At 42.9% G+C, this 72,089-nt stretch overlaps 1 protein-coding gene across 1 annotated transcript; it reads right to left on the bottom strand.

Moving 5' to 3' along the window:
* Positions 1 to 3,642: 3,642 nt before the first annotated feature.
* On the bottom strand, positions 3,643 to 55,256 carry STX1B (syntaxin 1B). The gene is made up of 10 exons (XM_075178878.1): positions 54,974 to 55,256; positions 22,423 to 22,497; positions 21,626 to 21,725; positions 19,438 to 19,512; positions 17,524 to 17,597; positions 17,169 to 17,277; positions 16,919 to 16,992; positions 15,930 to 16,067; positions 15,729 to 15,839; positions 3,643 to 11,107 (listed from the first exon to the last, which is right to left on the bottom strand). Exons 1-10 carry the CDS (start codon positions 55,001 to 55,003, stop codon positions 11,027 to 11,029), a joined length of 867 nt encoding a protein of 288 aa, XP_075034979.1. The 5' UTR covers positions 55,004 to 55,256; the 3' UTR covers positions 3,643 to 11,026.
* Between the last annotated feature and the right edge of the window lie 16,833 nt (positions 55,257 to 72,089).

The raw sequence follows: 72,089 nt of genomic DNA on the forward strand, positions 1-72,089 counted from the left end.
TGGTTCAATCAGTGTTTAGGAGTTTTTGTGGCACACAATTGGACCCCTGCCATGAGGAACATGTCAAGAACACTGTGGCTGATCCAGCTTATCCATTCTTGGCCGTAATTTATCTGTCTGTGAATAGGATTTATGGAAAAATGGTCGATGTCTGGAATAGTTCCAGGAATATAACCGTGAATTCAGTTTATTATAAGCGGCCTCTACAGGCACCAATCAGATTCTAGCTGTCATTTTGTAGAAAGTACTAAATAAAAGAAAGCTAGAATCTGATTGGTTGCTATAAGCAACATCCCCACTTTTTCAAACCCGCAGCTTAGTAAATCTAGCCCCAAGTGTCTAAACTAATTGTAATAGATGTTTTATGTGGCTTACCCGGTGTGCCTTCAACCTGTCCGATTTATAAAATGTAATATGTGTACAATACATATATATTACGAACTAGTAGATTTTTAAGGTGCATTTGATAAGGGTCAGGGATCAGTATTGTATCCAGTCTTCATTCCTTGTTCGCTCCTGGACTTCCTCAGTGTTTAAGCCAATCAGATTACAGAAATGTTCTCACCATAGCCAATCAAATCATCGGAACATTCATAATAGCACAGAATATTTTCCTGAGTGTTCTGATCTTGTTGGGGGCAGGAGCTGATGACCTCATGTATGTTAGTAAGGACAGAGCTGCATGTGACAGGGGCAGTGCTGATTTGAGGTAGGGGCAGAGACTGACAGATAATGGAAGGAGCAGGGCATTCAGTAGACGTGTTATGTCAGGTCCTTGTCATACTGACGCAGGGAGATTGTCAAACGCACCACTACATGGCTTAAGTTCATGGTCACATCTTGCTGTGAGACTACATCTAGACTAATGTGTGGTTACTCATCTGCTGTGTAACGAGGTATACAATGTATCCCAACAGCTCTCATCAGCCCCCACTCTCTCCTTGTTGTGTAACAAATTATAAAATGTATCTTAAGAGCTCTAAACTGTTTTCTGAGTCACAGATTTGTGATCCCCTTCAGGATAAAACCTCGATGGTTTATTATTATATATTTTACCAGCATTTATTGCAGTAAAGCTACCGCACCTCTGGATGTCATTGTACCTCACAAAATCCAACAATTACTGACAGTAATGCAAAGAAGCCGAGAGATAACATCCTTTGTGTAGAATACATATTTGTTTAATTAACAATGTAAGGGAGAATAAACCTGCTGCTGTATCTTCTCATTAAGTGTCAGACTAGCGGGTCCTGTGACCAGATACACCGGTCATCCCCGCTGCCCCCTCCAACTCTTTAGTCACCTCTTACACCTCATTCTCTTGGAATCTGATGCCTAACACTTGTTCCCTATTCCTAGACAGCAGAATGTAGCTCGTTGCTGCCCTCTAGCTTCCATTTCAGCAATAAGTCTTGCAGATGTGTAACAAAAGATGATGTAATGCGTGGGAGGGGAAGGGGGGCGGAGGGACTGATTCACCACTGTTATTATGACTTTCCCTGTCTAATTTTGTTAAGGTGCTTTTGACTGGGGTCAGAGAATCTCCTTCAGCAGCTCATTCAGGAGCTCCTCAGCCAATCACATCATTGAAATGTTGACAGCAGCATCAACTATATCAGTAAATAAGTGAACTGATCTGATGGGAGCCAGTGACCTGTCCACTTGTGTGATTGTTAGTGAGGACAGGACTGAGAGTTATATAGTGGAAGGAGCAGGGTCCTCCAGCAGCACAGAGTATATCTGGAGATGAGTGATGTGTTAGTGAGGACAGGGCTGCATGTGACAGGGGCAGTGACATGATGTGAGGAGAGGAATGGAGGCAGCAGGAAGTCACAGACTGAGAGTTATATAGTGGAAGGAGCAGGGTCCCCCAGCAGCACAGAGTATATCAGGAGATGAGTGATGTTAGTGAGGACAGGGCCGCATGTGACAGGGGCAGTGACATGATGTGAGGAGGGGAATGGAGGCAGCAGGAATCCACGGACTGAGAGTTATATAGTGGAAGGAGCAGGGTGCTCCAGCAGCACAGAGTATATCAGGAGATGAGTGATATGTTAGTGAGGACAGGGCTGCATTTGACAGGGGCAGTGACATGATGTGAGGGGAATGGAGACAGCAGGAAGCCACAGACTGAGAGTTATATAGTGGAAGGAGCAGGGTCCTCCAGCAGCACAGAGTATATCAGGAGATGAGGGATGTGTTAGTGAGGACAGGGCTGCATGTGACAGGGGCAGTGACATGATGTGAGGAGGGGAATGGAGACAGCAGGAAGCCACAGACTGAGAGTTGTATAGTGGAAGGAGCGAGATTAATGGTGTGAGGGGAATTGAGGTGTGAAACATCAATAGGAAATCTCATACATATAACTTGTTATATTTCTGTCTCTATCGATCCCCAAAGATATTCCGTCTAGTTTTGTATAAACACTAGTTATTAAATGTATATTATTCAGCTCACTACTACACAGTGGCTCTACATAGTAAGCTGTGCTATTATACTTTTATTATCTAAGTGCTACAAATACAAGAAGAAAATATTTTTTTATGAGAAACCTTAATTCCCCTTTGGTCATTTATATGCTGGTCAGTTTGCAGTGCATGGGGGTCTGATGAGGTCATAATCTATGACAAAATGCGTTGGGGCCTATCACAGCCAAATACTGTTACCTAGCAAAGCCCTTTGACATCACGGAATTCCCCCGACCTCACATCTGAGCCGTGGCCAGTGAGCTGTGAACCAACAACGCTTCACGTGGGGTTGGAAGTTTTTGTTCCCGAGAGGACATTGAAAGATACCTTTTGAGGAACCATTGTCTATACGCAAATGTGTGATTATGTATTTTTAATTAATAAATTTTACTTAGCTATACTTTACTATAACCTATCACTATTACGTAATTTCATTATTAACCTGAGTTTACCTATCCCTAACCCTATTTGCGCCTAATCCTATTTTTCATCCACAATCACATGATGTAGTGAGCAGAGGGGCTTTGGAACATCCCTCTCAGCTCTGCGATATCCTCCTTCTTCCCCCTCTGCATCACATGACATGCTGAGAGACTGCAAGCTTGTGTCTGTGTAAAAGATTGACTGTGCCTGGCAGCCGTTTTTGTTTTCTGTTCATAGAGATTTTGAAAAGGACATAACGATTTGTAGAAATACAGTTAAGAACAATGATGCCTACTTAAAAGTCACTTAACTTTCTATTTAAAGAAACAAAATTTTATATGTGGGATTGCTGCTTTAAATAGAGCTCTTTATAAGCACAATGGACAACTTGCAGTATACTGATTTTTCCTGAAACGAATATTAAAAAGGACCAAGCAGGTCCTAAAACAGGTAATGGGAGGTAGTTCCCGGGGGATACACCCCATTTGAAATTTGTCAGGGGCATTATTGAGAATGTGTGGTCCAAAAGTAGCAAACCCCTGTAACTAACAGCCCATGGAACAATCGTTGTGATACTTTTAATGATTTACGTAGTATACCATAATAGCACATAAGGATTTTCATTTAAAAGACAGGACAAATCCTGCATATCTGAATGAGCTCACCTTTTCCGAGTACTCACTATTGATAAATAGTATTTCTGCTTGAAGGTGTAACTTAATGTATTGAATGGTAATTACAAAGTATAGTATTTAAAAGGAAACCATCAACAAAATGTATTTATTATGAAAGGACATAAAACAGGGCTGACTCACACTAGACAGATGAAAGGTAATTGCTGATTGGAAAACTTTACAGGATGATTTATCAAAAGTGAAAACGCATTTTCATCAGAGATGGGATCTTTAATAAATATTGCCCGATATAAGAAGCCCTGCTATAGCTGGCTGTAATCCCTGCCACCAGTAAGGCTTCCATGAGGAAGCCTATCTTAAATAAGTGTCTCTGGGTGAATAAAGCATTTTTTTCCCAATGTTTAAAGGTTTTACAAAAAAATATTTTTTTAAATAGTTTTAGATTATTATTTATTTATTTTTTTGGGGAGTTTTGGCTTTCAATCCAACTACAGAAGTGTAAGTTAACCATTGCTGCTATATTCTTGAATTGCGGCAATAAGTGAAGTTTCTTTTGTAAAAATTGAAATATAAAATAAAGTAAAAATAAAAATCAGCCTCATCACCACTAAAGATGCATTTGATAAAGTCTGCAGAAATATCTGTATTTTATAGTCTTATTACACTAAGTGAATTAAAGTGATTTTACTTTTGAGCTACATTTTTTTTTCTTAATTTTTGTTCGATTAACTCATATTTACAAAAAAAGTAATTTTATTAGTTTATACAGTAACCTTAACATGCTAACAAATGTTTCTTAAAGTTTGTTTTTTATATTTATATATATCTATTTTTTTTTTTTTAAAAAATGTACTTTCTTTTCCATTCATTTTTTAAAAACAAAATCATTTAGTATAATATGTGTTGTTTTTTTTAGCTAAAAAAAATACTTTGTTAACAACTGTACTCTCCACTTTCATTATGGATTATGCTTTTTGGCACATTAATTATTAGCCTGCTTACCTCTCTGTCTATACAACACAGGTGCGTTTGTTTAAGGCGCTATGAAGTATTCAGGTGCTATGTAAATAAATGTTAATAATAATATTAATATTAAGAATAAGAATAATTCGAAAAAATACTTTTCATGTGTTAATTGAAGCTAAGATGGTTTTGCTTCAACAACATATATTTTCTCTGGGATTGCCTTAAAAGTGACTTTAAAAGTGTTTAATGCGTTTTTCTAACAGCCAATTAAACGCGCTAGGTGCAGATAGACCAAAACTAAGGTGAGCAAACGGACTTGTACACAAAGTTTTTGAATAGCATTCGCTTTAGGTCAATTTCCACATTGCTTTCAGCGTTCACTACATTCTTAGTCATTTCTAAAGAAAAACTCCCATTGGCTTAAAGTCTTGTTTGCTAAACCAATTTTCAGTCGTGGTTCATCAATTCACTAAGAACTAGCGACATTACTGCTCCTCACCGATGGGGTCTGGTTCTAGTGAATTTCTTCTGTTTAATAAAAGTCTGCACTTCAATCTTTCTGTAAAATTGTCTAACGGAAATACATTCACAAACTTCCATGTGGAGATACCGTTAACCACAGAGTAATAATCAGATTTGTTTTAACCAGATTTGAGAATTTATCTGTAGTATATAAAGTGTACCAAAATAACAACAGAGGCTTGTCGTATAATTATATAACATGCTGCAAACTAGATCAAAATAAACCAACGACCACTATGTCAAGTGTTGTAACACAGTAAATTTCATGGATGAACTGAATTTCATCTTTCACAGAATATTCAAAAGATATATATTGAAGATAGCTTCCCTTTAAAAGAACCTCGGAAGGTTTGACAAAGGCGAGAATTTCTCAGTGACAGGACTAATACACATTTCTCCAAAATTTAGGGAAGTCCTCTGTGGTGGCGGTGGTCCGCATCCTGAAGATCCTAATGTATTTTTAATATCATGTTGCAAATATCAGAATTGTACCACCGTCCAGAACAGACGATCAGCCATTAGCTTGGATAACTCTTGAGCATGTCAAGTTGGCCACAGGCGTGCAAATCTTGTCAGTAAATTTAGTAACTTTCAAATGATTTGGCCAAAAATGATAGTGTGTTTGTGATCTCCTAAGCTATCACTATGATTGATCAAAATCCAATGTAACATGATATAAATCATAATACGATCATTAAAGGACAGAAAATCCGATGGATTGATGATTCTCTTCAAGGCGTGTGTGACTAAAGCTGGGTACACACTAGTTTTTTCACCAGATTATTCAACCCGATATCGCATTAGTGTGTACACTCCGACGATGAACGTGCTTTGGAACGATAATTATCGTTCCAAAGCACATCGTATTGTTTCATTTGAAAAATGGATTAAAAAAAGGTGGAATGATGTTGTTCCAATTCTGCAGTGTAGGCAGATCTCCATATAGTTTACAGAGTCCCGATCTTTTCATGGTTATGACAGAAGAAGAGCACAGATCTGAGGGTGTACACATGAATCGGCATGCTGATCAGGACTTTCTGTCGTTGGCAAAATCATTAATGATATTGCATCGGAGAAAGTTTCTGTAGTGTGTACTCAGCCTAAGTTGTCTAACCACTGGGAAATAGTAATGCCTCGATTAAATTTTGCATCAATGGACATGGCCTAAACCAAGCAATCCCCTCACGTACGTGGACAAATGAAAGCGTATGTCTGATTTGTGTTACCTGCAACTTAAAGCCCTATTGGGCTGCAATCACCTCCCTCCCAGACAAAAGACATCAGGTTGAATACACACACAAAGAGACACGACTGTTTACTTCACAAAAACACATTAGGGTGAGGGTTTTTTTAACGTTATGTTTCTTATTATTTTTTTTTTCAGCAGCACAATAAAAAAACACAAAGAAACAACAAACAAAAACAAATAAAGACGACACACTCTTTTTGTAACCGAGAATTCAGATATTTTTTTTTCTTCTCTTTTTTTTTTTTTTCACGGTTTCTGCTGTAATTTTTTTCACATTTTTGTAACATGCAAGCAGTTTTTTTCCAGAATTTTTTTCATTTTTTGATATTTTTCAACCTTAAAACAACTTTTTTTTTTTTTTTTTGCAATTCACATTTTTTTTTTCAACTGAGACTTTTTTTTTTAAACATCAAAAAATTGTTTCAGACGGGAGGGAGGGAGGGAGTAAGAGAGAAGAGGGAGCGGGAGAAATCGACCCCTTCTCTGCTAGCGGAGGATGTGTAGCAGGCCCCTCTGGTTGGTAAAGGGTTAATGGAGGAGAGGAACAGGAGGTTGTCACACGTCACAGGTCGTCTTCACCAGGGAATAATTGCCATTTTAAATCCCCAAGACTAAGGAAGGGTGAGTTAAAATGGCTCAATCGTGTCTTAGTTGATGATGTCACTCTTTACAAAGTCAGCCATTTTCTCGAAGCCTTATGTTGACAGGAAATCAGTGGCGCCAGCACTTCCTAGGCATGGCCTTACAGTCAACAGGTTTTGGCCCCAATTTCAAAACATTTCCCAACATTCAATGCAACCTTTGGTATCTCGTATTTTTTTCAGGTCGACCTGGCCTGCCATTTTGTGGCAGAGCGATCTCCTCACGCAATTATCAAACTTCACTCCATAAAGTCTGTGTGACGTCAGACAAACGTAGGCAAGTCCGTCTTTAGTTCTTGGCTTGACTGGTTTGATGTTATTCCGTTTTTGACTGAGTAACTATCTCACATGACGGTCACACTTTTACTGCTTAATGTTTGTGTGACATCACACACACAAACCACACCCCTTTGCCTTTGCGCTACCATCGTCTCTCATGGTGACTCGCCAACTCCCTGCCTCTCGAACCCGCCCCCGGCTCTGCCGCTCCCTCTCTGCGTGAACCCTCCCTTAGACCTAGTTCTCCTTTCAGTTTATCCTCACGACCGGAGACGCTCATTAAAATTAAACAAACATGCAAATTTCAAGGCCGCTAACGGAGAAAACATTTACAGCAAATCCAAAGACGAAAAAAGCCAATTAGACACCCAGAAATCCAAGGGCACAACACACACAAAGGGACCAGAGACGCTCATACAATATGGCTGCTGCGGGCGGCCATTTTGAAACTTGCTTCCTACTGGACACTCTTGCGAACATGCTTCTGTGTTCTCATGACTCATATTAAATAAACATCACTTTATTCACTCTGTGCTCTCATATGATTAATGTAGACTAAAAAATGAACACTGTTGGGTGCAGAGCACCTGGTTAAAGACACTTTACTTGTTTAAAAAATAAAATAAAATAAAATAAGGCTTGTTAAGGAAAGGAGCAAGTTGGGTTGTTGTCTGCATATAGTCAAAACAGAAACTGAAATCCATATAACATACATGAGGGGACTTAAACTACTCATACTATTAGAAATCCCCTTTAAACATTCAAAAAAGTTCAGACAAATTATTGGACATATTCTTTACTCAGTAAATTTTTCATATCTTTACTGACTTAATAATGATTTCTGTGAGAATCAATATATATATATTTTTTAAAATTGTACTACATATATAGATATATTAAATATTAAAGCTGAAGGCAGGACAAACCACTTTTCACTGTGGTGTGTTTAAAAAAATCCAATGAAAACTGCATAGATACAGTGAAAGAACCCTCCTTCTGTCTACTGAGGAAGCCATTTTATTTTGTGATGTAAACAAACCACGGATGGCTACCCCCTGGCTGGTAAAGGAAAACAAAAAAGATATAACCTGATTATATCGGACACATCAATTTCTGAACACAACGATCTGATGTCTTCTGTTTATCGACAAATGCGCTTTGACAAAATTAGTTCAAAATGGCCGCCCCTTGGTTGAGTTCTTGGCCGGAGTTGTTCGTTCTTGCATGCACGCGAGGAACTGTTTGTCCTTTTCTCCTCTCCCCCGAGTAAAAGTGTTTTGTTATTTTTTTCAGGATAAAAGAGGCTTAAAATATCCACAGAGACAGCTCATATTCATGCAAAGGGCGACGGAGGAGACAAACAGACACAGCGGGGGAAGAGTATTGAGGGGCTGTGTGTGCTGCTGACATTTTTATTCTTGGTTTTTTTCTGCATAAAATTTCGTACCACTTTTGGCAGGGAATGAGAATGATATGTGACTAAGCCGTATGCTTTTCTCGTACTCTCCCTATACTGCACTGCACTCCTGTAGTACCCTCAGCTCCCCATTAGATGGCTCTGTAGTCATTCTAGTATAATCTATGTACACCTAACGCGGTATAGATACCAGCAGCTCTAGTCACACACCTATGCTGTATTTGTGCACACACAAGGTTCTGTGCGTCACACTTCAACGCAATTTGCATGGTAGCCCACAAAAAAAGAAAAATCAAAAAAAGGAAATTCTATACAACACTCAATGCCCTGGCCGGCGGCCCATAATCCTTTGCAACATCCTGATGATGTCACAAACAGAACAGTTGTGAGGTCAGACTACTTTATTGCTGTATGACAAGATGAACAAACATACTCACACTAACTGTTCTGCATTTGCTGTCTATAAGGGCCGGGTAGTAAAATGCGTTAGCGCAGGGCCAGCTGGAGTGGGACCCCACAGGGTCATGAGTTGGGCCGAGTGAGGCAGGAATTGGGACAAACTTTGGTTTATTAATATTTCTATTTGGCTGAAAATAAAAGAGAAATGTGGATAAATATAAGGTATGACCACTATTTCAAAAATAAGTTTTGATGGCGGAGTGTGCAAAATGGACGACAACTACTTGCATATACACGGTCAGAGAATTCTGAAATTCAGTATGAAGTTTCATACAATTTAAAGGAAAACATACCCCAAATACAAGTTTTTATAGAAAATAGCCTTTTGTATCATTTTTAAATATTGCGTTTTTCCCTTGCCTTCAGATTTAAATATATTTTACATAGTCTTGAATAATTTATTCCACAGCAGTTAATCAGTGTGCCCTTTCTGTTGTGCTCTCTGTAAGTTTCCAGGAAGTTAGAAGTGCAATGGAAAATTACTTTCCCCCCCCCAGCACACATCATTGCATCCATCATTAAGTATTGAAACTAAGCTACGTGTATTTGTTGATCTAAAATACTCTTTTATGTACGAGGGACCTCAATTATAGGTTTAGTAAGATCAGGCCAGATAACTGGACAGTAAGGGTTTACAGGAAGTGAGTACACAAGGGGACAGAGTATATGAAACTTTACGAGGAGATGCAGGGAGAATATATTAGTTTATAAGGGGGTTATAGGGTAATATGGTATGATAGTAGGACTATAGGGTGGAGACCTCATAAGGAGATTCCTATGAAGCATTAGGGATTATATTATACAACCCTGGATTGCTGTACATGAGGCAACGAGAAGGGCAATATCATGGAATTGTAATAGGATATAGTTTATGGTTATACAAAGCAATAGAATGAGCGTTTCATAAGGCAATAGAGGAAGTTATTGGGATTCACAGTCGGTGATAAAAGAAAGGAACGGGGGGAGATTTGATATGAGAAGGCAAAGCGACATGAGATTGTTAAACTAAACTTTGGCAAAAAGAAACACTCATAAAAAAACAGTATCCGAAGAGGTGGAAATGAACGGATGAAGGGCGAGCAGCAGACTCCTTCCTCAGAGGGAGGAGGAACGAAATGACGTGATGCTTCCCCTGCCTATTGCTACGTCTGCAGAATACACAACACACAGTATCACAGAGTGGAGCCACGCTGTGTAACGTCAGCATGCTTTTCACGTAGCATCCGGTCTATCTCCGCCAGCGACTGAGAACTAGAGGGCCGCTGGCTTCCCAAGACGGATACCCAACTGGCTCACATGCCGCCACCCCCCCCCTTCCCCCACAAACACACTCTCATCACCACCTGACCGATAAAACGGAAGAGGTTCGAGCGGAGGCGCACACACAAGACTTTGGGCAGAAACAAACACACTCAGCCACCAGTCAAAAAAAAGGACAATGTAAAGCGTCAGCCCGAACCCTTTGCCAACGCCACATGTCCGGGGGTCCCCATGGAACACGTCCAGCAACGTCAAATACAATTTGGGGTTTTTTTCAAACCTTGACAGACGAAATAATAAATAATAATAATAGTGATTAAAAAAACAAAACAAAACAGGAAACAGACACAGAGGAAAAAAAAAGAAATAAAACAAACAAATATTTGGGAATTTTTGGGCCCTTTTCGCCCCCAGCTCCTGTGGGTGACAAGTGAAGATTTGGCTTTAGGTTGACGTCAGTTAACACTGTTGAGGGGAAAATTATCTACCTAATATGCTCCCCACAAACTCAAATTAGCTGATGGTAACCTAACTCCTGAGTGAAACCCACAGAGGCGAAAATGGGCGGACGCACTCACAGCTTCCTGATCTGTGCGTAAATCCCAATACTTGTCATGTACATAATATTGTATCTCTTTTTTTTTCTTTTTGTAATTCACTATTTTCTTTATCTTTCCTTTTAATCTGCATTGTGCATTTGTTTTATTTCAGAATCCCAGTGTTCCCCCAATAGAGGAGGCCAGCACAACACCCAGCACCACACAACAGATTATAATCATAATCTTCTTCTACATACCCAACCGCCATCAGAAGTAGAGGAAGAAGACCGACGCCAAGGGGAGTGGGGGGAGGAAGGCGGATGAGGAAGAACCATACCAAAGAGGGAAGAAAGAAGCAGAGGGGGGCGGAAGAGAGGCAGAGAAGGAAGAGCAGCACAGAGGCGATAAGAGACAAAAAGAATAGTGAGGTAAAAGAAAGAAAAGTGATAGAGGAAAGAAGAGGCAGAGTAGAGTGGTAGAGAAAGGCAGTAGAAAGAGTGGAAAGAGGGGAAAAGAGGTGAAAGAGTGACATAGAGCAAGGACAAGAAAGAAAGCAGGGGGAGGGGAAAAGAAGATGGAGGGAGAAGAGTGTGATAGAGGATTGGCAATGGACAGATAGAGGTGGAGCAAGGAAAGTGACGGTTGAGGGGAAAGGAGAGAAGAAAGACACAGTGAAGGAGGAAGGAAAGACAGAAGAAGGTAGACATTGGTGAAGGGAAGAGAGAGACAATGGAGAAAAGAAGAATGAGATGGTAGAGGGGAAACATTGGTGGAGGAAAGAGACAATGGAGAAGAGAAGAATAACACGGTAGAGGGAAGACATTGGTGAAGTGAAAAAGAGACAGTGTAAAAGAGAAGAATGGGACAGTGTAGGGGTGTCATTGGTGGAGGAAAGAAGACAGTGGAGAAGAGAAGAACAAGGTGGTAGAAGAGGAAGACATTGGTGGATGAAAAAGATGGTGGAGAAGAGAAGAACGAGGTGGTAGTAGAGGGAGACATCGGTGGATAAAAAAGTCGGTGGAGAAGAGAAGAAGGAGGTGGTAGAAGAGGAAGACATTGGTTGAGGAAAAAGGCAGTGCAGAAGAGAAGAACGAGAAGGTAGAAAGGGGGGACATTGGTGGAGGAAAGAGACAGTGGAGAAGAGAAGACAGTAGAGGGGAGGCATTGGTGGAGTGAATAGGAGACAGTGGAAAAGAAAAGAATGAGACAGTAGAGGGGAGACATTGGTGGAGTGAAGAAGAGACAGTGGAAAAGAGAAGAATGGGACAGTAGAGGGGAGGCATTGGTGGAGTGAAGAATAGACAGTGGAAAAGAAAATAATGGGACAGTAGAGGGGAGACATTGGTGGAGTGGAGAAGAGACAATGGAAAAGAGAAGAATGGGACAGTAGAGGGGAGACATTGGTGGAGGAAAGAAATAGTGGAGGCAGAGTAGATGAGGGATTAGAGATGAAGAGTTACGAAGAAAGAGAGGAGAGAGAAAAAGAACTTGTCAGAGAGGTTACACAGGACAGTGAAGTAAAATTACATTTATATAACTAGACGTATTTATATATAGAGAGAGAGAGGGAAAGAGATAATCATATATGCAACTTAATGACTGGAAGGACAGAATGACATTGTGTAGATCTGTAACATATACATTATATCTATCAGTCCTCTAGTCTCTCTGTCTATGCTCTATCCCCAGGTGTACAAGTGTATGTGTGTCTGTCTCATGACCCTCTGGTTATGGGTGTAGCTAAACATTTGCTGACCTCTTACTTGTATAACACTCAGTCATTCTGTCTGTCCTGGATGTATATTGACATTTGTTGACCACTGTCCAGATTATATAATAGGATTTTTGTACTTACATTAAACCCTTTTCTCAAAATCTATTGGGGGACACTGGAGCCATGGGATTAGAGGTGCGTGTAGGAGCACTTTAAGACAAAACTTGAAGAAGTGTCAGCCTTTCCCTCTACATCCCTAGCAGGAACGAGATCAGAAGTTTTCTAAAAAAAAAGCCCCAGGAGCCTAGTAACAAGGAGATGACACAACAAAAAAGGATATTGTCCTCCAAGAGATGAAGAACGGCAAAAAAAGTATAACCCAATGGACTTAAGAGAAAATTATTCAACATGAGTACAAAAATCCTATTTCCTCGTACATACAGTGTGGGACAATGGAATCATGGGGGGTACTGAGTGCAAAACCTAGCGTCCAAAACTGGCATCCACAGACCAATAAACCTTAAATTTGTAGAACTTAGTGAATGTATGAGCAAAAGACAAGTTTACTGCCTGGCACAATTGTTCCACCGTGGTCCTATGCTGCCCCATCCAGGAGGCACTCACCGAACCTGATGGAATATGCCCTAACGTCTTCAGGAACAGGCATATATGTCTGACATATTCTACATGTAATTCATCTAGCAATGGACTGTTTTGTCGTAGGTCAGTCTCTTTTCTGAGCATCGTGAAAGGACGGGAAGGTTCTGTTTCTCTGAGAGTAGCAGTCTTATCCAAATAATCGTTGAAAGCTCTGGCTACATCCAGTATGAAAGAATCCTTTGAATTAGAAGATTGTTAAATCTCCTGATTTAGGTGAAACTTGGGACACCACTTTTGGTTGAAAGAAGCGCTTAGTACGCAACAGAGCCCTCTCGTGAGGAAAGGAGATTTACAAGAAAGAGTCTCAGATACTCTTCTAGCAGTAGAAAGAGCTATCAAAAACACAGTTATCCAAGTAAGAAATGTAATATCTACAGAAACCAAAGGTTTAAATGGTGCTTGTTGTAAGGCCCTAATAACAATATTAAGATCCCATGGCGTAAAGGAGTTAATGTATGGTGGTTGGAGGTAAGCCTTAATCCATTTTCCAGATGCTCCTGTGAAAACAAAAGCAATCTTGCTAACTTAAAGGAACTAATAGTCCATTCTCACTTCTCACATCAAGAGATGTAAATTTTCCAGACTCTATGGTAGTTCTTTGCGGAGGACAGTTTTCGAGCTCTTCTCATAGTCTCTACTACTCTGTCAAGGCTTCAACAGCCAACAGATGTAAGTTCTGATGACCTAGATCTCAGTAGGTATTTATTAAGCGGAAGGAAGGTCCTTTTGTCATCTAAAATCTCTGCATACCAAGATCTCCTGGGACAATCCGGAGCAGCCAGTATCGCATGGACTTTATCTCTTCTCAGTTTTTTAGAACCCTTGGTGGTATTGCTACCGAAGGGAAGTATAAATCAGACAGAAGTTCCACTGAAGCGACATTGTGTCTATTAGGGACGCTTTTGGGTTCCTTGTACTTGTACAATAACAATAATTTTGTGGTTCCACTGAGATGCCATCATGTCTACTTCCGTTTGACCCCACTTTTCGACTAGACGATGGAATACTTCTGGATGAAGGGACCATTCACGGGATGTAGAGCATTTCTGCTCTAAAAGTCTGCTTTCCAGTTCTCTACCCGGAATGTAGACTGCTGAGATTACCAGAATACTGATTTCTTTGACTTTCTTCATCGCCAGAGAGCTTTTGGTGCTTCCCTGGTAATTGATATATGCTACTGCTGATGCACTGTCAGATTTAATTTTCAAAGACTTTCTTTCGAGAGAAGGCTGAGCCCTGACCTGAGTGTTTAGGATTGCTCTTAGCTCCAGAACATTGATTGGGAGACATGATTACTTTTGTGACCACCTTCCTAGATGATGGTACTGCAAGTTCACTGCCCAATTCAGCCCTGAAAGATGAGCTGTCATAAGCAGTTACAAAAGCACCCAGCTCCTGTGGGGACTTTGAAAAAAACTGATCTCCTACTTACTAGGGGATATAGAGTGGTGGAAGCTGATACATGTTCTAGTTTTTCCTTAAGTGCACACACCTCTAATACCCATGGTTCCGGTGTCCCCCAATGGATGTATGACAACTAGACATTCGCTGAAATCTCTCCGGTACAACACTCAATCTGTCTGTCCAGGGTATATATAGACATTCTCCTCTGTATCACTCAGTCTGTCTATCCAGGGTATATATAGACATTCCCAGAGCTCCCTCCTGTGTATCACTCATTCTGTGTGTCCAGGGTATATACAGATATTCCCAGAGCTCCCTCCTATGTATCACTCATTCTGTCTGTCCAGGGTACATATAGACATTCCCAGAGCTCCCTCCTGTGTATCACTCAGTATGTCTGTCCAGGGTATATATAGACATTCCCAGAGCTTCTGCCTATATATCACTCATTCTGTCTGTCCAGGTTATATATAGACATTCACAGAGCTCCCTCCTATGTATCACTCATTCTGTCTGTCCAGGGTATATACAGACATTCCCAGAGCTCCCTCTTATGTATCACTCATTCTGTGTGTCCAGGGTATATATAGACATTCCCAGAGCTTCTGCCTATATATCACTCATTCTGTCTGTCCAGGGTATATACAGATATTCCCAGAGCTCCCTCCTATGTATCACTCATTCTGTCTGTCCAGGGTATATATAGACATTCACATAGCTCCCTCCTATGTATCACTCATTCTGTCTGTCAGGGTATACACAGATATTCCCAGAGCTCTCTCCTATGTATCACTCATTCTGTCTGTCCAGGGTATATATAGACATTCCCAGAGCTCCCTCTTGTGTATCACTCATTTTTTCTGTCTAGGGTATATATAGACATTTTCAAAGCTCCCTCCTATCTATCACGCAGTCTGTCAGTCCAGGGTGTATATAGACATTCTCCTATCTAGCACTCAGTCTGTCTGTCCGGTGTATATATAGACATTCCCAGAGCTCCCTCCTGTGTATCACTCATTCTGTGTGTCCAGGGTATATAGAGACATTCCCAGAGCTCCCTCCTGTGTATCACTCAGTTTGTCTGTCACTCACCCTCCTTGCTTTGCTCTGATATTTCACAGCTTTCTTGGTATCAGAGACTGCTCTCTCCACATAGTCCACAGAGTGCTCCACGTTGTACTCAATACGATCTATCATCTCACCCTGGAAGTGAAAAACAGGGAGAAGTCACATGGAGTCCACCATTTTGCCATAGGTCCAGCACTTAAGTCCCCGTGGGTCCTGCCCCCTCACCTGACTCTCCACGAGCATTGCCATGTCTACAAACATATCATGGAGCTCCCGGATACTTGTCTCCAGCTTGATGATCTCATTGTGTCGCGTTTCGATCTCGTTCAGAGCTTGTTTGGTCATCTGGGAGTCCATCTTGATCTGTAGGAGGCAGCAGAGATGTCAGCATTCGGCGTGGACCATATGTTGAGCTCTACGTGACTCTACATGTTGTTGTGTATGAGGGTAATCGTCCTTTTTGTGTTTCTCTGTACTGCTCATCTGACACTTTTTTTTATAACGCTCTTTGTTGTGTGGTCTGTCAGCCTCTACAAACTTACATCTTCTGCCCTCAAGGACACATCTCTGTGCTATCGCACCCCCTCCCCCACTACTATATCTCTCCGTGGTCTCAACTCTATCCCTGCAATCCATTAGCCTCAAACAATGAATGCAAATTATTCAGTTCGAGTTGAGCCCATAGTTAAATATGAAGCAAATATGTAAATGATACATGAATAAGATACAATATATAAATTATAAAAACAGTAAGGTAAAAAACTGAGCAGAATGCCATCCCTGCACCGTAAGTGGTCGGGACCATGTGGCTATCCAGGGACTAACGTGCCTATAAGAGAGCAAACGTTTTGTACAGGTTAATTGCCGATTCAGATTTTTTGGGCGATTTAAAATTCTGCATAAAGTCAACTTCATGTTATGGGTTCAAACTTAGGCCCCTCACATGAATGTTGTATCTGGCTCTTGCATTTAACAGAGTGGACAAACTTTGTTCTCCAGCTGCATTCTCAATGGATATTGAGTCAGCTCACAAAATGCCCATCCTGTGTGTATGTGTAAGGGACATATTCAGTCCCCTTGTGCCTCTGTGATTCATGTCGCTTTATTGGACAAAGAAGAGCGTCTGTCAGCGTCAGGCAATGAATGTGACTTTTTACGTGGGCAACTAAAAACAAAATCGCCCCATTTCCCCCCTCACCAGCCCCATTACACACGTCATCCGTGAAAATGGCCAGCTTCCCGCTCTCCAGCATGTCTTCCAGCTCTTCATTAGTCGTAGTTCTGCCAGCTGTCGGGAGGAATAAGATAAGTGTTTCCTATTACTGACCACCTGAGTGACCATAGACAAACTTACAGTTCTTCCAACCCCAAATGTATCTCAATCAATGACAGTCATCGTTCCCATCATGATGTTCTCCACACAAATTCAGTGTCCTCCCCATAAACTATCTCCAAGATACGTACTGATCTCCAGTTGTCTCTGGATACGATCCTTGCAGCGGTCTCTGTATTTAGACTGCGTAGCGTTGTATTCTGTCATCACCTCCACAAACTTACGGGACAGAGTGGAGTGCTGAAGAAGAAAGAGAAGAGCGTGAGAAACATCAGAGAGAAGAGGAGAGAGGACAGGGAGAATGATGAGAAGAGTTTGGAGAGAGAAGAAGAGCGGGAAGGAACTCTCGAAGATAAGATGAGCAGGGACCTGGCGTGGAAGAGACGGTGGATACAGTCAAAGAAGGGATGAAATGAGAGAAACCAAAACCGAAGGTTTTAGAAAAATTGGGAATAAAGAGGGTAACATTACAATACCATCTCTCACCTGTGTTTTCCGGATACGCAGGTCAGCCGAGGAGCGATTGAGTCCCTCCTCCTGCTCAATGCTCTGCTCAATAGCTGTGAAGGGAGTAGAGTAGTGAAGTCAATGACAGACACATCTTACTTTGATGTAGTATGACCTAAGATTCAAAATCTGATGATGTTTATGGTCAGATGCGCTTCCTTTATAAAATGCACCTAGATGGCTTAAAACCCGTAGTGTCCAGGATCCGATTATAGCCACCTCATTGTTTGCTTAAAAATGTAGCTATTTTGTTCAGCAAAAAATTCTCAGGGTACTTCTGGTAAACCTGGCCCATTCCCATATATGAGCACGCTGAGCCCCCTGAAGTTCATTAGAACATTTGCAACCCCAAAGTACGGAATCCGGCACATAGTACCAGATATCTCACATACTGCTTAGATCTCACTAATCCGCCAATGCCTGGCTGACTCTGCCCATCATAAGGAGCAACAAATGTGTTATTCTGGCAATGGACGCCATATTGCTATGTTATTCCGCGCACATGTCTGGTAGAACAGAGAGAACAACGCATGACACCATAAAGTAGAAGGAATCATAGTTTACGCTGCCCCTCCACATTTTACTGATGGTGTAAATGGCCCCCAGTGTGTCTAAGGGGAGTACTCAATTTGGTGGCCTATGTGGTACTTTTCATGGATGCGAAAGTATCAAACCCTTCCACATCCAAAGTTCCACTTATCACGCCGAAAGTATCCCTTAACTCAAAGGAAGTGCCTGCAATGGAAGGGTCTTGAGGAACTCCCACAGTTTGTTTTCTACAGATCCAGCGATTGTGGAACTACATGTTCCAGCAGGCAAATGACAGCTATTGAATGGAAGGACACTCTGGTGCTTGCTGTACAACAATATACAATTCCACAAAAGCTGTAGTTCCAGTATAATGGGTACATTACACAACACAGTAAAAACAAAACACAAAAACATATCTTATAATAAATATTTATAAACCCCCTCGTTCTAATATAAAATAAAGTCTTTTTTTTTTCTCTCCGCCATAGTCCAATTGGAAACTCTTCATTCTTTATAATCCAATTGGAAATAGAAATAAACAAAAACATAACACATGATGCTAAACTATTCGCTAAGAGAGCTGGGGCTCAATGACGGAGCTCTGAACTGACTGGGAGCGTCAGTAGATGATCACGGTATCACAATTGTTTTCTCACGTTAGCTGTGATGAGATTTGCTGGCGCTTGGGCAAAGGTTGGTGTTTGGATGAGCAGCTAATTACAATCCCGGTCAGTTCATGATACAGTCAATAAGCTCTTAGCGACCAATGTAGCATCGTCTGTTATGGGGCTTTTTTACGTTTTCCTTTGGATTGGACTACAAAGGAAAGAAGAATGTTTATATAATAATGTGGTGGATGAAGGGTTTTTATTTGAAGTAAAATGCATTTACTTATTTATACTACCATTGGGATAATGGGCAGGGGTCTTAGGAACCCCTTACTATTATACTGGGACCATTGAGGAGGCAATATTCTTCATTATTCCAGTCCAAACAACTCAGCTGGCCAAGACAAGTCTCAGCATTTTTCTGCACGAGTCTGGTAGACTGGGAAAAGGGACTGTTTTATTTGCAGCCTCCCCTTCCGTTCCATAGAGACTCCAATCCTGAGTTGACCAGGCTGGGGCTGATCCCGCTACGACAAGGGGACTCCGGGCTCGTCAATGGCTCCAAAATTCGACCCATTCTTTGTGATAGGCTGCATTGGAACGCTATAATAACACAGCAATGGTTTAAGCTACCAAAGAGGGGATTGTAAGAATAAGACGACAGACTTTGAGAGGCTCTACTGAATTCAATAAGAGGGACGGAAGCTGTGGATGTCAATCTATAAAGAAGGAATCATAAAAATGTAGGACTAACCTTTCAACTTGGAGCGAACTTTGTTTGCCGTTTTCTTGATATCGGCTGTGAGATCCTCAAGCTCCTGCTTAGTCTCTGCATTAAGAAGGTAAAGAAGAAGAATATATCTCTCTCCATGAAGCGTCTCAGTGAAACAGAACTAAATGAAGCATCTATGTAACCTCCAAAGAACATACCAACATGCGCTCCCTCACCTTCATAAACAAGTTCACAAGTTTTTCACTCATTAAAAATAAGTCTACCTAAATTCGGTTTAGAGTTAAATAAGTTAAATACTGCGGTACTGTGATGCTCTCCTGAACGACCTCCCCTGGTGGCAGCAGGTGAACCGCCAGATTGGGTGGATCGCAGGACCACTGTTAAGTGATATCACTTATTTACTTCCCAAACTACATTTATCAGTCTTGGGTGGAAATTCTTTTTCATTCTTCATCCTGTACATGGTGGCATTTCCGACTTAAACATGGCTAAATTAATCTAAAAACTATATATAGCTTGTCAAGAACACATAAAAATCCCTCCAAAACTCCTGTCTGCCTTATAATTTTGAGCCAAAGACACTCTCCTCCATCTGCAGTACTCCACTGACCTTCTAATGTCTTCCTGTCTCATTATCTCATTCAATGCTGGGCTACAAGACTTTTCCTTGGCAGCTTCCCATAAATGGAACTGTCTACACGCCTCTACCCAACCTTGAAGATCTATATATGGAACTATTTACGCGCCCTATCAGACTCTCCTCAATCTTCAAGACCGCTGTCTGAAACTGTCCAGACGCCCTATCAGACTCTCCTCAACTTTCAAGATCTCTATGTGGAACTGTCAACAAGCTCGATCAGACTCTCCTCAACCTTCAAGATCTCTGTATGGAACTGTCTACACATCCTATTATACTCTCCTCAACCTTCAAGATCTCTGTATGGAACTATCTACACATCCTATTATACTCTCCTCAACCTTCAAGATCTCTGTATGGAACTATCTACACATCCTATCACACTCTCCTCAACCTTAAAGATCTCTGTATGGAACTGTCTGCATATCCTATCATACTCTCCTCAACCTTCAAGATCTCTGTATGGAACTGTCTACACATCCTATTATACTCTCCTCAACCTTAAAGATCTCTGTATGGAACTATCTACACATCCTATCACACTCTCCTCAACCTTAAAGATCTCTGTATGGAACTGTCTGCATATCCTATCATACTCTCCTCAACCTTCAAGATCTCTGTATGGAACTATCTACACATCCTATCACACTCTCCTCAACCTTCAAGATATCTGTATGGAACTGTCTACACATCCTATCACACTCTCCTCAACCTTCAAGATCTCTGTATGGAACTGTCTACACATCCTATCACACTCTCCTCAACCTTAAAGATCTCTATATAGAACTGTCTACACATCCTATTATACTCTCCTCAACCTTCAAGATCTCTGTATGGAACTGTCTGCATATCCTATCATACTCTTCTTAATCTTAAAGATCTCTATGTGGAACTGTCTACACATCCTATTATACTCTCCTCAACCTTAAAGATCTCTATGTGGAATTGTCTACATGATCTATCAGACTCCCCTCACCATCCACGATCTCTAAACGTTTTTGAAAGACCCTACTCTTCAAAGAAGCCTACACTTGTCCTCCTTAATTATTATTTTGCTTCCACTCCATCCTAAGGCTAGTAAACCTCCATGTTGCCCACCTACAGCCATTAGTTATTCCCCCTCTACCTTATGCGACAATTGCTCCCTTCATTCCTTAGATTGTAGGTTATGTCATGCCACTGTATGTGATGAGTTTGTAACTTTATCCTGTTAGTAAAAGTTGGAGTCATATAGATAGTGGAAAAAAATAAAATGTATTTCTATCTAAGTCTAAACCCAGGGAGCGTGTGCCCTTGTTCCTTTGCTCGGAGCAGGCAGAAGTCCTAGTAAACAGTGTCCGTTAACCGATTACAAGCAGCCAAAAAAATGTTCAAGAATGGCCATTAGTCAAATAAGAAAAGAACTATCTTGAAAACTATGTTTTTCTGTGAAAAAACTCAAACTGGGAAAGACGTGGGATAATCCCACCTTGCCTCTAACAAACAGATTAACTACATTCTAACTGCCTCCCCCCCCCTTGACCATCCCCCTCTGCCCGCACACTTTCACTGCCTACCCTTGTTGCTACTTACTCTCATCAGGGTTGGGGGCTGCTAAGATGGCGCTGTGCTGCTTCTTAACCTGTTCCACATCCTCTGAGAGTTTCTCAATACATCCTCGAATCTCCTCAACCTGTAGAGACAGAAGCAGATTCTTAACGTATCCTTGGAAAGAAGAGATGAAGGTTACGGATCACTGACGGGGGAACGTGGATATTAATGGAGAGGTGTTCGGGGAATTAAACCTCTTTATTGACTCGCCTTAACTGTAATTACTTTAATTTGTCATGTGTGTGACAATGACAGGTGACTTCCTCAACACCCCGCGCACAGACTTCTGCAGAGACGCTGGCAGAGCTGGCTTATACGAACAAGCTGTTTAACACACAGAGATGAGGAGAACATTGCTGGGTGGGAGGCAGTAAAGTGGAATCGATCGTGGCTAAAGTCCTGATTGGTGGGTCATAATCTAGAGGACTAATTTGTCAGGTAGAGGGGAAAATTAAGAAAGCATAACCTGTAGGTATAAAGGGGGGGGGGGGGGGTGACAACATTGTCAGGAAGAAAATAAGGTAAGAGAGAACTTTATTGGCAAGGCGAAAAAGAGAATATTATTTTGATGTAAAGCACAGTGTTCTCAGGGGGAACGTGAGATGGAGACAGTAGGACTACTTGGTGGTTAATGAGAAGGTCAACCAGGATCATTCAAAGTACAGTTTCTTTCTTATTAACTGATATGCAATGTTCAGAGACTACAAATATATAAATATAATATATTACATTACAGAGGGTCATCCCATGGAAATACACACGGGCTATTTCCGGCTCACCTGCTCAAAGAATTCATCCATAAAATGATCTCGATCCACGTGTACGATCTCCTCATCGTCATCGCTATCTTTAGCCTGTAGGAAAGAGAATCAGAAGGTCTCATTCACCCACAATGCATCTAGATGCAATCGGACACTTGTGTTCATTGTCTAACTTAACTTAAATAAGTCCTACAGCAAGTGCACCCAACAAGAAAGGTGAGAGGGATAAAGAAAGAGAGGGAGAGAGGAAGAGAGGGAGAGAGGAAGAGAGGGATAAAGAAAGAGAGGGAGAGAGGAAGAGAGGGAGAGAGAAAGAGAGGGAGAGAGAAAGAAAGAGAGGGAGAGAGAAAGAAAGAGAGGGAGAGAGGAAGAGAGGGAGAGAGAAAGAAAGAGAGGGAGAGAGGAAGAGAGAAAGAGAGGGAGAGAGGAAGAGAGGGAGAGAGAAAGAAAGAGAGGGTGTCACAGTAAAAATGGCTGGATGTGAAAATCGGAAAGATAAGTAATATTAACTGCCTTCATTAAATGTTTTTTAATTGCATAAACCAAGCTATTCTTACAACAGTACATTCCGTTCTATAAGTTGTTTACTTAAGATTACTTTTTTCAAACCAAAACAATGCTCCAGGAAGAGGCGCAGAGGCAGAGATGCCTTAAACAGTGATGTGACGAATTTTGGACCAATTGTTATCATTTTGTAATCATTTTGCTGATGCATTGCAAGATAAAAATGGTATAAAACCTTTTTTATTTGTCATAGTGGCGTGGCTGCCCAGTGTGAGCCAGGCATACTAATATGGCTGATAGTAAATGAAATTAAGCTTGCTTTCATTTAATCCTTGTTCAGTTTTTGAAGTTTACAGTGGCAAGGTATAGAGGGAGGAAGTGAGCGAGCGATGGAAGAAGAGAGCGACGGAGGGATGGAGAAAGAAAGAGTAGGAGGGAGGGACAAAGGGAAGAAGAAGGTGTGAGAAGGAGGAAGACAGTGACAATGGGAGGAAGAAAGGAAGATAGGTAGGGAGAGAGGGACAGAGGGAAGAAGAAAGGAAGAGAGGGAGGGAGTGAAGGACAGAAGGAGAAAGAAAGGAAGAGAAGGAGGAAGGGAGGGACAGAGGGAGGAAGAGGGTGATAGAGGGAGGAAGAGGGTGAAGGAGGGAGTAAGAGAGTGACAATGGGAGGAAGAAAGGAAGAGAGGGAGGTAGAGAGGGACAATGGGAGGAAGAAAGGAAGAGAGGGAGGGAGAGAGGGACAATGGGAGGAAGAAAGGAAGAGAGGGAGGGAGAGAGGGACAGAGGGAAGAAGAAAGGAAGAGAGGGAGGGAGAGAGGGACAGAGGGAAGAAGAAAAGAAGAGAATGAAGGAGAGAGGGAAGAAGAGGTTGAGAGAGGGAGGAAGAGAGGGACAGAGGGAGGAAGAAAGGAAGAGATGGAGGGAGAGACAGAGGGGGCAGAGAGATAGAGAGAAAGTGATGAAGGGAGGAAAAGATAGAGGAAGAGAGGGTGACAGAGTGAGGGAGAGAGGGAAGAAGAGAAAGAGAAAGGGAGAGAGGAAGAGAGTGATGGTGGGAGAAAGAGAGGGAGGGGGAGAGGGATGGAAGTAGAAAGGGACAGAGTGAGGAAAATAGTGACGGTGGACAGATGAGGGAAATCGAGGGAGAAAAAGATGGCGAAAGAGAGGGAGGGAGAGGGGGACAGAAGGAGGAAGAGAGTTCACTGAGGTAGGAAGAGAGGAAGGGAAAGATGAAGGGAGAAGGAGACATAGGGAGGAAGAGGGTGAGAGAGGGAGGAAGAAAGGGAGGGACAGAGGGAGGAAGAGGGTGAGAGAGGGAGAAGGTGATGGAGGGAGAAAGAGATGGAGGAAGAGAGGGGAACAGAGTGCGGGAGAGAGGGAAGAAGAGAAAGATGAAGGAAGAGAGGGAGGAAGAGAGTGATGGCAGGAGGAAGAGAGGAATGGAAGTAGAGTGGGACAGAGCAAGGGAGAGAGTGACAGTGGACAGATAGAGGGGAAAAAAGCTGGAGGCAGAGAGGGAGGAAGAGTAGGACAGAGGGAGGAAGAGAGTCATGGAGGTAGGAAGAGAGGGACGGATAGAGGGATAGACGGTGGAAAAGATGGAGGAAGAGACAGAGTGAGCGGGGGGCAGAGGGTGGAAGACAGCAAGGGGGAGAGGGAGGAAGAGACAGGCAGAATGAGGAAGAGTGAGAGGAATTGAGGGACAATAGGTAAGAATACTGAGAGAGAAGGAGGAAGAGATGGACAGAGGGACCCAATGAGATATAGACAGAGAGAGGGCAGACAGTGTGGACTAGATATCAGATAAACAGTTGATACATGGAGTGTTCTTCCATTCTTCACCATAACCTTTAACTATTCCCTGAAACAACAACCCAGTAACCTTCCTTTACAAAATGACAAATAGTGACCAATACATATATCCATGGCAGAAAAGGGTGCGCACAAGAGCTTACGGTCTAATCTTACAATCTATAAGGAGAGAGGCAGTGAGATGAGCGTATTCATGGGTCAGATAAATACACCTACTCTTTAAAGAAATTCTGAAAGTAAGTTAACATTTTATTTGATTTATATCGTATTAAAATCTACTGTACTACACAAAGCATAGTGTGATTAATCATACAAATGACTATTCCTTCACATAAGAATGTCCTGTATATCTAAAGATGTATGCAAATCCTCCCCTTGCCCAGGTGAGTGTGGGCGCACTCCTTGGAACCCCTCCTATTTGAGATGTGAGCACCCCCACAGGCAAACTGAGGGGGGTTCCTAGTGTCTGGAAACCCCCCTCCAAGCCTGGGGCACTGTATAATTGAGGTGCCTGGACCCTGCTCCCGCTTCACACAGCTCTGCTTGAAAAGAGAGAGCTGCGTGCACCTAAAAGTAGTGCACGCAGCATTGCCCATGTATATTATAGGGATAGGAAGAGTTGGAGAGCAGCCAAGCACTGTCTAAAATTATAGCCACGCCCCCATGCATGCTGGTCACGCCCACTGGCGGCGTGGTGTGGAAACCCCCCTCTACAAATCCTGCATTTGCTTCTGACCCCCTGAACCAATAAATAAATAAATAAAAGCTACACAAACAGCAACACTGTTAGTTACGTCATTAAGAATATTTCATGCACTGACAATTTCCTCAGACGCGGACAGGTATACCTGGCAAATGACTCCTAACTTCTGCAGCGTTTTCCCTCATCCTACTGGCATCAATCATGTTGCAGGCTTTCCCCCTCAGGTGTAGTGGTAACCATACGCTAGATTAGCGCAGGATTACAGCCTACGACGGTCACCAGCTGCGCAACAACGCATTTCGCATCATCAAGCACCGGGGTTGTGGTCATGAGGATGCGGGAGAGTAGGCAAATATGGTTTAATAAAATATTTAGTGCTGCATGTAACCTTGCTATTTATAACAGAACAAGGAATTGTCCTCAGTTATCATTGTAGGTACCAAAATTTTCCTTCCTTTGGACTGATAATAAGGAAATCTGTTGTGCAGGGTCTGGGTACCCTGGGCACCCCACCCCACCCCATCAGACTCCGGCTCCTAAGCGATGCAAAAGCGCCCTCATTCTCATCAGTCATTTAAGACACAGATGAGTATAAACCATTAAAATTACAACAAAAACATGACACTTTAAATTAATAAGTGGATAATGACCCTAAAGTGGGTTGGACGTTGTTGTGACGCTTTTACAGTGTCCACCCTGAGCATTTTCAGGAGTGTCCGCCAAGCCACAAAACTAGGCACAGATTGATTTTATTCGGGCATCTGCAGAACCGTCACGTAGACGTGCACCTTGGAACGCGTTTCGCCGATAAACAGGCGCAATTCCAGGAGAATTACGAGTTTGCACTTTATTCAGTTTGTGAACTAAACTCGTTTCCTAGTGAATGTATAGGCTGCCTTCACCCTATGTACGTGACAGGTCTCATTTAATGTTTTCCGGAGAAATAAGTTAAACAAAACATCTCCCACGAATTGGAACACTCTTGAAAAATGGTCCTGTATTAGCGTATAACTTACAGAACACATTAGACCTATGGGGCTTATTTATCAAAATGTGTCGATTAGGATGATTTTATTTATGTCCATTTATCGCAAAAGATCACCTATCTATACAATTTATCAAAAGTGTTCCGGAGCAGTAAGAGTTAATGGCCCAGTCTCTAAAATGTACATGAGAAGCCAGCTAGTTGGTTGGCACCATACTTGTCCACTCTTCACCCGAATTTCAGGCAGTTCAGCCCTAGTGAATTGGGACAGGGCACTCGATGACGTCATTCAAATAGCAAATCGCTTCATTTTGCCTCAACGCCCATGACACGATTAAGCAATTGCAACATTGCACCGCGGGAGCCAAAATGGCGTGAAACACAGCGACATATATTCAACCCTTACTTGTCACTTCAGGAAAGTTATAGCGTAATAGGCAATGGAACCGAAAGCTCAGATTTGGGTTTTGAGATTCACTAATTTAAAAGAATAAAAAATGGCAGAAAATATATTTATAAATTAAATCAACATTGAAAAAAATGCTTTATTCAATGAATAATAGAGACAATGTGACCCATATATGGCTATAAATAATGAACATTTACCAAGAATTAAATACAGAGGGATGAGTAAACTCGGTAAATGGAGATGAAGTTTAAGCACATAGGAAGATGCCGTGTGCACGGTCTCACAGGCCCAGGAAGGAGCAGGTGATAATGATCAGCTTATTACGTGCCTATATCCTGCATCTCTGCACACTACGACTGCGACGAATCAGCCGGTGCTAATACTCTGCACACTGGTCTCTTCTACCTCTGATATTCATATTACCTCAGCTATTTCATGGTCTACGGATGTTTAGTAATCGACAATTTGCACACAAAAGGTGGCGTAACATTTGGCCAATTTCACAAACATGACTGATAGTAAAATCCTGCGGAGAGAGGGGGAGCGTGTGGAGAGAGAGAGAAGGGTGGGTGAGCAGTGATTGGGGAGACACTGAAGATGAGGAAGAGAGGTTATCAGGAGCTGAGTCATACAGAGTGATATAACCCGATATTATCTGAAACAGATTAATGATGTCTTTAATTTGACTACAATAGTGCATACTTGCCAACCTTAAGAGTGAAAAGTGAATTCTGGGAGAACCTGGGCAGGGGGCGTGGTTGGTGGGCGGCAGTAGGCGGGGCGCGGTCAATCGCGTTATTTTAGCCCCACCCCTGCAACAAAAACGGCATTTTATGACGGGGGGCTGGGCCAAAAGGACACGATTAACCGCAAATTGTGTCATTTTGGCAAGCAAATTCCTGTATGCGGGATACTTGCCTGCTCTCCCAGGAGTCCGGGTTACCTACCCGGATGTGGGGAGTCTCCCGGGCATTCCGGGAGAGTTGGCAAGTATGCAATAGTATTTGCCTTTTATTACATATTAGCAGGGTCACCAGACGTTGCGCTGTTCTGATTTGCAATGTGCAGCAGTTTTTATATCAGTAAACTATTTGGTAAATAGACCAAAAATGCTATTTAGAAAAATAAGATTTGTTGCTTTGTCGCGTTGTCGTTATGTCGCGTTGTGCTGAGGTTTCCTTCCAGCAGTCAAACAATTCTTTACAACCCAAAAATGATGTTTTCAATATCTGTTGCTCTGTCGCTTTGATGCGTTGTCACAATGTGGTCTAACAGGTTACTTTTGAGAGCCGTGAAAGATATTCACTTACAAACAAATAAACTTCTACTTTTATATATATATATATATAGATTTAGATGAATATTTAGCATAGGGGCCTAAAACCATGACTAGAAAATATAGGATCATGTGACAGGCACTTGGACTGAGATGTTTTTTACAAGTGGTGTCTGTATAATTAACAAGTACAGATAAAACATGTAAGGGTCCCCCTCAAAGCTTCTCTGCCACCTCTCTCAGTCTGTACAGTCCCTCCGACCCACTGAGATCTGCTAAAGGCCAAAACAGCACCCAACGCCACAACACACTAATTATAATATTTATCCTAAGTATAGCCACCTCCAAAATATTCTGTGGTACCAAGAGGTAAGTTAGCTCTCAATTTAAACACACAAATGTATGGCTCAAATATATGTGACTCTCACTGATTAGAGTTAGGACCACCCTATTAGCAGAAGCGCCGTGGAGTTGTGGGTGGCCTAACATACATTTGCAAATGTGTGCAACTGAGACTTTTGCATTTTTATGTACAAGTAGAAATGGCAGCTTCATTGCTGGCTATAGCAGTGTGCTGGGGGATTTTTTTGTCTGTGTTTGTTCCTTTCAGGATAACCCCACCCTTTCAAGCACCCGTTATGAGCCTATAAACTGATTGAGCAACTTCCACTTCTGTATTTGTCTGAGAGGCATGTTGGTGTCAGTAGCTGTGAGGGAGTGCTGACATTGGTTTGCTATTTGGAAGCTTCTGGGGTACCTCTTGGTAAGTTAGCTCTCAATTTAAACACACATATGTATGGCCCAAATATATGGGACTCTCACGGTTTAGCGGAAACGCCGTGGAGTGGCGGGTGGCCTAACATACATTTGCAAATGTGTGCAACTAAGACTTTTGCATTTTTATCACTGAGAATGCAGCCTATCCAGTCACTAGGAACCAGTGACATCACTGAAAATGCAGCCTATCCATTCACTAGGAACCAGTGACATCACTGAGAGTGCAGCCTATCCAGTCACTAGGACCCAGTGACATCACTGAGAGTGCAGCCTATCCAGTCACTAGGAACCAGTGACATCACTGAAAATTCAGCCTATCTAGTCACTAGGAACCAGTGACATCACTGAAAATGCAGCCTATCCAGTCACTAGGAGCCAGTGACATCACTGAGAGTGCCGCCTATCCAGTCACTAGGAACCAATGACATCACTGAGATTGCAGCCTAACCATTCACTAGGAACCAGTGACATCACTGAGAGTGCAGCCTATCCAGTCACTAGGAACCAGTGACATCACTGAGAGTGCAGCCTATCCAGTCACTAGGAACCAGTGACATCACTGAAAATTCAGCCTATCCATTCACTAGGAACCAGTGACATCACTGAGAGTGCAGCCTATCCAGTGACTAGGAACCAGTGACATCACTGAGAATGCAGCCTATCCAGTCACTAGGAACCAGTGACATCACTGAGAATGCAGCCTATCCAGTCACTAGGAACCAGTGACATCACTGAGAGTGCAGCCTATCCAGTCACTAGGAACCAGTGATATCACTGAGAGTGCAGCCTATCCAGTCACTAGGAACCAGTGACATCACTGAGAGTGCAGCCTATCCAGTCACTAGGAACCAGTGACATCACTGAGAGTGCAGCCTATCCAGTCACTAGGAACCAGTGACATCACTGAGAGTGCAGCCTAGCCAGTCACTAGGAACCAGTGACATCACTGAGAGTGCAGCCTATCCAGTCACTAGGAACCAGTGACATCACTGAGAGTGCAGCCTATCCAGTCACTAGGAACCAGTGACATCACTGAGAATGCAGCCTATCCAGTCACTAGGAACCAGTGACATCACTGAGAGTGCAGCCTATCCATTCACTAGGAACCAGTGACATCACTGAGAGTGCAGCCTATCCAGTCACTAGGAACCAGTGACATCACTGAGAGTGCAGCCTATCCAGTCACTAGGAACCAGTGAGAACGGATAATGGTGAAGTTGTGACCACTGGTTCCTAGTGCTGCGTCCTCACATGATAAATCATTTGCATCAAATGTATGAAAAGCAGATTCTTTAATAAAGTGACAGAGCAGTAGAGGGATTACACCCAGAGGTGAGATGATTATGTTCTTGGGGGAGGCAGAAAGAGTTGAATTGTGATTTAAAGGGTTAATGCGATCCAAGGGAGGGGGTTATATTTAGTAACCCTGCTGAGACATCACAGGACAGTAACCACAGCCAGACCGACAAGGTCACACAGACAGCGTGTAACACAAGACAGGAGGGAGAGGCAGCAGGACCAGGCAGAGAAGAGACAACACATCACTGGCCGCAGCGAGTATGGCTGTCTGTTCATGACACAGAACCAGAGAGACATTAACACACAACAGCCAATCATTACAAACAGCCCAGCACACACTATACACAAGTCACTTCAAGGCTACACAAACATGGCTGCCTGCCTAGAGATCAACATTCATGGCAACAAAATCACCCCAGTGATCCAAAGTTATGTACAAACCTGGAAATGTTTTACATGATGGGATGTGCTACTTTCTTACAGAATTAATGTATCACAATGTTCATTCTGGTTTAACCTCAGGACTAGTGTCACTACTTAATGAACAGCAATAAAGTACAAGCAATTAAAGTCACGGGTTTGTCTCTAATTAAAACGCATTGCAAACTTAGAGTGCGCTTTACGCATTTCTGCCAACATAAACAAGAGACCTGTATTAAAAGAAACGCTCGTTCCTGTAAGATGGAAAAAGCAGAATACTTGAAGTCAGTTTATGGCTATACAGGAAGATAATAATACAAGCTCTTAATGACGGCGGCCCTTTAATAATTAACCAAACGTGAGCCGGATCCTGGGGCAGGACTGAAGATAGCAACGGATATAATTTGTGAGATTAATAAGCAAATTGACGTTTTGTTTAGTCATCTAATTCAAGAGTTTTTTGTTATAAAAACAAATTGACAAATCCTTCTTCTTAGCCCAGGCCAAGGCCTGACGTGCGGTGGGACTTTAGGGTGCGAGTGGAAAATATTGCAGTCAGAGGTAGAATTTAGTCTGAGTCAGGTTCTAATAAGCTGTAATCAAAGAGAGCGGCGGGGGGGGGCTCTAAGAACAAAAGGGGGGGATTGGTCGCTGTCTCTGCGGGGAGCCCCAACGATTGTAACCCTGCGTAGTCACTCACTTCGACTCATTCACAGCATCAATGGCCCTTCCTCTGACTCACCCACGACTGAGCAACCCCACAAAAAATGTCATGTTCTATCAACGAGTCCCGAATCTCTCACCGCCCACCCGTCATGTACAGCCATTTACATTTCAAAGCGAACAGACCTCCCGTTTTACTAGCCTCTCTGCCCTGTAATACAATTCATCAAGAAGCGGCGTGCTACACTTCCATCGCACATTAACTAATGCCGTATAATGCTCTGATGGGTTACCAGAAATGTATAATAGACAAGCAGTGCCAATATACGAATAAACTCCAGTAAATATTATCTGTATAACAGGTGAGCTTTGAGATCACCACTAACGTAAACGTGTATATTACAGCAATTAACCTAACCCTACTGTAAATTATAGCAGATATTAAGCATCCTCCGATTTCTATGCTCCGAATGAAAACTTTGTGGTCCCAGAGTTCGTCTTGTGCATCCTAATACCCATATAATCTACAGCAGGGGGTTGCAGCGTCAATTTTGCAGAGACTTATGCAATACAAGAAACGTGTGTAAAGATGATTTTGAAATTTGCATCAGGAAATAAGCTGTCCTGTCAATTATATCTGTATAAATGGTGAGTTGTGATGTCATAAGTTATATTTGGTGAATTCTGATGTCATCGCATCAGTCTTCATAAGCAAAACTTGGGTATTTTAGGGAATAACCCACCCCCCACTGTAAAATATTATGGATAGTAGAAGTTATCCAGGATTTCTGTAACCTATATATAAGACTTGCTGCCTTGTCATTATATGGTCTCAAAACTCCCAGATGACTAATATGCTTATAATCTACAGTAGAGAGTGCATTATCCTATATGTATAAAGCAGTAGCAATAATTTAAAGGCGCACGGTTGGAGAGAGTGCCATAAACAATAACATTGCTTCACATATAAATAATTAATGGCAGAAATGAGTATACAGCATTTAGAGTGAACCTTTCACCTATACACAGTGAAAAGCCCGAAAACAACGTAAGCTTATGGAGTCACTAGGCAGGGACGTCACTAGTTACCAGCGATCTGATTGGCTGCACGAGTATATTCATGGCAGCCATTTTGTGGGCCGAACCACTAACATCTATATAAAAACATAGATAAAAAATATTGAATTAAAATTAAAAAATCCTTTAATCAAAAACACCTTCCAATGATTTTACTCTGTGGGGATAAGAGAACAAGTATTTAGTACAACTAACTTTTCCCTGTAAATATACTATTTACACCCTCAGTTCATACTGAATAAGCAACCTAGCATTACAAGGCCTTATATCCGGTAATAAAATATGTACACTGAGATTAAATCGCATTCCAGTGGTTTGCAAAATGTAAATAAAATGACTTTGTTACACTAAGTGCGCAGCTTATGCAGAATCCGTGAGTAATCAGTTAATGGAACGGCTGCCCCTCCAATCAGAGCTGTACAAATATCTATCATAGTTTCTCAGCGCAGTAAAGTAACTGAAGCGCTAAAGAGTGGAGTTCTGGGATGGAACGTCTTGCCTCATAAATTGCTGAAGGAGACTGGGCTATTAAACACTCCAGAAGGACACACCTCGTTCTCACCACTGAGGCATAACCTCTGCTCTTACTAGTATGCATTATTAACCCCCAATAGCTCCATTGTACACATTAAATTACTTATATTTATAGATACATTTGCTGATGGTGGAGCTCCTCTATCTGACATCTCTCTGAACCTTAGAGGCACAGCGCACAGAAGCTCAAAGCCTCAAACATCTGGACACAGCTGTGCTTTACTGTTTAAGCTGTTTGCCCATTTTAGCAGCTTTCATCATTGGCTTATGTGTCAAAGTGATTAATAAATCTCCCATTTTATTTGGCTTTCTGACATATAATCTAATTCATTAAAGGCGTGTTACACGTCCATCAGCAGAAGAGCTTTGTTAAACAATATTCTGAGGGTTTTTTAAACAACATAGTTAATATCCACCTCCACTAAATTGGAGCAAAACAATTGTTTTTTTATTTTTGCTAAATGTTACCTGTGTAGCGGTATCATACCTCTGTAATCAGGGACATCTGTAACTAATACTTGGTTCCAAAATAACAGAAACAAACTGTCAACATCGTGGCACAGTCTCATCTGTGTATGATTAAACTATTCAGTCTGAAAATTGTAATTCAGATGTCAGAATTTAGCTGCAGATATGAGTCCTTGCCATGGAAACATATTAAAAAGTACTCATCCCTAGACACATTGGGCCTCTTATACCACGCATGAAATGGGCAAGAGCAAAATCGTCTTTGGTGACATCACGCACCTTGATCTGCACTGACGTCTAAATCTCCCCCCAAATCCTCACTGGTTGCAGTTGGCAAATTTTTCCACATAAAAACAGGGGTAGCAGTGTTCTTGTGACTGTCCAGTCTCCAGTGACATCGCTCAGTGTGATTGCTCACACAGAAACAGGGGTAGCAGTGTTCTTGTGACTGTCCAGTCTCCAGTGACATTGCTCAGTGCCATTCCTCACATAGAAACAGGGGTAGCAGTGTTCTTGTGACTGTCCAGTCTCCAGTGACATCGCTCAGTGCCATTCCTCAGACAGAAACAGGGGTAGCAGTGTTCTTGTGACTGTCCAGTCTCCAGTGACATTGCTCAATGCCATTCCTCACACAGAAACAGGGGTAGCAGTGTTCTTGTCACTCTCCAGTCTCCAGTGACATTGCTCAGTGCCATTCCTCACACAGAAACAGGGGTAGCAGTGTTCTTGTCACTCTCCAGTCTTCAGTGACATTGCTCAGTGTCATTCCTCAGACAGAAACATGGGTTGCAGTGTTCTTGTCACTGTCCAGTCTCCAGTGACATCGCTCAGTGCCATTCCTCACATAGAAACAGGGGTAGCAGTGTTCTTGTCACTCTCCAGTCTCCAGTGACATCGCTCAGTGCCATTCCTCAGACAGAAACAGGGGTAGCAGTGTTCTTGTCACTCTCCAGTCTCCAGTGACATTGCTCAGTGCCATTCCTCACACAGAAACAGGAGGGGTAGCAGTGTTCTTGTCACTCTCCAGTCTCCAGTGACATTGCTCAGTGCCATTCCTCACACAGAAACAGGGGTAGCAGTGTTCTTGTCACTCTCCAGTGACTTTGCTCACAGAGGAACGGGGGTATCAGTGTTCTTGTCACTCTCCAGTGACATTGCTCAGTGCCATTGCTTATACAGAAACAGGGGTAGCAGTGTTCTTGTCACTCTCCATTCTCCAGTGACATTGCTCAGTGCCATTGCTCACACAGAAACAGGGGTAGCAGTGTTCTTGTCACTCTCCATTCTCCAGTGACATTGCTCAGCGCCATTGCTCACACAGAAACAGGGGTAGCAGTGTTCTTGTCACTCTCCAGTCTTCAGTGACATTGCTCAGTGCCATTCCTCAGACAGAAACAGGGGTAGCAGTGTTCTTGTCACTCTCCATTCTCCAGTGACATTGCTCAGTGCCATTGCTCACACAGATACAGGGGTAACAGTGTTCTTGTCACTCTCCAGTCTCCAGTGACATTGCTCAGTGCCATTCCTCAGACAGAAACAGGGGTAGCAGTGTTCTTGTCACTCTCCAGTCTTCAGTGACATTGCTCAGTGCCATTCCTCAGACAGAAACAGGGGTAGCAGTGTTCTTGTCACTCTCCAGTCTTCAGTGACATTGCTCAGTGCCATTGCTCACACAGATACAGGAGTAGCAGTGTTCTTGTCCCTCTCCAGTCTCCAGTGACATTGCTCAGTGCAATTCCTCACACAGAAACAGGGGTAGCAGTGTTCTTGTCACTCTCCAGTCTCCAGTGACATTGCTCAGTGCCATTGCTCACACAGAAACAGGGGTAGCAGTGTTGTTGTAAAATTGTGATTTTAGCATTTTTTAACAATTTTTAAATTTAAAAATAAAACTAAAAACAAACAAACAGATCCACAACCAAAATCAAAGCACAAAGTTAATACAGGTCCAAAAACAAAACAAAAACATGGGGTCAGTGAACATCCCTACTTATTTTTAGCAAATTCTTTGGTGGTTTATATCACCCAATGTTTAACCTGGCAAAATCTGGGCAATATAAGCCCTGTTTCTGTTTCACACAAACACCCCCCTAATTCATACAAACTGCACCCTAATCACGGACACTTTCCAGTGACATCACACCCACCCATATGCCTCGCCCCTTTTCAGGTCCGCGGATTGGGGCTGGAATCGGGACACTTGTGGGGATCGGTGTTTGGTAGGATATACACCCATTTCCTCTGTGCAAAAGGACTTGAGTCGGGTCTCCAGGCGCGCTCCAAGGAAGACACAAACACTGTAAAAGTCCTGATGTGCTGTAATGATGTGACGGTTACACTTTATCACCGTGGGGATCCTCAGGTTTCTCCTCCGCACCTGAACGAGCGAATATATTTTACAGAGGCGTCACCCGGGAGCAGGCGTGCACCAGGAACACACCCTAGGTGCAAAAATAAATAGTTTAATCCAATATTCAAGAGAATACCGATCACTGTGAACCAGCAACATTGCTGAGGCATGAGGCACTCTGAGGCATGAATGAGGCACTTTGTACTGGTAGCCTACAACCATACTGGTTCAGCCCACATGGACGTCTCCAGTCTCTGTAGATGACACTTTATAACCAGGTCCTTTGCAGCTCTTCCCACCAGAGGCGTCCCCATGTTTTTGAACGGGGGAATCTATTTATAAAATACATTGGCTTACCATAGGAGACCGCTGTAAACAAGAATTTATTGACTAAATAAATATATGTTTTCAGTAGGGATCTGTTGAAAATGAATATAGCTATTGTCCATCCTTGCCAACTCTCCCTGAATGTCAGGGAGACTCCCTGAAATAGGGATGATCTTCCTCACTCCCTGAAGAGTCTGGCATTCTCCCTGATGCTGAGCCAGTACAAGACGTGGTTGGCTTCGCCATCTGTGGCATGATGACACAGTTCAGAAATTGTGTCCTATGTCCATGTATTGATGCCTATGGAGGTGGCCATTTTCATGGAGACCAAGATTTAATCAAAGACTGACAGGTAAGACAACATGATTTCAGTAATGGAGACAGAAATGTAAAAGACACTTCAGTCTCTAGAGATTGATTAGTTGCTCTTCTTTACGGCATAGTTGCCTACTCTCCCGGAATGTCCGGGAGACTCCCGCATTTATGGGATACCTCCCGGGAGAGCAGGGCAACCTCCCTAGATAAGTGTCAGGGCGGGGCTTAATGAATCAAATATCACATCATCTTAGACCACCCCCTGCTGTAATTAGCCAAAATTGATGCGATTTGTCAAGCCCCGCCCCCGCACAGCCACCTCCCCCAGGATCTCCCTGAAGCCAACAAGGAAAAGTTGGCAAGTATGATATTGTCCTATTTTCCATAGATATTATAATGCATGATACATCTTATATCACAGCTACATTTCAATAAATAAAATAATGGAGCAGAGAGCTCCAAGGCAACAAGCAATTCTAATAGATATCTCTATTCATTTTATATTAGGCTTTATACTTAATATAAGATATAAGATTTATCATATTTATATATATAATATTCTTATTATCACAGCAATGTTACTTTAATAAATAGGCCCCGAGATCTGTAATCATGTAATAATCAGACAATAATTTTGTACGTTTGACCGGGTGCTGACTTCGGTTTGACAGATGTTTTTGCTCCCACCATGGCTAGTGCATTAGGACATGTAAATATTTCATTAGTCTCCGGAGCCCCCTCTAATGGGTTACATTAACAGGCTGTGAGGGCGGACGCACGTCATGCATGAAGTTTAACTATCAGTCACTACTACAGAACTTCCTATCCTGATACTAACATACGGTTACTACACCTCTCTATGGGAAATATGTATCAGGTATCGCAGCATATCAATAATGGGAAAAAATCATTCGAGAAATGCTTCACTCTTTTCATAAGGGATTCTTAATGCAAAACTGTTTACAAACACTTACTGCATTCTTAAAATAAATTAAATCTATTTTTCAAACTTTTTTTATTTGCACACAACTAAGGAAACCGTCCCGGCAAAAGCAATGAGTTAACGCTTTATATCCCCCTTTATGGAATCAAATATCCCCCCTTTATTATACATAGAAACCCAGCGCTGTCTGATCCTGATAACAACATCCAGTCAGTGTATCTCTGTACATTATATATATATATATATATATATATATATATATATATATATATATATATATAGATCCAGCACTGTCTGATCCTGTCCTGATAATAATATCCAGTCAGGGGATCTCTGCACTATATATATATATATCTAGGACATCACCGTACATTATATATATAGACCCAGCACTGTCTGATCCTGTCCTGATAACATCCAGTCAGGAGATCTCTGCACATATATATATATATATATATATATATATATATATATATATATATCAGGAGATCTCTGCACATTGGTCAGGATCTACTCTGCAGCAGAATGAGGACCTATTACAATGACAATAGGGAGAAGCCCCCCTGGCCTCGCACACACCACCATGACACACACATATCTTGCAGATAAAGCCCAGGGCAGATGGATAACATGTCTCTGTGTCCGCCTGCTATTCTCTCTCTCTCTCTCTCCGCCTTTTGTCTCCTGCTCTCTCCTCTAATTCTCCGCTCTTGTGTCATATCTGCATTCTGCTGGAGTAGCCGTGTTCTGCAATGCACTGCACCAAGCCGAGACTGACAGCGTGCGAGAGAGAGAGAGAGACAGAGAGAGAGAGAGAAGGGGGGAGAGACTGTCGGTGGAAGAGGGGCGATCAGAGAGGACCAGATGGAGGCAGAGAGAGGGGAAGAATCCACTGAAGATGTAGAGACATTGACAGGCAGGACAGGACTGATGGGGAGGCTGCAGATGGACAGTCATGGAGAGAATATATTTATTTAGACATCAGGAGAGGGTGAGCAGATGGACAGGTGACCACCACTGTGACAGGACATGATGTGTGATCAGCTAACACCTATTCCTGATCATGTCTCGTCCTTTACTGTCCTTTTACCGCAATGAATGTCCCCTTCATGTCTCAAACACGCCCTACAGCCTAGACCCCAGCAAACACCCCACCTTAAATCCATCTCAAAGGTTAAGGGTTCACCCAGCTTCTGCCTAAAGCTGCGTTAATGACCCCCGCACCCTCTGGGGCTGATCAATATTCCTGCGGCTGCCAGGCCAGGGGGGGGGGAGGGGGACGATGGTGACAAATCCCATGCGGACATCCTGAGCTGATCAGTAATCAATACACATACACAGCTTCAATAGCCGCCCTCAGATCTGTTCACACATCCACACCGGAGACGATTATATATTCTAGTGACACACGGATCCGGGATGTCTCCGTCCAGGTTTATCAATAACTTGTTTTATTAATCAAATCCCCTTCCACTGATTAGACACCTGCTCCAACACCCCCGACCTATCCCTGGCCAGGATTCATCTGCTGATTCTATAGCTGCAGACAGACCATATAATCCCCCCACCCAGCCTCAGCTGCCTTGCATGGAGATCATTCTTCCTAGCCATTAACAATTATGAATTAGTGAACGTCCCCTCTCTATACGCCCAGCCAGAAAAAACGGACAAAGGAGCCGATACAGGAATGGCGATACTATGATAGGAATGACATATGGAACAGATTCTATATTTATATTTTCAGTTTTATAACAAACAAATTAGTGCATCTCCAATATATTCAGGTTTTTATCACGTTTGACATAATTGGGGCAGGATCGGCTGTTTTATTGTAATTGCAATGAATAAGTTACAGCCGTTCCTCTTACTACCACATTTAATATGAATATTTTAGAATTTTGCACTGTGCGGTATAGTAACACAGGTAATGCATTGCTTGAAGGTCCTGATTCTGCACTTTCCATACAGTGTATTACTCTAGATATTACAATTATAAAGGAAAATGTCACCAGTCGCAATATGAATGCACTGGAGCAGGTTTGAGGTATTAGGTACGTTAGGTTATAAGACAAACGGTAGCAGCAGTGCCAGGGTGAGGTGAGCATCAGAAGATGGGGACGTAGGGTGATATAATTAATTTACACTTTTGTTTTATAGTCTACACCAGTGGGACCCAAAGTGTCAGTGGGCCAGGATTATGGGACCCCCAGTAGCTGGATTGATGTTAGACTCCCTCCCAGCGACGCGCAGAGTTCTGATGCCCAGGACCCCAACCAATTGGGAGCTTCTCCCTCCAGTCGCCCAGTAATGGCTAATCCTCCTACTGCAGCCTCCGGTCAGGAATCTCCCATTATAGAGATGCCCGGGGTAGGCGAGGGAGGGTATGGGGGTTGGAGGTGAATAACCTCCTAAAGGCCCCGGACCTCTGTAGTCTACACCTTCCCCAGACTGCTGTGATGTTTGAAGGATCCCCGTGCTGTACCAACATTGACCTGAGTGTGTTTGTGAGTGACTGTGGTAGTATATCTGAGTATGTATGTCAGAGTGTGAGGTGTGAGTCTGTGTGTGCCACACTTGCCTACCGTCCTAGAATGTCCAGTAGACTCTACAAATTTCGGGGAGACCTCCTAGGTTCTCTCAGCGGGGAGTTTGCTAAGGTTGGCAAGTATGGTGTGTATGTAAGTGTGCTTGTGAGTGTGTGTTTGTGAGTGTATTTGTGTGTGTTTGTGTGTGTGTAAGTGTTTGTGTGTGTGAGTGTGTGTTTGAAAGTTTGTGTGTGACTGTGTTTGTGAGATTGTTAATCTGTTTATGTTTTGTGCTTGTGAACGTCTGTTAATATGTGTGAGTTTGTGAGTGTGTGTTGGTATGTGTGAGTCTATGTGACTGAGTGTGTTTGTGTAGGTGTAAATGTGAGTGTGTTTGCCTGTTAGTATGTGTTATTTTTTGTTTGTATGTATGTGAATGTGTGTGTTTGTGAATGTGTGATTTTGTGAGTTTGAGTGTGTGAGTGTGTGTTGGTATGTGCGAGCCTGTGTGACTGAATGTGTTTGTGTAGGTGTGAATGTGAGTGCGTGTTAGTATCATCATCATCATTAATTTATACAGCGCCAACATATTCCGTAGCGCTTTACAATTGTGTTAGCATGTGTTATTTTGTGTGTGTATGTGAATGTGTTAGTATGTGTGATTTTGTGAGTGTGTTGGTATGTGTGAGTCTGTGTGACTGAGTGTTTGTGTAGGTGTGAATGTGAGTGTGTGTGCGTGTTAGTATGTGTCAGCTTGTGAGTGTGTATGTCAGTGCGTGTGTGTCAGTGTGTATCAGTGTGTGTGTCAGTGTGTCTCACAGTGTGTGTCTCAGTGTGTGTGTCAGTGTGTGTGTCAGAGTGTGTCTCAGTGTGTGTGTCAGTGTGTATCAGTGTGTGTGTCAGAGTGTGTGTCAGAGTGTGTCTCAGTGTGTGTGTCAGTGTGTATCAGTGTGTATCAGTGTGTGTGTCAGTGTATGTGTCAGTGTGTGTGTCAGTGTGTCTCACAGTGTGTGTCTCAGTGTGTGTGTCAGTGTGTGTGTCAGTGTGTATCAGTGTGTGTGTCAGAGTGTGTGTCAGTGTGTGTGTCAGTGTGTGTCAGAGTGTGTGTCAGAGTGTGTGTCAGTGTGTGTGTCAGTGTGTGTCAGAGTGTGTGTCAGTGTGTGTGTCAGTGTGTGTGTCAGTGTGTATCAGTGTGTGTGTCAGAGTGTGTGTCAGTGTGTGTGTCAGTGTGTGTCAGAGTGTGTGTCAGTGTGTGTGTCAGTGTGTGTCAGTGTGTGTGTCTGTACGCACATTGATCAGATGCCCCTGTGTGAGATGTCAGGGTATATACAAATCTTCAGTAGAACATACAACACACACTGTTGGGCACAATACTGGGGGGATAATTCACTAAACCACAATCTTTTATTTCTGTGAGTCATATATTTTGCAGTTTATGTAACCACAACATACAATGATAATGGCCTCCACTTATGTCATTTCATTGCGGCTGTTGAGAATAGTCACATTAATTTTACGCTTGGTAACTCAGGGCCCGTCTACAAAGAATGGAGCTCGTGGAATACATTTCACCAGCCTTCCATTAGTGCATGACGTTCAATTAATTAGAGGTACACCTTCATTTAACTCCCCCTCAGCTCCACCGCTCGTCCCGGGAACACGCCAAGGCTGGCGTTAGCTGCTGTACGAGACACATGGGCATCATGTCTATATCTTGGCTCCTACACAGAAGACAGACTTACCATACTGACCTCTGTGCTGGGAATGGCCTCTCGGGGAGACCCTATTACAGTTTTTTCAGCCTCAGAACTTCCCTAAACACCAAGATTATATTTCTCACACATATTTTTAGTTACCTGCTATTAATCTTACTATGTAAAATCTAAATTATGGGCTCTACGGGGACCAAACCTGAGATCAGTGGTAATTAGATAATTTTCTTTTCACAGAGAGCAGACGTGAGACATTGTGGACTCAGACAACTACTTAATTTTGGCTCTAAATAATCAAGGGCCAAATGTTTATTGCCGGACAGAGTGGCACAAAATGCAATGGAGAATGCTCCCGTCTGCTGACCATCAGGAGACCTTCAAGGGTCACATCGGGAAATTGCATTTGCCAAGGCATACAAAATGGCCGCCAAGTCAGCCATGTTCCTAAGCCCAGGAAGGAGTCACATAAAATGGGTGTGTGAACTCAGTGTCATATTAAGGCATGATTCACATATCGCTGCTGCTTTTATCATTACATTGGATAACGTCTATTCAGTAATGACGGACAAAAATCAACCAAATACAGGGCAGGTAGAAACGCCTTATACAGGGTTATCCAGCCTGCCACTCTTTCTGTAAACGGATGGTTCTACTGCTCTGATTGGCTACAGGTTGGTTGTGGCTCCTCCCACTGTACACGTGCACAACCTTATGAATAAAAATGAACCAAAAGGCGCTCCAACCATACTCGCCTACCTTTCAAATCGCACTTCCGGGAGACCCGGAGACGAGGTATGAAAGGAGCAGGGAGTAGGGGGCTTGACAACGTGATCTGGGTCAATCAAATGGGTGGGGCAAAACGGTGTATCATCATGTTACAGCAAATCCCTATAGACTTCAGTGTAAAAAGTTTTAATTAATGAATCTAATTAGTGCTGCTTGGTTAGCCACAGGAGCAGAAGGCTGCCATAAAGTCTACTTCATCTGTATTATCCTTAAACACCATTGAAACATCGCTCCCCTTGACCATATAATCACGAAAGTCACTTTTGTGAATACGTTTGAAACTGCACTGGGTGGAAACCACCGCACATCACAGTCCACCCTACTTCCCCTTTAGTACCAGCACCTTCATTTATTTACTTTTACGCTATTCTCCTAATATACAGTCTCATTGGCGTTTTACAAAAGAAATCAACCATATTGTCACACTCAGGGATCTAAAGATAAATTGTCCTGTCTTTGTGTGTGCAAAAATAGGGGCATATTATGTGCCTAACATATACTTGGTAAGGAAAGCGGTTCATCTGCCCAACCTCTTCCAGACGGTGCAAACTTTCTCACGTCTACAGATTCCATCAACCGGACCCACAAATCCATAGGTGACCTTATAAACTCGGGTGCCGGTGCCACTGTGCTAAAACAGGCACGTTAAAAGGTCTGTTTACGAAGCAGGGAAGACCCAAAAAGAATGGCTATAATCCAATTCATCAAAGAGTTAACACTGAAGAAATCAAAGAATTCTCCGATCCTAGCGTCCCCGTAGATCTCTATGGAGGCCGTCCCCGTGGATCTCTATGGGGGCCGTCCCCGTGGATCTCTATGGAGGTCGTCCCCGTAGGCTTCTATGAGGCCTTCCCGGAGACATCTATGGAGGCCGTCCCCATGGATCTCTATGGAGGCCGTCCCCGTAGGCTTCTATGAGGCCTTCCCGGAGACATCTATGGAGGCCGTCCCCATAGATCTCTATGGAGGCCGTTCCCGTGGACCTCTATGGAGGCCATCCCCGTAGATCTCTGTGAAGGCCGTCCCCATAGATCTTTATGGAGGCCGTCCCCGTGGACCTCTATGGAGGCCATCCCCGTAGATCTCAGTGGAGGCTGTCCCCGTAGATCTCTGTGGAGGCCGTCCCCGTGGACCTCTATGGAGGCCGTCCCCGTGGACCTCTATGGAGGCCGTCCCTGTGGACCTCTATGGAGGCCATCCCCGTAGATCTCAGTGGAGGCTGTCCCCATAGATCTCTGTGGATGCCTTCCCTGTGGACCTCTATAGAGGCCGTCCCTGTGGACCTCTATGGAGGCCGTTCCCGTGGACCTCTATGGAGGCCGTCCCCGTAGTTCTCAGTGGAGGCCGTCCCCGTAGATCTCTGTGGAGGCCGTCCCTGTGGACCTCTATGGAGGCCGTTCCCGTGGACCTCTATGGAGGCCGTCCCCGTAGTTCTCAGTGGAGGCCGTCCCCGTAGTTCTCAGTGGAGTCCGTCCCCGTAGATCTCTGTGGAGGCCGCCCCCGTAGATCTCTAATGTGAATGAGTTCTCTGTACAGCACTGCGGAATTAGTGGCACTATATAAATAAATGGTAATAATCTCTGTGGAGGCCGTCTCCATAGATCTCTACGAAGGCCGTCCCTGTGGACCTCTATGGAGGCCATCCCCTTAAATCTCTATGGAGGCCATCCCCGCAGACCTCTATGGACGCAATCCCCGTAGACATCTATGGGGACAGCGAGGAATGTCGATTCATTGAGCAGCGAAAAGCGTAACTTTTCACAGATTGCCCTTAAAGCCTAACTCCATCTCAGGATGGTGTTACTTACCTTTCTGAATGGAGCCCAGTCCCGTCGGAGAGGCATCTCTTTGCAGGCTATACACTCCTCCCCTCGTTAGGCCAAGGTTGACTTTAGAGCGCATGCGCAGTAAAATCAGCTCTCTCAGGTCCCTGGAGCCTAATTTGTTGCAGAGAAGGTTATCGCCAGGTAGGTGAGTATTAAAGTTAAACAGAGGCGGTACAACTTTCTGTATCACTGCGATCAGCGGCCACACAGATCGTTAAGTACCGCTGCAGACTGATCACCGATGATAAATAGACCCTAAGTCACAAAAGAACATTTTAGCTGCAGTTATTGCTTAAACAATACGTACTGCTTCTCTGCTTCAGTCTCTTGCTGGATTATTACACAGTACAGAGTACACACCTGCACTCGGCATCAACTCACAGACATCTCTCTCAAGAAACTGCTGTATAACATGCTGACAAGTCAATCAAAGTATACCAAAACATAATTTAATAATGGTAATTAATGCACTAAAACGTTTTAATTACTTGTCATATACGTGTCATAAAACTATGTATTATAAAGAATACTGAGAGCTATATGGATAATGGTAGTCGGGTTGGAGTTCTGTGACCAATATATAAACTAATGTTCTGTATCACCAGCCTAGGCAGTGGAGAAACTCATCACTATACCCCAACTAAGGCACCAACATAGCTACCAGCCGTCAGTAGGTTCACTGGTTAATGTCAGCAAAACCAAGATCAGTCAGAAACATTACATTCTACCTCAAAACTCCAATTAGGAGGACGCCAATGCAATTCATAATTAATAAACGAGCAATGAATGAAAACATATTTATGACAATATTTTCATATGAATTTGTAAAAGTAACTAATTAACTAATGCATGCAATCAATCAGGGTGACATTGAAATACTTGCTATTAGTGACACAAGTTGTGGTCCACAATTCGCATTACTTAATTGTCATTACCATTTGGAATTTTGCAGGAAAGAAGATTTCAGTTGGATTTTTAAAGGGGAAAGCAATGGATGTAGAGGTGTAGGGCCTGAGTCATCAAGGAGAGCAAAGCATAAAAAAAGGAATAACTTTGCACCTGGGCAAAACCATGTTGCATTGGAGGGGGAGGTAAATTTAAAATGTGGGGACAGATTTATAGTTGGGGTCGGGCATGTCCTAGATCAGTGTTGGCTAACCTGTGACACTCCAGGTGTTGTGAAACTACAAGTCCCAGCATACCCTTCCAGCAATAACTTGCTATATATTGGCAAAGCATGCTGGGACTTGTAGTTTCAGAACACCTGGCGTGTCACAGGTTAGCCAACACTGTCCTAGATCAACTTTAAACTTCAGTGTAAAAATAAAGCTATCAGGTATTTGTGTGCTACATGAAAAAACAGCCAGTATTGTCTGCTTCCACCACTGAACAAAACATTATTATCTCTGTATATGACATTTCATAACATTCTTATATTATGTACAAATAGGGTAATATAATGTTAAGCCACGTCACCCTTACATATACAGACTTGTATGCCTGGTGCAAATGCTACTACTGTATTTGAGTCGGACCAATCTTGAGATACGTCCAACTCAACGCATAAATGCGCTTTCTTTTTTACATTCGGTGCGCAAATGTATCCATGTACAAAGTTCATCTAATGAGGCCATTTATGCAAATTGTTCTACAGAAACTATGCAGACGAGGTGGTGTTGCCCACAGCAACCAATCAGATGGGCTTGTTCATTTTGTACTAGAAAAATGCATATCAGAATCTGATTGGTTGCTATATCCACAGTTACCAGTAGAACAGTTTACGTCAATGTAGCAGGCTTTTATCAATGTATTGGGGCATTTCAATAGGCAGATATTAAACAGAACAATCTGGAACACGTTCGGAACTTCGGAACCATTTAAATGTGTTTAATCCTAACACCCATGTGTACACAACCGTAACTGCATCCTTAAATAAATAAATCAATTAATGTTAAAAAAATAGACAACAAAAAAATAACAAAAAATAAAAAACAAAATATAAAGTTAAACTTGTTTCAAGAGCAAAGCATGTATTTAATTATTTATATTTGTTAGCGCCACTATAGTTGCTGAAAAGGCGAATCTTATAGATAGCACTGTTATCCCTGGCTTAACCCTTTATTGCATGGGGCCTACGGCCCTCTGAGACGGGTGCCCTTGCCCTGTAATAAACCGGCTTCTGAGTGTTTATCAATAACCGTGGCAGCATCACCGGACGGTGACGTCACTGCCACTCAATCTAGGTCACATGATACCACGGTGCCAGCGCCATTTATACTGCAGTAATGACATCATCGCGTCCCAGGGTGACCTCATGCAAAGTGTGCAAGACGGGAAAGGGGGGGTGGAGGGGGGGGGAATGACAGCGCTAAAGTTAATTTCCTATGTAGAGGAATGACAAATGACGGTACAAGCATCGCAGAAGCAGAAACCCTCAGATAGCAGCTGAGCTGTGCACACAGGACTGACACAACCTACAGCACTGTGTAAATGTACAGAACTGCTAACAGAGATCTGAGAACACTTCACAATGAAAGACTTTGGCACAACCGTTCCGGTGGAGTTGGTCGGTTGGTTCATTGACATCCTCCTCTCTGTAGATGTCTCAGTGACATCCTCCTGTCTGTAGATGTCTCAGTGACACTCTCCTGTCTGTAGATGTCTAAGTGACATCCTCCTGTCTGTACATGTCTCAGTGACATTCTCCTGTCTGTACATGTCTCAGTGACACTCTCCTGTCTGTACATGTCTCAGTAACATCCTCCTGTCTGTACATGTCTCAGCGACACTCTCCTGTCTGTTCATGTCTCAGTGACATCCTCCTGTCTGTACATGTCTCAGTGACATCCTCCTTTCTGTACATGTCTCAGTGACACTCTCCTGTCTGTACATGTCTCAGTGACATCCTCCTGTCTGTTCATGTCTCAGTGACATCCTCCTGTCTGTACATGTCTCAGTGACATCCTCCTTTCTGTACATGTCTCAGTGACACTCTCCTGTCTGTACATGTCTCAGTGACACTCTCCTGTCTGTACATGTCTCAGTAACATCCTCCTGTCTGTACATGTCTCAGCGACACTCTCCTGTCTGTTCATGTCTCAGTGACATCCTCCTGTCTGTACATGTCTCAGTGACATCCTCCTTTCTGTACATGTCTCAGTGACACTCTCCTGTCTGTACATGTCTCAGTGACATCCTCCTGTCTGTTCATGTCTCAGTGACATCCTCCTGTCTGTACATGTCTCAGTGACATCCTCCTGTCTGTACATGTCTCAGTGACACTCTCCTGTCTGTACATGTCTCAGTGACATCCTCCTTTCTGTACATGTCTCAGTGGCACTCTCCTGTCTGTACATGTCTCAGCGACACTCTCCTGTCTGTACATGTCTCAGTGACATCCTCCTTTCTGTACATGTCTCAGTGACACTCTCCTGTCTGTTCATGTCTCAGTGACACTCTCCTGTCTGTACATGTCTCAGTAACATCCTCCTGTCTGTACATGTCATAGTGACATCCTCCTGTCTGTACATGTCTCAGTGACATCCTCCTGTCTGTACATGTCTCAGTGACATCCTCCTTTCTGTACATGTCTCAGGGACATTCTCCTGTATGTACATGTCTAAGTGACACTCTCCTGTCTGTACATGTCTCAGTGACACTCTCCTGTCTGTACATGTCTCAGTGACACTCTCCTGTCTGTACATGTCTCAGTGATACTCTCTTGTCTGTACATGTCTCAGTGACATCCTCCTGTCTGTACATGTCTCAGTGACACTCTCCTGTCTGTTCATGTCTCAGTGACACTCTCCTGTCTGTACATGTCTCAGTAACATCCTCCTGTCTGTACATGTCTCAGCGACACTCTCCTGTCTGTTCATGTCTCAGTGACATCCTCCTGTCTGTACATGTCTCAGTGACATCCTCCTTTCTGTACATGTCTTAGGGACATTCTCCTGTATGTACATGTCTCAGTGACACGCTCCTGTCTGTACATGTCATAGTGACATCCTCCTGTCTGTACATGTCTCAGTGACATCCTCCTGTCTGTACATGTCTCAGTGACATCCTCCTTTCTGTACATGTCTCAGGGACATTCTCCTGTATGTACATGTCTAAGTGACACTCTCCTGTCTGTACATGTCTCAGTGACACTCTCCTGTCTGTACATGTCTCAGTGACACTCTCCTGTCTGTACATGTCTCAGTGATACTCTCTTGTCTGTACATGTCTCAGTGACATCCTCCTGTCTGTACATGTCTCAGTGACATCCTCCTGTCTGTACATGTCTCAGTGACATCCTCCTGTCTGTACATGTCTCAGTGACACTCTCCTGTCTGTACATGTCTCAGTGACACTCATGCGTGTACATGTCTCAGTGACACTCTCCTGTCTGTACATGTCTCAGTGACATCCTCCTGTCTGTACATGTCTCAGTGACATCCTCCTGTCTGTACATGTCTCAGTGACACTCTCCTGTCTGTACATGTCTCAGTGACACTCTCCTGTCTGTACATGTCTCAGTGACACTCTCATGCGTGTACATGTCTCAGTGACACTCTCCTGTATGTACATGTCTCAGTGACACTCTCCTGTATGTACGTGTCTCATTCACACTCTCCTGACTGTACGTGTCTCAGTGACACTCTCCTGTCTGTATATGTCTCAGTGACATCCTCTTGTCTGTACATGTCTCAGTGACACTCTCCTGTCTGTACATGTCTCAGTGACACTCTCCTGTCTGTACATGTCTCAGTGACACTCTCCTGTCTGTACATGTCTCAGTGACACTCTCCTGTCTGTACATGTCTCAGCGACACTCTCCTGTCTGTACATGTCTCAGCGACACTCTCCTGTCTGTACAAGTCTCAGTGACATCCTCCTTTCTGTACATGTCTCAGTGACATCCTCCTGTCTGTACAAGTCTCAGTGATGCTCTTCTGTAAGTGAATATATAAAGTAGTTATAGAATATAGTTCTCATATTTAAACACAAAAGTCTGATTTGTGCTCCATAAGTACAAGTTCCGCTAATGGTCCTTTGACCAGATACTATGTACACATGTGCTATATCATAGAACTTCACAGGTCTGATTCATTAAGGAAAGTAAGGCAAAAAAAGGAGTAACTTTGCTCTTGGCAGAACCATGTTACAATACCAGGGATGCAAATTAGTTTATTATTTTGCACATAAGATAAATACTGGCTGTTTTTTCATCTACCACACAAATACTTGATAGCTTTATTTTTACACTGACATTTAAAGTTGATCTAGGACATGCCCCAACTATAAATCTGTCCCCACGTTTTACATTTATCTCCCCTGCAATGCAACATGGTTTTGCCAAGGTGCAAAGTTACTAATTTTTTTTGCTTTCATTTCCTTAATGAATCAGGCCCCACATGTCTAATTACAGATAAACATCACAGCCAGATCCACACATAAACTAACATCACACAACTCGATCCTTACATATGAAAATTATAGATATTGACATGTTTAATTATGTACATTTTGAACTCACAAAATCAGGTCCTACATACATGTGTACATCATAGACCTTGCCAAATTTAATTCTATACAGGTAAAAATCACACAATCATATCAGAATAAATATAGATTTGTCATATCTATACACGACCTGTAACACGGATCTTTACATGTTTAACCCTACAAGTCTCACAGCAGGATCATATATGTACACATGTAGTCTTAGATCCTCAAATGTAACACAACCAAATGCTATGCACACGTGTCATATCGTAGACCTTTACATGTTTAATTTTACACAGGCCAACATATCACACAAGCAGAGTATGTGTAACAGAACACAGATCACCAAACGTTTCATTTAGTATCATTCCCTGTTCTACAGCCAGATCCTATGTGACGTGTAGAATAACATGACATTGGTGTTACTATTGTACACATCAAGCCAAACAACCGGATTCTATGTACACGTGTATAATAAGGTACAGCTTCACATGTATAGTACTGTACTATGGAACGTACATAGAGGCCTATATCACACCGCCACCATATGTTATATTCTGTTATTACATATAACACAACACTGCTCAGGGGCAAACGCAGGATTTGTAGAGGGGGGGTTTCCACACCACGCCGCCAGTGGGCGTGACCAGCATGCATGGGGGCGTGGCTATAATATTAGACAGTGCTTGGCTGATCTCCAACACTTCCTATCCCCATAATATACATGGGTAATGCTGCGTGGACTACTGTTAGGTGCACACAGCTCTCTCTTTTCGAGCAGAGCTCCCCTCGGTTTGCCTATGATGCTGAAGATGGAGAAGGTAATGGAGAGTTTGGACATAAGTAGGATGGGTGGGTGTGGGGCAATACACCACAGAGTAGTGACCTTGTTGCAGGCACGCCTCGCTGCGGACAGCTGCGCATAATGGATGTACCAAGGTGCAAATGTGGAGTTAAGTAGCATGGCGCGGCACTTTAACTTGTTACACCAACGTCTATGAGTATTATAACATAGATCTACATAATAGATCACAGGTGCCGCGTAGTATAGAATGGATGTTTCTGCATTTAATTCTAACAAGCCAATATTAGACAACCAGATGTACATGTGTTCAATAACATATATCTTCACATGTTTAGTACTGTACAGGTGAAGTCAAACACCCAGATTCCACGTCTAATTATATGCAGGCAAATGTACAACAAGTTCCTCAACGACAATATAAAAAATCATACTTATTATGCACTTTGATAAATATGATCCTAAGGGTCCTATTTACTGCCGATTACTTTCACCAAAAGAAAGATAGAAAAAAATATTTTGAAAATATTAAAATAAATACTTATCAAAATGAATGAAAAATGAATTTTAAAATAAAGAAATAAATAAAGCATTTCTCTCTTATTATATGCTGCTATAGCTATTACCTAATTCTATGTAAACATCTTACAATCTGATCCAGCGTACAATCATATCATCGGATCCTATGTACATGTCATACAATCTGATTCAGATCATCGGATCCTATGTACATGTCTTACAATCTGATTCAGGATACAATCATATCACCGGCTCATATGTACATGTGCTACAATCTGATCAGCTTACAAATACATCACTGGATCCTATGCACATATCATACAATATGATCCAGAGTACAATCATATCACTGGATCCTATGTACATGTCATACAATATGATCCAACGTACAATCATATCACCGGATGCCATGTACATGTATTACAATCTGATTCAGCTTCCAATCATATCACCGGATTCTATGTACATGTATTACAATCCGACTCAGCTTACAATCATATCACTGGATCTTATGTATATGTCATACAATCTGATCCAGGGTACAATCATATCACCGGATCCTATGCACTACTGGATACATGATGGGGTCCACAATAATGTATATAAGACTGGGGGCCGCACTACTGGATACATGATGGCTGGTCCGCAATACTGAGTACATGATGGGGGTCCGCACTACTGGATACAGGATGGGGGGGTCAGTCCTATTGGATAAATGATGGGGGTCCGCACTACTGGATACATAATGGGGAGTCCACACTACTGGATATGAAGGGGGGCCACAATACTGTATATAAGACTGGGGGTCCGCACTACTGGATACATAATGGGGGGTCCACACTACTGGATACATGATTGGGGGGTCCGCACTACTGAGTACATGATGGGGGGGTCCACACTACTGAGCACATGATGGGGGGGTCCGCACTACTGGATACATAATGGGGGGGTCCGCACTACTGAGGACATGATGGGGGTCCGCACTACTGGATACATAATGGGGGGTCCACACTACTGGATACATGATGGCGGGTCCGCACTACTGATTACATGATGGCGGGTCCGCACTACTGGATACATAATGGGGGGTCCACACTACTGGATACATAATGGGGGGTCCGCACTACTGATTACATGATGGCGGGTCCGCACTACTGATTACATGATGGGGGGGTCCACACTACTGGATACATGATGGGGGTCCACACTACTGGATATATTATGGTGGGTCCACACTACTGGATGCATGATTGGGTCCGTACTACTGGATACATGATGGGGGTCTGCACTACTGAATACATGAAAGGTGGGCCGCACTACTGGATGCATGAAAGGTGGGCCACACTACTGAATACATGAAAGGTGGGCCACACTACTGGATGCATGAAAGGTGGGCCACACTACTGGATGCATGATGGGGAGCCACAATACTGTATATAAGACTGGGGGCCCGCACTACTGAATACATAATGGGGTCCGTACTACTGGATACATGATGGGTGGTCTGCACTACTGGATACATAATGGGGGGTCCGCACTACTGGATGCATGAAAGGTGGGCCGCACTACTGGATACATGATGGGGGGCCACAATACTGTATATAAGACTGGGGGTCCGCACTACTGAATACATAATGGGGTCTGTACTACTGGATACATGAAGGGTGGGCCACACTACTGGATGCATGATGAGGGGCCACAATACTGTATATAAGACTGGGGGTCCGCACTACTGGAAACATGATGGGTGGTCCGCACTACTGGATACATGACTGCGGGGCTATACTACTGGATGCATGATGGGGGGCCACACTACTGTATATAAGACTGGGGGTCCGCACTACTGAATACATAATGGGGTCCGTACTACTGGATACATGAAGGGTGGGCCACACTACTGGATGCATGATGGGGGGCCACAATACTGTATATAAGACTGGGGGTCCGCACTACTGGAAACATGATGGGTGGTCCGCACTACTGGATACATGACTGCGGGGCTATACTACTGGATACAGGAAGGGTGGTCCGCACTACTGGATACATGACTGCGGGGCTATACTACTGGATACATGAAGGGTGGGCCACACTACTGGATACATGACTGCGGGGCTATACTACCGGATACATGAAGGGTGGGCCACACTACTGGATACATGATACTGTATATAAGAATGGGGGTCTGTACTATTGGATGCACGATGGGGACCCATAATACTGTATGAGACTAGCAGTCTGCACACCTGACTTGTGGCTCAGTCTATGCATGTAGATGTACATAGCTCTAAGTCTTGTGATACAACTGAATCCTCTGTACATCAATATACCCCTAATCCTCTCATGTACACATGTAGATCTATATATACACCCTACATAGACCCTAGTTATACAATCAGATCCCATGTAACATATATAATAAGTCAGATTCATTATCAGCCGTAACCCCACAAGCAGACCTCATGTAATTGTATACTTCCGGAAAGACCCACACATGTACAATCATGTACATAACACATTCCACAACCAGATCCTATGCACACATGTACTTGGTATTACAGCCATATCATACAACCTGATCCAGTACACCTAAAGCTGCTCATAGACATACATGTAATATTATCAAAGCTGCTCAAGAAACAGGTAATAGTTCCACATGTACAGAACAGACACAGACATAGAAATATATATGGATATAGGCAGGTATAAGGTGTGCACATATCCAATCCACGGACATGCAGAGTGCATGCTAATGTGAGAGAAGCAGGCAGTTCCCCATACATATTCATACATGTAGATAAAACATGTGTACTCTTCTGTACACGCTTGGAATACCTGCGTTGGTCTAGTAAGCCCCATGCTAGCACACACTTACACACATGAATGAACTGCTGGCTGCACTCACCCCACAGACCAATGAATGAAGGCATGCTTACACACAGCAATCAATGAACTACAAATCACACACTAACACACTCAACACAAAAGAGGTACAAATGTGCACAAGGAGCCAGGCGGAATCAATCTGACAAGCGCACAATTTACACATCCCATCAATGGCCTCATTTCTACACACACTAATAATTCTACACACGTTTTCAGAGCCCCACACGCCAATGGACACATACATACATACATACATACATACATCGATGCATGCACAGCACATACACTGGAGAATGGCAATCACACACACACAGCAGTTGGTACCCACACACCCTGAACAATGCCTAATACACACAGTGATCAGTAAGACGTAGGCACAAACACACAACTGGGAAATTCACACACTGATCACCAGTATAATCCACACACGACCACACAATGTACACACACACGTTGTACAGTAACATTGATAGACTGGTCACTGCTGGAATTCACAGTGATTTTTTTTTCACCCACTGGGCAGCTAATAATCATACACGATGCACTTGGACACACACACATGCACTGTCACTAATTCCATTCACAGCAGTTATTAGTATAATCTGTATACACACAATGGCCAGTGGTAGGTGTGACACACATTGTACACTGATAACTAAACATACAATAGATTAGTATAATGCACACACACATACACACTAGAGTAATGGCCAGTAGTCTGATGCACACACACACACATTACAGTAGTGTAATGCACACACACACACACACACACACACACACACACACACACACACACACACACAATACAGTGTAATGCAAACACACAATACAGTGGGTAATGCACACACACAATACAGTGGTGATATACACACACACATAATACAGTGGTGTAATGCACACACACACAATACAGTAGTGTAATGCAAACACACAATACACAGTAATTCACACACACATACAGAAAGAGGCTGGCAGCCTCCTGCACCGAGAGGCACAGCTCATAAATCAGTGAGACAGAGACCCGCAATGCACCCTTACACCCCCCTCCACTCTCACACACAGCCCTCCTCCTCCTCCATCATACCCCCCACCCCCACAGCCAGGAGGGGGGACAGCAGGATTTGGGGGGGCTGGGGGAATAAAGAGGGGTTCAGCTTACACTCCTCAGTTCCTGGGTCCGGTCCTTCATGCTTCCTGCGGGGAATGAGCACCTTGTCGTGTCCCCCTCCTCTGACAATCCTCCCTCTCACCCTCTCCTGGTGACTCCCCCTATTGCTGCAGAGTCTGGGGGGAGAGGGGCTGGCAGCAGGGGGTGCACAGAGAGAGGGAGGCTGGGGCTGGGAGCAGGCTGAGCAGGCACAGGGCAGGGAGCTGCTGGCTCAGGGATGCTCTGGTGCTGATGCAGCAGACGAGGATGCGGGAGAAAAAGACTGATAGGGGACGGGGAGCAGAGAGGAGAGCCAGCGCGCATGCGCAGGGTGCAGGGGGAGCCCCCGGGGGATCATGGGAGTTGTAGTCTCAGTAGGACGAGCATCTGCAAAGCATATGGCCAGGAATAGATCTCTGGGAGCTATGTATATCCAAGGTATATAAATATATAGATAATTATAGAAACAGCCACAGCCCATGTCTGCATCATAAATATATATATATATATATATATATATATATATAAATATTATACATACACATTATATATGCATTATATATATATATATAGGTAGATATATACCTTGTTTATTCTATATAAGATATATATCATATAGTAGATGTGCATACAATGACTATTAGTAGTATAGTGTTTGGTACTATTACCTGTGCTATAGCAGATTTGCATTTGCTCACTGGGGTTGAATTATCTCCTGTTTTTTTTTTTTTTTAATTACCCTCCAGTTCCATTTCTGTATGTGGCCTATGATGCATAGATATACATTTGTTACCCCCTCTGGGTAGTGGAGGAGATGACCTCAACATCTGTCATCCTGCATGTGGAAATATGAGACATGGATGGACGTCATTGATTTGCACACTCACAAAGTCTCTTCCTACAGATAGTACATAGGTCGGTGTTTCAGCTCATTGGCCCTAACCTCCAAAGCCAGAATCAGGTTTTGAGAATATACCCAGGATATGCTTATCTCTGATAATATCCCTGACTAAATGCACAGTACCACTTGTCAGTTCTGTATTTACAGACAAATGCACAGTACTGCTTGTTAATTCTGTATTTACAGACAAATGCACAGTACCACCTGTCAGTTCTGTATTTACAGACAAATGTAGAGAACCACTTGTCAATTCTATATTTACAGACAAATGCACAGTACCACCTGTCAATTCTGTATTTACAGACATATGCACAGTACCACCTGTCAATTCTGTATTTACAGACAAATGCACAGTACTACTTTTCTTGTTATGTTCATTGAGAGTAATTCTTAGGGGTAATTCAATTGATGGCGATGTGGCGCACAGACATCGTGCTGTGCACACTGCCGGCCGTTACAGTACAAATCTCTGCTTATTTTTTCTCACACCTCTATGCGGTGCAAGGAAAAATGAGCAGGATTTCTGTCAAAGTCTCCGCCACGAAGTGTCTCTGAAACATCCATGAGTTACCTCACAGCTGATTGAATTCCCCCCTTAGTGTCTGTTCCTTTTCTCTATCTATGGGCCCCTGCACAATGACATGTGTTTAGTTCTGTATCCTGGATGCAATGTTCAGTATCTACCATTTCCCTTGTTCTCTCTGCTGGAAGTGATATTCCCTCTCTGGTCCTATACAGTAGATATAGAGATGCACAGTACCGCTTCTCCTGTTCTATATATTGGGTGTAATTCTCAGTACCTGGCCCTATTCTGTACACATGGAGAACTGCACAGTACCACCTGTTGGGCGTGATTCATTAACGAACACAAAACTAAGGTAACGGTTATACTCACGTCTTTATTCAACAATGACGGATGTTCGCTCGAAGATGAATCGTATCATATATCATGAAGTTGTATCATAAATGCTGCTGCCATATTTCAGTAAGTTGTGTGTAGGCCGTAGGTCTCGTGACTCTGAAACCATGTGATCATTCACAGCCAATGTTCTGAAAGCTGACAGGATGATGATGTCACAGGATGTCTCACGCTGAGCATGCTCCCGCCAGTACATGGGCTGTCCACACGCTCATTAACACTCATAAATATTCATAGCTGCCCAGAAAATGGCTGACAATACGCAGAAATGTAAAAAGGTGAATAGAGAAGACATCATACAGCTGTAACCCACATGTTTAAGTATGAATTGTATGTTCAGATCCCTGTGCCGTGTGCTGTTATATGTAGGTGAGACGTCCACTTTATGATCATTGACTCGAGCGAGACAATGTGCTGGAATTAACTAAACACGACCATCGTTAATGTCCCCACCTCCTTTATGTTTTCAAAAACACATTTTTTTATTTGTTTCTGTAAAGTGGTTATCCTTAATATAACATGCCCGCACCCCATATAGCACACAGGGTAACTTCCCTTGTTACTTGAAGCCAAGAACAGGCAAAGGAGGGCTTAATACATCTCTATCAGTAGAACGCCATACAGGTCTATCATTAGAACTCCATACAGCTCTATCAGTAGAACGCCATGTAGCTCTTTCACTAGAACACCATAGAGCTCTATCACTAGAACGCCATGGAGCTCTATCACTAGAACACCATAGAGCTCTATCACTAGAACGCCATACAGCTCTATCAGTAGAACACCATACAGCTCTATCAGTAGAACACCATAGAGCTCTATCACTAGAACGCCATGGAGCTCTATCAGTAGAACGCCATACAGCTCTATCAGTAGAACGCCATAGAGCTCTATCAGTAGAACGCCATGGACCTCTATCACTAGAACGCCATGGAGCTCTATCAGTAGAACGCCATGGACCTCTATCAGTAGAACGCCATGGAGCTCTATCAGCAGAACGCCATGGAGCTCTATCAGTAGAACGCCATACAGCTCTATATATAGAACACCATAGAGCTCTATCAACAGAACTCCATAGAGCTCTATCAGTAGAACGCCATGTAGCTCTATCAGTAGAACGCCATACAGCTCTATCAGTAGAACGCCATAGGTCTCTATCAGTAGAACTTCATAGACCTCTATCAGCAGAATGCCATGGAGCTATATCAGTAGAACGCCATAGAGCTCTATCAGTAGAACGCCATAGAGCTCTATCAGTAGAACTTCATAGACCTCTATCAGCAGAATGCCATGGAGCTATATCAGTAGAACGCCATAGAGCTCTATCAGTAGAACGCCATAGAGCTCTATCAGTAGAACGCCATGGAGCTCTATCAGTAGAACGCCATGGAGCTCTATCAGTAGAACGCCATGAAGCTCTATCAGTAGAACGCCATGGACCTCTATCAGTAGAACGCCATGGAGCTCTATCAGCAGAACGCCATGGAGCTCTATCAGTAGAACGCCATGGAGCTCTATCAGCAGAACGCCATGGAGCTCTATCAGGAGAACGCCATGGAGCTCTATCAGTAGAACGCCATACAGCTCTATAAATAGAACACCATAGAGCTCTATCAGCAGAACTCCATAGGTTTCTATCAGTAGAACGCCATAGACCTCTATCAGTAAAACGCCATAGACCTCTATCAGTAAAATGCCATAGAGCTCTATCAGTAGAATGCCATAGGTCTCTATCAGTAGAACGCCATAGGTCTCTATCAGTAGAACTCCATAGGTCTCTATCAGTAGAACTCCATAGACCTCTATCAGCAGAACGCCATAGAGCTCTATCAGTAGAACGTCATAGAGCTCTATCAGTAGAACGCCATGGAGCGCTATAAGTAGAACGCCATGGAGCTCTATCAGTAGAACGCCATGGAGCTCTATCAGTAGAACGCCATGGAGCTCTATCAGTAGAACGCCATGGAGCTCTATCAGTAGAACGCCATACAGCTCTATAAATAGAACACCATAGAGCTCTATCAGCAGAACTCCATAGAGCTCTATCAGTGGAACTTCATAACACTCTGTCACTAGAATTCCATAAGGCTCTATCTTTAGAACTCCAAGGACCCTAATTGCAATACGTGGTGTTGAAGATATTTTGGAGGCATTTCCAAAAGAGGACCCCTTTACGACAGATGTTTAGCCCAAAAGAACAAATTTGTAAACCAATAGGCTGAATTCCGACATACTTAATCTATTCGCTCATCTCCACCAACCCATCATGAATGTTTCTGCTGCTCGGTCTACAGGAGACCAATCAAAGAAAAAGACTGGATTATTATTAACATATTTAATTCCAGCCAACACTAGATTTCATGTGCAGTCCTTTATTTAGCTTCTTCTGCATCCACAAGAGGACATCCTGCATGCTTTCTGCTCATAAATTCTTAGTTGTGTATTTGATGGCCTGTGACGATGAGTCTATTACAGTCAGCGGGCCTGATTTATAAAGGAAAGGAAAACAAGGAATAACTTTGCTCCTGGACAAACCATGTTACAATGCGAGGGGTATAAACAGGGCCGGACTGGGACTAAAAATCAGCCCTGGCATTTAAGGTACACAGGCCCACCTCAGTTCCAGCAGGAATGAAAATATGTGCCGCCGCGTAGCGGTGGCGCTGAACACGGCGTGACCTCATTGTGTTGTGGGTGTGGCCAACATGGGGCATTGATACATACATTATAATAATACATTACATTTTAGACAAATACACAGGCCCTACTGTTAGAAGCACACAGCGTTGCCTTCACAAGCAGTACGTTGTGAAGCGGGACATACCTCCCAACTGTCCTTGCAGTCGGACCAAATCCTGACTAAGGGAGACAGTCATCCAAATTCAGGACTGCCCTACCAGATTCAGGACAGTTGGCAGACTGTCCTGCTCTCTCCTACCTGTCTTGGTCACTTTCACCACTTGTAGCAGATGGTTTCTTTAGCTCAGTTCATTCTTGTCTCGAACCTGGAATATTGGATGCCCTATTTTGAAAAAAAAAATGGGTACATGAGATTTAGAAAACTCCAACCAGCCCCAATGTTAAAACAATAGCACTCACGTTTTATAATTAGGCCTACCTCCAGTCCCCACAATAATAATATTCACATTAATTAAGTAGACCAATTTCCCTCCAACCAGCCCCAACATAAAATTAACAGTATACCCATTTACTCAAGACATATTTCCCTCCCTCCAAACAGTCCCAGCAATAAATTAAATAGCATTAAAATGTAATAAATATAGCCATTTTCCACAACCAATCCCGACAATAAATAATTTATATTCACATTCAATAAATAGCCCTTCTCCCCAAAATCAGCCCCATATTCAATTGATAGCCCTAAACCACCCCAGCATTAAATTAAAGGTTCTTTCACCTCACCTTAAATAATTAGCCCCCACCTACACTCCACCATTAAATAGCCTACCTCCCACACTATATTAAGATCCTCCCTTCTCTCACATATTATATTAAAATACTGCGCGCACGCACACACATGCTATATTTAAAATACTGCGCTCGCGCACACTATATGAACATGGCCAAACACGCACGTACACTATAGCAACATGGGGCCACACATGCACAAAATTAGCCCCACAGCCACACTGTTAGCCCCACTGGTTGTTAGCCCCACTGTCTGGTTGTTAGCCCCACTGTCTGGTTGTTAGCCCCACTGTTTGTTAGCCCCACTGTTTATTTGTTAGCACCACTGTTTGTTAGCCCCACTGTTTGTTTGTTAGCCCCACTGTTTTTCCTCCACTGTTTGTTTGTTAGCCCCACTGTTTGTTTGTTTGTTAGCCCCACTGTTTGTTTGTTTGTTAGCCCCACTGTTTGTTTGTTTGTTAGCCCCACTGTTTGTTTGTTAGCCCCACTGTTTGTTTGTTAGCCCCACTGTTTTTCCTCCACTGCTTGTTTGTTAGCCCCACTGTTTGTTTGTTAGCCCCACTGTTTGTTTGTTAGCCCCACTGTTTGTTTGTTTGTTAGCCCCACTGTTTGTTTGCTAGCCCCACTGTTTGTTTGTTTGTTAGCCCCACTGTTTGTTTGTTTGTTAGCCCCACTGTTTGTTTGTTAGCCCCACTGTTTTTCCTCCACTGCTTGTTTGTTAGCCCCACTGTTTGTTTGTTTGTTAGCCCCACTGTTTTTCCTCCACTGCTTGTTTGTTAGCCCCACTGTTTGTTTGTTAGCCCCACTGTTTGTTTGTTAGCCCCACTGTTTGTTTGTTTGTTAGCCCCACTGTTTGTTTGTTTGTTAGCCCCACTGTTTGTTTGTTAGCCCCACTGTTTGTTTGTTTGTTAGCCCCACTGTTTGTTTGTTAGCCCCACTGTTTGTTTGTTTGTTAGCCCCACTGTTTGTTTGTTAGCCCCACTGTTTGTTTGTTTGTTAGCCCCACTGTTTTTCCTCCACTGTTTGTTTGTTAGCCCCACTGTTTGTTTGTTTGTTTGTTAGCCCCACTGTTTTTCCTCCACTGCTTGTTTGTTAGCCCCACTGTTTGTTTGTTAGCCCCACTGTTTGTTTGTTAGCCCCACTGTTTGTTTGTTAGCCCCACTGTTTGTTTGTTTGTTAGCCCCACTGTTTTTCCTCCACTGTTTGTTTGTTTGCCCCAGTTTGCCAGCCCCACTGTTTGCCACACTATTACTTACTTACACACACACACACACACACACACAGACACTTACCTTTTTACATCCAGCAGCAGCAGCACCCTGCGCGCTGGTCAGCCAACGGAGAGTCAGTGACTGGCGACTATGCAGTAATCACATGGGACGGCGCCTGTCACGTGGTGCCGTCCCATGTGATTACTCACATAGTCGGCAGTCACTGACTCTCCGTCCGCCGAGCAGCGCGCAGGGTGCTGCTGCTCGGCGGACATGCGGACCGGCCCTTCTGGCCATCGGCCCTTCTGGCATTTGCCAGAAGTGCCAGATGGCCATTCCGCCCCTGGGTATAAATGAGTTTTTTACTTTGCACATAAGCAAATTTCTGGCTTTTTTTCCATGTAGCACACAAATACTTGACACCTTGACAATCACAACAGATCTGCCAAACACAATCACATTTATCAGGATGGTCCTTTTGAGTAGAAATGAATTTATTATGGATAGTGTCATATTAATAGACTGTATGCCCTGAGTGAGGGGTCATATAGACATCCTGCGGGTCACTGTACCCTAACAGGTCACCATTCCGGAAGATGAGAAAAACTTGTCTTAGCAAGGACACCAAATATACACATTTTTTATTCTACAGAAATGAGAATGCAACCAAGTCATAGTAAAATTGTTTCCATGCAAACACTGTGTACAAATATTTCCAGGATTAAAGTAAAAAACATCACTTCACGGTCCTGCCTCCTATCAAATTGGGCATCACGGTGGCTTAGTGGCTAGCACTTCTGCCTCACAGCACTGAGGTCATGAGTTCAATTCCCGACCATGGTGTGGAGTTTGTATGTTCTCCCTGTGTTTGCGTAAGTTTCCTCCGGGTGCTCTGGTTTCCTCCCACACTCCAAAAACATACTGGTAGGTTAATTGACTGCTATCAAATTGACCCTAGTCTGTGTATGTGTGTGGGTATTAGGGAATTTAGACTGTAAGCCCCCAGGGGGCAGGGACTGATGTGAGTTCTCTGTACTGCGCTGCAGAATTAGTGGCGCTATATAAATAAATGATGATGATGATGGTCCATCCCGTTAAATAAGTTCAACTTGTATGTTTGTCTCCTAGTATACCTCTTGTTCAAGCAGCATTTATACCGTTTTGAAGTCATTTGTAGATGTTAATGTTTTCATTATTTTATGACTTGGGTGTTCTTCCATACATGTGTCCTCTCCACCAGATGGAGCTGATTCAAATATCTTGTCCCACAACACAAAATCTTGTTTTTTCTTCGGGACACGTTATAAATCACATGAGTGCACTAACCTGCATTTAGCAAGGAATTACGCCAACTGTTGTTGGTTCTGGCCACAAGAAAGTTAAATAAGAGGGACAGTATTGGAGCCATTGTGGTCTAGGTAAGACGGGCTACATGAAGTGACACTGATTTCCCAAGCAGAAATTGAACACATATCATCTTCATCACTAGATATTATCTGCTATTAAAATAAATGAAAATTGTCAAACTCCCCATTGGTTTCCACTATGGGAAAACCCTGGGGTAAATTTCTGGAACGTGACACGCTGACACATAGCGGATTACAGGTTCTGGAGATTAGCTGTGTGGTTGTCCTCTTCTGCAAGAGTTCTACAATCATTGGTCACTAGCAAAGATCCAGAATAGCTAACAAAGCTAAGGGCAGGAATGTAATTAATCTGGGGGCATTATTAGTGGCCGTGCACAATACTATGGAACACAACATGGACTAGGAACAAAACAAACGTACGGCCTTAAAGATAAATTTACCAAACTGGAGGATGCAGCTGGAGATCTCAAGAATCACAGCAGGAGCTATAACCTCAGCTTTAGAGGAACAACACATTTTTGGCTCGAAAAATAATACACACCCAGAGACTGAGAGATGTGCTGGCACACATGGTGATTTTTAAGTCCAAGGATACCGTCATAACTTAAGGCCGTAGAGACCTCAACGGTGACGTTTGAAGGCCAAGGGCTATAAATCTTCAACGACTTAGCGAGGGTCAGATTGCAAAGAAACAGAGAGGTGTTACCAGTTACTATAGTCCTCAGAAAGCATCACCTACATTTGGGACTTCCATTTCTGCCTCACTGCCCCCAGGAATGGCAGCCGTAAGACCCTCCGTTCTCTGAAGGCTGGAGAGCTATTTCTGCAGAAGGTCTTTGTTTCTGGTGTCCGACGTACAGATGCAAAGTACCCTCGGAGAGAATGGTCAAATGTTCACTCAACTAACCTCCCGTAATTGCCTCCAGATTTACGATACTGAAGGTAGAGGAGCTCGAGCCATCGAGGCAATGAATCCCCCGTTGTCCCAGGGATGAACAAGGCATTATGTCCAAGTTTGACTAAGCAGATCACAATGGACTTTCTTTATGTTTTCTTTATATACTTTATGTCTTTATATTATTTATATCCAATGTTATGAGAGGTGCTGTTTTTTATTCTTTTACTTAAACACCAGAATAACATTGACATTCAAAGCTACCTCCACTCTCCGAGTTCCCTGAGTCCCCTTCTAGAGTGGGCAATCTGTCTATTAATTGGACTTAATATTCCTTTTGTATCTATGCTGTTTCTCTTACAATTTACCTTACCTTTTCACATGTAGTAATGCCGCTGTTGAACTACGTATGTAAACGATGACCAGCTTATTTCTTGGTTATAGCTGTACCTTACTACTATTCTTTGGGCTTATTTTATGCGTAAATTCCAGTTTCTCCTTTGAGCTATTGATCTGAGAGCATTTTGTGCATGGTCATTAAATTTCCAAATGTTCATACCAGTTAATGTGGTTAGCCCATCTGGCCTACATAACCCACTTTAATAACTTTCATTGGTCGACTTATTCCCTATGTGTTCGGCCTTCCCATCACATGGACCTTTTACCTAAAATTTTGTATTTGATTCACCAGTGTTACATGTCCTACAACTTCAATCCCAGATCATGTTACTGGTCTGGAATGGTGAAAGACCAAGGTTCAGAAAATCCATACTAATGTGTTCAACAAGGAGAGATGGGAGGAGGGGGGGTTAGCCCACCCACCCCTTATATAATACTTCCAAGCAGCTAATTCACACAGGTTAGATAAAGATAGACCAGAACTATCTAGTACAGGCATAGAAAATGCTCCTTGGATTTCTAAGTTATAAAGATGCCTCTAGGCATTACATTTCACCAAGCAGGTACTCACTAAGGGACCCTTTCTAACGGTATTTATAAATCCAGCTATTAGCTGCCCAATATTTGTGTGCAAAATCAGCCTTTACTTCCCTACATGCAAAACAACAAACAAAACATAACTGCACCCCCCCCCCCCCCTTTGCATCGTAACGCGATTTGTCCAGTAGCAATTTTGCACCCTTTAGTTTTGCTCATAACTCTAAATGAAGCCCTAAGTCCTCATCCTTAATAACCCCTCTGTTTTCGAAAACCAGGTAAATATATTGACCAATTTGTGATTTGTATATCCCAGAGCACGACTAGAATCATCCACTTTATGATTCTATATGTTCTAAAACCTAACACTTTATCATCTACCATATTCCCAGAACAAGGCTTGTCGCCATTACTATAGTTGAAGGCCGATGTCTGTACAGGTTCCCACATAAAGGCTAATTTCAGGTATATATCAACTAATTTCCCCCAAGGTGAGAGGAAAAGATCCCCCCCTATACTCCACTGGGGAATAACCTGAATGAAATGCTGGATGACGAGAAATTAATTTCCATTTGTGACTTGATTAGATCTGGCTACATGCGTCTCACTATCACAGAGACGTCCTATAAATGGCTGTATAGATGGTATATGACCCTAAATACATCTAATACGATATACACAGCTACTTCTCCACCCGGTTGGTTTAGTTGAAGTCGTCTGGTACTTTAGTCCACATGTGGTGGAAATGTTCTCACATTCAAGGCAGTTTTTACTCTCAGAAATTCATTATCCGTTTCTTATGTCTCAGGTCTGCCGTTTCCCCATTAGATTGTAAGCTCTTATGAGCAGGAACCTCCCTAGACATTTGTCTTCACTGCACTGTTGCTTCTTCCAAATCAAAAATAATAATAATCAGACCCAAGACCTTCCAGACCCCTGATCATAGCATTAGATATAACATTATCGAAGTCTAATAAACATGAGTTCTATGTACTATTACAGCCTTATTACATCAGACTCTAGATAAATGCCCCTTGGTCTAGGATCCTTGGATAAAGTGTAGATTTCAGTGAGATAACTACCTCCTATATACGTTACAACCGTATTACATGATTCAGTTTTTCTTTATTTTTTTTCTTTTGTTCTTGTTGATTTGTAGAACTGTTTAACACAACATTATTGCTGCTTTTTGTATTTTTGTAATCATCCATAATTTAAGCTTGCAGCTGTGTATCTCTTTATGTGCCGAATCCCCTTTCCCAGGCTTCATTTCATAGGTCCACAAGTCGGAATAACTATTTAACTCTTTGCTGGTGCCTAAATATTTGTGTGTCCATCTACCCAGATTCTCCCGTTCACCTTTACTTATGATGGTTCATAAAGCCCTGGAGGTATATTTACTAAACTGCGGGTTTGAAGAAGTGGAGATGTTGCCTATAGCAACCAATCAGATTGTAGCTGTTATTTGTTTAGTACATTCTACAAAAGAACAGCTAGAATCTGATTGGTTGCTATAGGCAACATCTCCACTTGTTCAAACCCCCAGTTTAGTAAATATAGCCCCTGGTATTTATTCCCCTAACCTGAGGTAGCATTAATCGGGGTACAGGGACCATGCAGGTATAGTATATACAGGAAATAGCATCTATAGTATACAGCTACCAATATACACACGGTACATTACCAAAAGACAGTCTCATGTCCCGATACTCACATGATAAACAACAGGAATGAGTCTGAACTTATATAATGAGGAGTCAATCAGGAATCTGAAGCAACATTTGTATTTTTTCTACGATCCCCCGAATCATCATGCAGAGGCAAATTAAAGGAGGGGCCTGGGATGCCCCAAATAACAGGGGCTCCCAACAACTAACTGCCCCCCCCCCCACCCTCATGGTGCTATACACATAGATCTGTGATTGGCCACTGACTGGTCAATCACAACATTTTAGTTTGGATTCATATCACGGTACCATTACCACGGCTCCTTCCTAGGTCCGACAGATTCATCTAATCTTAATTAATTTAAATATTGTCCATTTAGTGTTATATGCTGTGTTTCGGAAATGATGCAACTACAACTATCCTTTGCTTATTATCCCACTTTCTTAAATTTATTTAGAAGTGAGTCAGTTCATTCTCTAGAACAAACAGAAATCAGGAGTTTCTCCAGCCAATGTGATACTAAGTGCTCAGTATATCCTCTGCTTCACGTTGCACCGGCTGACCTCGTGGTTCTATAAATCTCTGCAGAATGAGTCCGTACTATTGCCGGCATTTTGTCAAACTTTTCCCGCAGAAGTTCAGCTAGTACACAATCCCTGTCTTTCTTCTCTATGGGCTAGATTTACTAAGCTGCGGGTTTGAAAAAGTGGGGATGTTGCCTATAGCAACCAATCAGATTCTAGCTTTCATTTATTTAGTACCTTCTACAAAATGACAGCTAGAATCTGATTGGTTGCTATAGGCAACATCCCCACTTTTTCAAACCCGCAGCTTAGTAAATCTAGCCCTATGTGTCTTTTATGCCATTCCCCATATCCTCTGCTTACATTTAAATCAGTGGAGATCTGATCCATCAAAAACAATACCCAGCATTGTATCTCAACAAATACAATCCAACAAGTATTATATTCATACCTTATGGGGCCTAAGCTATATACACATCCTGTTATCCTCAGTATCTCTATCCTATAACATCACCCAACACTACATCACACTAATTACATCTTTACCAATCTGACACAGGTACCTGATCTATATACACATTCCTGTTATTGTTACAGTTGCTCCTGATTGCAAACACATGTTATAGCTGCATACTCAGCCAACATCACTAGTGATCAGCACTTAGACTAGACCTGTAGCTGGACCAAGAGATACGGCTGAAATTCACATAACTTAGAGATGCCCAGAGGTTGAATTGGACTGTGCTGTGTGCGCTGAAGCTTCACACGCTCTTACTGTACAGTGACAACGTGCAGACACCCACTCCCTCCCCATTCCACCCTCTGAAATTGTAAGCTGTATTAAGAGTCCTGTGCACTCGAAGATTAATCGTACGTTTCTGCGTTCTGCAGTGTACGGTCCGGTTATGGGCACGCGCAAAGTGTTTGGGTGGACAATACGCAACCTACCGCTAGTTCCGCTGGTTAGTGAATCAGGTCTGTTATGTTCAGTTTTCTGTAATTATCAATGTTTTCATAGTGCTACTCCCGCTAAGCTGAGAGATCTGTAAATGTTAACAATGAAATTTATTGGGGGAGGGAGTCCATGATGAAGGGTTACACTGAACAGCAAATTCCTAATTCAGCTGCTCTCAATTAAAATCAATCCATTTAGAGGGAACATTGGTGCACAGTATCACCATGAAATCGTAGGCTGTAGTAAGTGTCTTTTGCGTTCAAAGATGAATTGAACATTGCTACGTTCTGTGGTGTATGTCCCGGTTCTGTGGGGTATGTCCCGCTTCTGTGGCGTATGTCCCGCTTCTGTGGCGTATGTCCCGCTTCTGTGGCGTATGTCCCGGTTCTGGGGCGTATGTCCCGCTTCTGGGGCGTATGTCCCGCTTCTGGGGCGTATGTCCCGCTTCTGGGGCGTATGTCCCGGTTCTGGGGCGTATGTTCCGGTGTTGTGGCGTATGTCCCGGTGCTGTGGCGTATGTCCCGGTGCTGTGGCGTATGTCCCGCTTCTGTGGCGTATGTCCCGCTTCTGTGGCGTATGTCCCGCTTCTGTGGCGTATGTCCCGCTTCTGTGGCGTATGTCCCGCTTCTGTGGCGTATGTCCCGGTTCTGGGGCGTATGTCCCGGTTCTGGGGCGTATGTCCCGGTTCTGGGGCGTATGTCCCGGTTCTGGGGCGTATGTCCCGGTTCTGGGGCGTATGTCCCGGTTCTGGGGCGTATGTCCCGGTTCTGGGGCGTATGTCCCGGTTCTGTGGCGTATGTCCCGGTGCTGTGGCGTATGTCCCGGTTCTGGGGCGTATGTCCCGGTTCTGGGGCGTATGTCCAGATTCTGTGGCGTATGTCCCGGTTGTGCACATTATACACAATGCGCCTGTTATTCTCCTTAATGTATGAGGTCCTATATATCTAGACTGTGGAGTCTCTGTGCAGCTTGGTACTTGGTACTGATGCAGTTATATCCTTGTCTGAGGACAGTGCAGATTTCCAGACTTCTGATACTTTATTAAAGATTTTGTTAAATTTTACAGTTACTAACATTCAACAATTGGGGTATTCTATAAGAGGAATGGAAAGATTACCTTAACTTGTGATGACAGCCCAAAGAGAAAAAGCAGCATTGAATAGTGAAATATATTTGTGGCCTTAACTAGAAAAAGGAAAACTATGACAGGATACATAAAACCAGAGATAATAGTATATACAAATATATATTTTTAATGTCTCAATAAGTATAATACATAGGCCTCATAAATTGGTAATTGAAACCAAACATTTAAAGAAACACTGGGACTAAAAGCTGTATAAATGAAATCTCAAATGGTGTCTATAAACGAACTAAAATTGATGAGTATGTCCATGTAACTACAGTCATGGCCAAAAGTTTTGAGAATGACACAATTATTGGTTTTGACAAAGTTTGCTGCTTCAGTGTTTTTAGACCTTTTTGTCAGATATTACTATGGTATACTGATGTAAAATTACAAGCATTTCATAAGTGTCAAAGGCTTTTATTGACAATACATTAAGTTTATGCAAAGAGTCAATATTTGCAGTGTTGACCCTTTTTTTTGAAGACCTCTGCAATTCCCCCTGGCATGCTGTCAATCAACTTCTGGGCCACATACTGACTGATGGCCGCCCATTCTTGCCTAATAAATGCTTGGAGTTTGTCAGAATTTGTGGGGTTTTGTTTGTCCACCCGCCTATTGAGGATTGACCACAAGTTCTCAATGGGATTAAGGTCTGGGGAGTTTCCTGGCCATGGACCCAAAATTTCGATGTTTTGATCAATGAGCCACTTAGTTATCACTTTTGCCTTATGGCAAGGTGCTCCATCATGCTGGAAAAGGCATTGTTCATCACCAAACTGTTCTTGGATGGTTGGGAGAATTTGCTCTTGGAGGATGTTTTGGTACCATTCTTTATTCATGGCTGTGTTCTTAGGCAAAATTGCGAGTGAGCCCACTCCTTTGGCTGAGAAGCAACCCCACACATGAATGGTCTCAGGATGCTTTACTGTTGGCATGACACAGGACTGATGGTAGCGCTCACCTTTCCTTCTCCAGACAAGCGTTTTTCCAGATGCCCCAAACAATCTGAAAGGGAATACATCAGAGAAAATGACTTTACCCCAGTCCTCAGCAGTTAAATCCCTTTACCTATTGCAGAATATCAGTCTGTCCCTGATGTTTTTCCTGGAGAGCAGTGGCTTCTTTGCTGGCCTTCTTGACACCAGGCCATCCTCCAAAAGTCTTCACCTCACTGTGCGTGCAGATGCACTCACACCTGCCTGCTGCCACTCCTGAGCAAGCTCTGCACTGCTGGTGCCCCAATCCCACAGCTGCATCAACTTTAGGAGACGGTCCTGGCGCTTGTTGGATGTTCTTGGGCACCCTGAAGCCTTCTTCACAACTATTGAACCTCTCTCCTTAAACTTCTTGATGATCTGATAAATGGTTGTATTAGGTGCAATCTTACTAGCAGCAATATCCTTGTCTGTGAAGCCCTTTTAGTGCAAAGCAATGATTACTGCACATGTTTCCTTGCAGATAACCATGGTTAACAGAGGAAGAACAATGATGTTAAGCACCACCATCCTTTTAAAGCTTCCAGTCTGTTATTCTAACTCAATCAGCATGACAGAGTGATCTCCAGCTTGTCCTCGTTAATACTCTCATCTGTATTAACAAGAGAATCACTGACCTGATGTCAGCTGGTCCTTTTGTGGCAGGGCTGAAATGCAGTGGAAATGTTGTTTTTGGGATAAAGTTCATTGTCATGGCATAGAGGGACTTTGAAATTAATTGCAATTCATCTGATCACTCTTCATGACATTCTGGAGTATATACTAATTGCCATCATAAAAGACATTGTGAAAAATAATATTTGTGCCATTCTCAAAACTTTTGGCCATGACTGCAGTAAACATATGGTAGTTCATATAAAGATATAATCACAATAATAATAACAATAAAATCTTTTGAAGATATCCAGAAAATCTGCCCATAAGTTGGAAGATATATAGCAATCAGAGTAATGCTGGTGTATTAATGGTATTCCACATCCAGATCCTGATGGAACGTCACTTGCAGAGGACTTGTATAGGAAATAAATTATATAGCTCAATTAATTGTCTCAGTGGTTCCAATGCTGCAGCTCCCAGAATATGACTCCGTCCAGGTGCTCCGTACACAACTGTCGGAGAACATTACCCAGGAGCACCGCAGTTTGTTTCCTCACCGTCTGTGACGTTAGTAATAACAAAGGGGAGTAGGTCTTCACATGCAAAAAACTGTAGGGATTGATTTCAGCCTTGGTAGCAAGTTCCAATTATATCAATTAGAGCACATAGATCCAGGAGGGGGAAAAACTGGTAGCAGCGTAAATATAAAATGAGCCCAATATCAGATAACTGAAGCAGCGATCCCAGTGCAAAATACCTTGAGCCCAGACTTTATCATACATAAGGATTTTCATTCATTATACTCTATACTCCACAACATTATCTCAACATTTTTTCTAATACTTCTTATACTATTGAGTAAAAATAAAGGCCTGGCCGTGTTAACACAACAATATAACTCTACTTTTATACAATATTTTTTTATCCAAGTGAATTAGCGCTCCACAATAAAAATATAAAATTATCCTGCCTGCAGAGTATAGAGACCCACTATAAAAACATTACGGACTGAATATATATACAATATAATGTCATATTGTACAGTCATTTCATTAAGACATTTGTAAGACCAGTATCAGCAGACTTGTAAATGTGCGTATTGCTGTGCAGTAAATGAACTGCGCCTGTGCACAACTGTGCGCAGGAGAGGAGAGAGAAGTAATTACCTTGGGCATTATCCCATACGATAATATGAGACAATATGTAGAATATAATTTGTCTGATATCTGAAACGAAACAAGATAGTCACTAATACAGTCTTCAAAACATGGTGTCACTGTCAGAAATATAATGAACGCAGCGGCAGTGTCAGCATAGTGTACAGGCACAAGAGCTGACACTCTAATCACCGGCTCACAGTTGTCAGGGATGTTTGTCAGATTGCTGCAGGAATTTGTGTACTTTGGTGAACATCTGGGCGCATCTGTGTAACTCGGGTTTTGTGCTTCGTAAATAATCTCCTATATGTACAGCTCGCTATGTACAATTTATATAGTATTAGGTAACCTCAGCAGCATCTTCCCCTTCTCTAGTCTGGTGCTTTCACAGTGTACAGCACTGTCTATAGTACATAGACAGACAACAGCGACCTCTAGTGACAAA

Source organism: Mixophyes fleayi, chromosome 7, assembly GCF_038048845.1.
Source record: "Mixophyes fleayi isolate aMixFle1 chromosome 7, aMixFle1.hap1, whole genome shotgun sequence".
Lineage (NCBI taxonomy): Eukaryota > Metazoa > Chordata > Amphibia > Anura > Limnodynastidae > Mixophyes > Mixophyes fleayi.

What these genes read in the sequence shown, in the direction of transcription:
- STX1B (XM_075178878.1), bottom strand. Translation starts at nt 55,003, where the DNA reads ATGAAGGACCGGACCCAGGAACTGAGGAGT. An exon ending in AGTTCGCTCCAAGTTGAAAG is followed by an intron (nt 17,598 to 19,437) that starts GTTAGTCCTACA and finishes CTCCCTTCACAG; the next exon opens with CTATTGAGCAGAGCATTGAG. An exon ending in ATCAGAGCAAAGCAAGGAGG is followed by an intron (nt 11,108 to 15,728) that starts GTGAGTGACAGA and finishes TTGGGTATGTAG; the next exon opens with AAGAAGATTATGATTATAAT.